The 72,089-nt window shown below is 36.9% G+C and overlaps 3 protein-coding genes across 3 annotated transcripts; 1 reads left to right on the forward strand and 2 right to left on the reverse strand.

The window, feature by feature from the left end:
• The first annotated feature begins 9,266 nt into the window (after positions 1-9,266).
• LOC145134172 (uncharacterized) lies at positions 9,267-15,478 on the forward strand. Its single transcript, XM_079069060.1, has 13 exons — positions 9,267-9,746; positions 10,976-11,795; positions 11,904-12,128; positions 12,203-12,432; positions 12,617-12,691; positions 12,890-12,961; positions 13,040-13,138; positions 13,257-13,325; positions 13,429-13,543; positions 13,729-13,797; positions 13,897-14,224; positions 14,318-14,456; positions 14,536-15,478. The coding sequence occupies exons 1-13, from the start codon at positions 9,606-9,608 to the stop codon at positions 15,322-15,324; spliced, it is 3,171 nt and encodes a 1,056-aa protein (XP_078925186.1). The 5' UTR covers positions 9,267-9,605; the 3' UTR covers positions 15,325-15,478.
• A 15,156-nt stretch (positions 15,479-30,634) lies between these two features.
• Positions 30,635-31,124, reverse strand: LOC145128395 (uncharacterized). Its single transcript, XM_079063194.1, has one exon. The coding sequence runs from the start codon at positions 31,100-31,102 to the stop codon at positions 30,635-30,637; it is 468 nt and encodes a 155-aa protein (XP_078919320.1). The 5' UTR covers positions 31,103-31,124.
• A 32,186-nt stretch (positions 31,125-63,310) lies between these two features.
• LOC145134384 (putative protein phosphatase 2C 47) lies at positions 63,311-67,099 on the reverse strand. Its single transcript, XM_079069239.1, has 4 exons — positions 66,337-67,099; positions 64,761-64,949; positions 64,148-64,353; positions 63,311-64,059 (listed from the first exon to the last, which is right to left on the reverse strand). Exons 1-4 carry the CDS (start codon positions 66,547-66,549, stop codon positions 63,504-63,506), a joined length of 1,164 nt encoding a protein of 387 aa, XP_078925365.1. The 5' UTR covers positions 66,550-67,099; the 3' UTR covers positions 63,311-63,503.
• Positions 67,100-72,089: the final 4,990 nt, after the last annotated feature.

Genomic DNA, 72,089 nt, shown 5'->3' on the forward strand with positions numbered 1-72,089 from the left:
AAGTCTCTGAGAGGTGAAGGAGGCTGGTTTGGGGCTATAATGGTGTTTAAATAGGGTACACTCCCTAAAATTAGGGCTTCATCCAGACTGGCGGACTCGCCGAGTCCGGAATATGGACTCGTCGAGTCGCCACGCTTACTCCACGTGCTAACTCGCTGCTACTCGACGAGTTAGGGCCACTGACTCGTCGAGTAGCTTCTAAAATAAAAAGAAAAATAATGTTTTAAATGCATACCAGGAACGGGGCGTTACAGATTGAAATCCATATCTTCCTCCCGAAGTCACTAATTTCGAAAATGGTATCCCACGGATAGGGTTTTCTTATTTTTAGTAATTGTTAGTTTCACTGATTAAATATGATAATTATAAAATTGGAATATCCCTGCCCATTTTTCGAAAAATTAGGAGGAAAGATTAGGATTAAATTATTTTTATTTAATTGGATAATCATCAATTGATTTAATATAATTAATTAAATGTTTAACTAATAGATAATTATTAAATCATTTTGTTTAATTTTAAATTTAAATTAGTTTTTTTTATTTACGAAATTTAATATTTAAACCTAGTATTTTGAAAAATTTTAAAATACACCTTATATTATATGTAAAATTAAAAGTTTAATAATTACTATATGTATAAGATTAAGTCAGTCAAGTTGCTACTACGCCTCATTCACAAATATAGTCTATAAGGGGGGTATAAGGAAACTGCCTATAATATGGTAGTTGAATGGGTGTCTACTCTCACCCACCGCTTCCTTGATTAGTGGAGGGTCGCTAGTCGAACGGGTTTGATAGGAAAAATTAATTTTGCATTAATAAGTATAATTAGTTAAAAAATAACTAAACGTTTTATTAAAATTTCCAATCTTAGTTACTTTAGGAAAAATGTGAATTTATATGCTAACCCTTGAAATTGCACATTGTACTTTATAATTCGTCAGTGGAATGTGTGTAGTTAACCGACACACTAATAGGGACTAATAAAGAGTGACAATGGGTGTCTCGAAAATTATCATTGATTAATGGAGCGTGTGTGGTTAACCGACACATTAAAATAAGATGATAAATGACATCGAGAGTACCAAGCTAATTTGCATGGTTATTCACATCTTGTTCGTGATCTTCGGTATCCCAATCACAAATGGAAGAGCATAATCGAGATTAAACATGTCATTGAAGAGTTTCAATGAATCTCAAAAGATTTAAGAGTTTCATTAAAACTTAATTCGTCCAAATTTCATTTTCTTGTGGTGGAATTGGTAAATCGTCATTTACATACCTTTACATAATTACAATTAGATTACGACATCCCTTTTCTAAGTTGTGAATTATTTAGTTGGATCCTAGCCTTAATATTTCATTTGGGGTGTTATATTGAGGATTATTCTTATCTAACCAAAAACTATCTTTCTTTTATAGATGTCTACTCCAACTGATGCTTCTGGTTCCTCCTCCTCCTCCAACAACAACAACTTCTCCTTATTGAACATCTGCTCCAAGGTGCAATTGGATGACACCAACTATAATGACTAGATGCGCAACATAAAAATGGACCTTTCTTTTGAGGACAATGAGTATGTCCTTGAGAAACCATTAGAAGATATAAACGAAGAAAAGGCCACTCCTGAAGAACTAGTTGAATTCAAAAAACACTACAATTATGCAAAAAAAGTTGCTTGCATCATGGTGGCCACAATGACTCCTGAATTGCAGAGACACTATGAGGATTACTAGTCGTACGAGATAAACAAGGACCTTAAGGAAAAGTACCATAAGTGAGCTCGTCAAGAAAATTACGAGGTGGTAAAGTCCATCATAACAAGCAAGATGAAATATGGGGAGTCTGTTAGGAGTCACGTGCAAAGGATGCAACGATATGTGGATCGTTTGGTTAAGCTCAATGTGAAATTTGATGAGCGATTGGCTATTGATAGTCTTGCACTCACTACCTAGTTGTTATGATCAATTCATCTTGACCTATCATTCAAACAACAATGAGACAATTTTGTCTCAATTGCAAAACCTCTTGCGAACAGCTGAAGCAGGAATGAAGGGAAAAGGTATTGCCTCCACTCTTACTGCTACTCCAGTTCTGGCCATAGGTCCAGGGAAAGGGAAAAAGAGGAAAGGTACTCCTAAGCAAAACTGGAAAGGAAAGTCCCAAACTGGGTCATCAAGAAGTGGACCCAAAGGAAAATCCAGTTCTGATGCTCCCCATGTCTCTGATCCTAAAGAGTCCACTTGCTTCTACTGCAACGACAAAGGGCAATGGAAACAAAGCTGCCCAAAATACTTGCAAGATATCAAAGATGGCAAGGTGAAGCCAACTTCGACATGTATATACACTATCTTATCTAATAACTCATCATGTTCTCGTTCTTGGGTCCTTGATATAGGATGTTGATTTCACATTTGTTCTGATTTGCAGGGGCTAAAAAAAAGTGAGGGTGTGGAGCACGAAAGGATGAACTTGATCATGGGGAATAGGCGATCTTCACCTATCACCAGGATTGTAGTTTATGGCTTAGTGTTTAGTAACAGGTTAGGATTAGATTTAATAAATTGTTGCTAGTCGTTAGAAATGACACAAAACATTATTTCCTTCCATGCATTCTTTAAACAAGGTTTTATATATTCTTTTAATGATGAGAATGGCTCTATTTCTGCTTGTAAGAATGGTGTTTTTTTATTTTGAATCTTTACCTTGTGATGGTGTGTATGAAACTGTAATGATTGTAGACAATTACATAGGTAATAGTGTTTTTCAAATTGATTCGTCTAATGGTTTAGACAAAGCGTACTTATGACATTGTCGTCTTGGACACGTTAACAAGAAACGCATTGCCCAACTCCAAAAGGATGGAGTGTTGGAATCATTTGACTTAAGGTCAGATGATACATGCAAATCTTGTCTATTGGGTAAGATGACAAAATCACCTTTCACTAGTTCTTGTGAAAGAGGTGAAGGTTTGGTGGACCTCATACACACGGATGTGTGTGGGCCCTTCAGATCATCCACAAGGGATGCTAATTGATTCTACGTGACTTTTACTGATGATTATAGCAGATATGCCTATATCTACTTAAGCAAGCATAAGTCAGAAACTTTTGAAAAGTTTAAAGAGTTTACGCAAGAAGTCGAGAATCAATTGGGCAGGAAGATAAAGATGCTTAGATCCGATAGAGGCGGTGAGTATCTTAGTATCGAGTTCCACGATTACCTCAAGGAATGTGGAATAGCTTCACAACTGACACCTCCTAGGACACCACAACTTAATGGTGTGGCTGAGAGGCGCAATCGAACCTTGTTGGACATGGTTCGTTCCATGATGAGTCGAGCTTCTCTTCCAATCTCATTATGGGGGTATGCCTTAGAGATTGTCGCCCACATTCTTAATCTCGTCCCAACTAAAAAGGTTGCCAAAACACCTCACGAAATTTGGACAGGGAAGATTCCCTCGTTAGCACATATCAAGGTTTGGGGTTGTGAAGCTTTCGTTAGACGTGAGACTCACGACAAGCTTGAACCTCGAAGTGAGATGTATTTTCATTGGGTATCCACAAAAGTCCTTTGGATATTTGTTCTACAGACCTAGTGAGAACGTGGTTTTTGTAGCACGGAGGGGATTCTTTCGCGAGAGAGAACTCATATGCAAAGAGGACAGTGTGAGTGCCATTGATCTTGAAGAAATTCAAGAGTCAAACGATGAAGGAACCTCTAAAGATGCTAGGGCTCAACCCGGGAAAAAAATTCCAATTGAACCGATTGACGAATCATTACCTCTTAGGCGTTCCAGTAGATTTAGAATGCCACTTGAGTTCTATGGTTTCCATATTACTACAGATGGTGATACGTTTATCAGTGATAGTACAAATGGTATATCTGGATGAACCTTCTAACTATAAGGAAGCAATGGCAGGCCCTGAGTCATCCAAATAGAAAGAGGCAATAGACAGCGAGGACAAGTCCATGTATGACAATCAAGTTTGGAACTTGGTTGACAATGTACCAGGTCGTAAGACAATTGGATGCAAATGGATCTTCAAGAAGAAGACTGACATGGATGGAAAGGTACACACTTTCAAGGCTCGACTGGTTGCGAAGGCCTTTACTCAAACCTGGGGGTTGACTATGATGAGACCTTCTCACGAGTGCCCACGATAAAATCTGTTAGGGTAATGATAGCCATAGCTGCCTTTCATGACTATGAAATTTGGCAGATGGATGTCAAAACCACTTTCCTTAATGGGAAACTGGCTGAAGATGTTTACATGAGTCAACTAGAAGGTTTTGTAGATGCAAAGTATTCAAATAGAGTGTGTAAGCTTGAGAAATCAATCTATGGATTGAAACAAGCTTCTCGCAGATGGAATCTTTGTTTTGACGAGATGGTCAAAGATTTTGGCTTCTCTAGAAGTGAGGATGAGCCCTGTGTATATGTCAAAGCTAGTGGGAGTATAGTAACCTTCATGGTATTGTATGTTTATGACATACTTCTTATAGGAAACGACATTCCAACTTTGCAAGAAGTTAAGTCTTGGCTTGGAAAGTGTTTCGCTATGAAGGATCTAGGAGAGGCTGCCTATATTCTAGGGATAAGGATTCTGAGAGACAGGAGTAAAATGCTAATCGGACTTAGTCAAAGTACATACTTGGAAAAGGTACTAAAATGTTTTAGTATGGAAAATTCCAAGAAAGGAGAACTGTCTATACATAGTAATACAAAACTGAGTAAGACTCAGAGCCCGAGTACCGATGTAGAAATAGCAGAAATGAGTAGAGTTCCATATGCTTTTGCCGTTGGATCTATCATGTATGCTATGACATGTACTCGCCCTGATGTGGCTTTTTCTTTGAGCATTGTCAGTCGTTATCAAGGAAATCCAGGTAGAGCTCATTGGATAGCAGTTAAGAATATTCTCAAGTATCTGCGAAGAACTAAGGATTGGGTCCTAGTGCTTGGTGGCAGTGATACATTGAGAGTAACTGGGTATAGTGATGCCAACTTTCAAACAAACAAAGACAACTTTCATTCTCAATCTGGCTGGGTGTTTACCTTGAATGGAGGAGCGGTAACCTGGAAAAGTCGAAACAGGAGACGGTGGCTGATTCTACCTGTGAATCAGAGTACATAGCAGCGAGCGAAGCATCAAAGGAGGAGATTTGCTTGAATAACTTCATCAGAGACCTTGGAGTTGTTCGAGCCACAATGGAGATTTTTTGTGATAATAAAGGGGCGGTTGCCTTAACAAAGGAACCAAGAGATCATCGCAGATTAAGGGGCTGTTTGGTAGGATCTGAATTATTAAGATCTGAATTTTTAAGAGGTCTGAATTTCTAAGAGGGTCTGAATTTTTAAGATCTGAATTTGTATCATATTGTTTGGTTGGAACATCTGAATTGTTGTCTGAATTATAAAAAGGACCATTTTACCCTTCTGTATTTTTTTTTTCCAAATTCAATGTTTATGTATAAAATAACCGGACCACTTCTTGAGTAATTATAAAAATATACATATAAACACTATACAAAATCCAACATAAACAAAAATCAAAATCATACATAAACAAATGTGACTTTTACACCATTATTGACTAATCGTTACATAAGCTACATCATTGGGATTACATGACCTTGTGTTGCATAAGGTATAAGTAGTGCATGTGGCTTTCCCATCTCTAATTTTTTACATATGTTAACCAATTTGCTTTCCCCACTAATAATCAAAACATTTTCAAATCATTTGTTTTATATTAAGTCACTAGGTAACTATACCTGATACCATCAACATATACAAAACATGAAACCAGAAAACATGAAAACGCAGCATAGAGGAAAGAAGAAAAAAACGCAAATAACATGAAAAAAATCATTTTCTTTGATTGAAAACATGAAAAAAAACGCAAAGGAAAAAGCAATACAGGGGAAAAAAGGAAAACAAACTCATCCTTGTTCTTGTTCTAGTAAGAAATCAGCAAACATTTGGAGAATTACTGATTTTATTCTTCCTGTATATTTGTATTTTCGGATGATATCTACTATGTTTGGGAGGTGATTTAAACTTGAGCAGGATGGATCATTAATCAAATTACCTTGCACCTTTCAAGCAAAATAAAAGAAAAAACTTAGGGCAAAGCATATGATTGTAGATCGGAGGCGATTTCAAGCAAACCTGGAGGGCTTCGCTGTTGGCGGCGATGATGTTGGTGTCAGATGCGACGTCGCTGGCAGAGTCGGAGGTAGAGGCGGTGGTTAGCTGGTGGCGGATGGGCTGGCCGGTTTATAGATCGGAGATGCAATGGGGATGGAGCGTCATGTGTTGTGAAAGAGAAAAGGGAAAGTGGGGATGTAAGGGCAAGCGTGTCTTTTTTTTTTCAGATTTGGTTTCATATCTGAAAAAATAAGAGGCGTATGATAAATTAAGAGGTAAAAATTCAGATGTTACCAAACGCTCTTAATCTGAAAAGTTAAGAGGTTGCCTCTTAATTTGTCAATTAAGAGGCTACCAAACAACCCCTAAGACATATCGACAAAAAATACCATTTCATCAGACATAGAGTAGAAGAAGGTCACCTCGTTGTAAAGAGGGTGTCATCTGAAGAAAATCCTGTAGATCCCCTCACAAAGGGTCTGAGTAGGGTCAAGCACGTTCAGCATGCAAGGAGCATTGGTCTGAAAGATGATATTAGTTTTAGTAGTTAGATAGTTAGTTTGAAACTTGTAAAAAAGTAAATGTAATTGATTTTTGGTGATTAAATAATAGAGATTTATTTATGAGTTTGTTTACTACCTTTTGTCAATTGTTTATTATTGTGTTTCATTTTGCATGTTTTACTTCCCGAATAATTCGATTATTCATAAGTCCACAATCGATCATACTTTTGGAAGTAAGTAGTGGATTGAGACTGTCATGAATTGAATTGTAGATTGTCTAAAGAGTTTTAGACATAACAATGATATTGATGCAATGTTCATGAGTACTTAGAAATGGAGATTTAAGTATTGGATTAACCCACACTCAGATAATTACTTCATGGAATTTATCACGAGTAATTATGAGACGATAATATCTTATAATCTTAAAACGAAGATATATATGAGCTGTGGTTTACAAATCAGTCGTGCATTGATAATATGTAAACACATCAGTAACTTGAAGTTATAAAACGTATTGTTGTGCATGATTTTATAAGTAAATAGTGCAAGCATATAAGTCAAAGTTTATCTGTTCCTTTTTCCCTAACGGGAAAACCAATATCTTTGGGCCCCTCGATGATTTGGTGTTGACTTATAGTGTCGGGCCTGGCCTGGACTAAATTTATGTGTTCGATTAGTAGTTCTTTGTCATTACAAATCAGAAATCAGGAAACAAAATATTGGACAATGAGATTGATTATATTCCATGTATCATGTCCGAATGATATCTTGCTGAACGGAGGATTATATGATCACTTATCTTAGGACGTATAATTGACTGGTCAGAGTTCGACAACGACTTTTGGAAGCTACGATTTGCTGATCAGTTTAGAAGTTATACTAGCAATTATAGTTACAGACTTATCAAAATGGGAGACTGTTGGATTAGGTGTCTAAGCCCATAACTATAATTGGTATAAACTTGAATTGATAGCAACACAATCCTTTTGGGTTGCCCTCAAACCTAGCAATTGGACAAGATGTTTTTTTAGAGAGAGGTTGATTTATTATTTGATTAATAAATTGAAATAAATAGTTTATTAATATATTATGTAAATAATATATTAATTATAAATAGTATTATTTAATTAATAATTAATTAGAATTAATTTCAGGATTAATGAAATTAATTAAAAGTAAAGTGACTAAAGTGTAATTATTAAATAGTTGAGCAAAATGCTCCATAACCTTGCGCCAAGGTGGTGGACGGTTTTAGAGGTCCTTTTGGAGCTCTAGAATTATCCTTAGAGGATAACTAGGAAGCTGGATAAATACCAAAAATAAGATAATGTTATTTTATTGGGTTGGGGCTTATCTAGGGTTTCCTTGTTGCACTATATAAAGACTCTAAGGCCTTTATATTTTAGGCACTAAACCCTTAGAGAGCATAGGTTGAAAATTCCCTCCTCCCTCCTCTCTTTTCAACATCCTTCTTGCTAGCTTGGGTGTGAACCATTAGAGGCACGCCATTTGTGGTGCTTGTTTCCAAAGGATCAAAAGGTATGTGTATTCTTTCTTTCTAAATTTCGAAAAATACCTAGGTATCCTTAGGGCTCTTATTTGATGTTCATAGTTGTAAATATAATTAAAGAAAACATAGATCTTTATTAGGGTTGCATGCACACTCAAGAGTTTATTTGTTTTGCATAAAACCCATCACACACATATATACCGAGCATTTCATGTTACAATTTTTTTTTAAATTCAAAAAAGATAAAGAGTGATCTATGTGATTTTGGTTTGTCGATATTTTCTTAATAAAGGACGGGAGACCGAATTAAAAGGGGGGGGGGGGGGGGTATATGTGCACCAACCTTTGTTCACCATCTTCTACTAGCCAAACCACCACCCGCTTTAAGGCATCTATACCCACCACCTTCTCATCCCTATTCCATCACAATTGATCAACACCAACATCATCGCCATCGCCAACGTCAACGACAAATACATTAAGAAGCCATATTATCATTTTCTTTTACATGCAGACCTACAAAAACCAAATTCAAACTTATGTATTTTTTTTGTTGTTCCTATTATCTCTCATTTTATGGCTGCGACTCGGTTAAGAATAAGATTTTACTTTGACTTTGATTATACAAAATGGAGCATCTAAAGTCTAAACAAGTCCAACTCAACTTACACAAGCCACATTAGCACGTGATAATCGACCTAGAACGAGTTACCTGCGAAATGTCATTTATAATATATATATATATATATATATATATATATATATATATATATATATATATATATATTATATTTTTGACAAATTTCAGGTTGCTACATAGAAAAAATGATTTAAAATAAAACATTAGGGTAAAACGATTAATTTTTTCTTTTTGATAAAGTTATTATTATTATTATTATTATTATTTAGTTTTTATTTTTTATTTTTTATTTTTTGAGATGAAATGAAGGTTACTTTCCCTGTATAAAACTGAAAAATAGATTGTTATTTACTGCATTTGCTATTATCGTCAAAATTACGTCTATAAACGAAATTCTATTTTCAACAGAAAATATATATTATTTATTGGGCAATAATTCAGTTTTTACTTTTTTGGTTATTTCTTTTGTCCATCTCCTAAGAGAAATCGTTGGAGCAGACTGGATCCGAAGACTGGTTTATTGCATTGTGAATCACAATTCGATTCGCTCTCTCAAATCGGAGACAACAACCCTTCCACAACTCGAGCAACTCAGTCATCATCGCCGGTTTTTCCATCGATTACACGAACCAGCAAAACCCTCTTGTTTCAGATCCTGATTCGATAGCAGATCTTGTTTCCACATCTTATGCATTTCATTCGTTTATGACTTTTATTCTTATCTTCTGTCCTGGATCTTCGAATTTGATTACAGTAATTCGTTGATTATAAACTCTTATATTGGTCGAAGATATGGCCGGTGGGGTAGCGAATACAGATCAATTCGAGTCGTACTTCAAAAGAGCAGATTTAGATCAAGATGGACGCGTTAGTGGCGCCGAAGCTGTTTCCTTCTTTCAAGCCTCTGGTTTACCTAAATCGGTTCTCGCTCAGGTAACTAGTATTGAGTAATTCTACTTCACTATTAGAATTTTGCATTTTTGTGAAGTTAATCTCAATTTTGATTTCTAATTCAGTCGTTTAACTTTGTTTAATACATACTATGATAATTTTGCGAGAGCATAAATCTGGTACTAGCAGCAGGTCAGATTTGGTTTGATATATCAGCCACGAATCTGTATTGAGTTACTATAGCTAGATTCTGTCGCCTTTTGTTATGCACAACTATATATGATTCACATCATCGTTTTACAAGAAGCAATATGTATCTTGTAATGTAGCATAGAGATAACTTGGATATTTGGCAGTACTATGATTATGTTCATGGATGTATGTATGTTGCTATCTGGAGGTCATATATCATTGGTCATGTGTATACATATTGGTAAGGGCTGCATTATCCACTATTCTTTTCATTTGTGGTATATACACACACTCAAAACCTCTGATTTTAAAGGTAGAATGTCATTATAACCATTCATTACGCTAGTATTTAGTAGTGGGTAAGAATGACTTGATTTCTGATATCAAGGATTTTACTCTACTCTCTGGAAGTAGGTTACATTACTCCCCCTCTTTTGGTATAAATAGCTTGTACTACATCTTCTGACATGTCCTCTAGGCACCTTTGGAATGCAAGGAATATGACAACATATATGTTTGACTTTTAATCTCTACCCACTAGAACACCTTTTCTTTGGTTGTACAGTTTGGTGGCTTGAAATTGACAGTCATCTAAATTTTGAATTTTGATATTACTAGTGTGAGATGACAATCTTTGTGGTTTTTGTATTGGTTTTGTGAGCAAAATTTATTACTTTGTGGTATAATTTAGTGGCCTTGCTTTCCAAAACCTTTAAAGGAGAAATGGTTCTACTTGATCCTACTACCTTGCTTTTGTGTTCCCTATGCATTTATTATCCTTCTTGTTACTTGATAGAAAACACAACCTTGTTAATATGAAAGCTGAGCACGTACATATAAACTGGAAAACATTCTTTAGTTTACTTCACAATATATAATAGCAAAAACACTTTAGAAATTATATCTAACAACACAACTGATGGAGTGCAATGGAAACTTGAAAGACCTTAAATATTGCTGTAAAATCATTCTTTTCAAGCTCAACGATTGTATACTTTTACAAATAAATTTGAATTTTATATTCTACTGCATCTTATCTAGAATCCTTTCTTGCTAACAAATTGCAACTCATTATACAGATATGGACAATTGCTGATCAAAATCGAACAGGTTACCTTGGTAGACAAGAGTTCTTCAATTATCTAAAACTTGTAACTGTTGCACAAAGCAAACGAGACCTTACACCAGATATTGTAAAAGCAGCATTATACGGGCCCGCTTCATCTAAAATCCCTGCACCCCAAATTAACCTCAGCGCCTTACCCGCGGGCCCACCGCCACCTCAGATGGGCAACACTCCTATAAGAGCTCCATCTCCACAGGGTTATCCACCTCAGCAAAGTCAAACCATGAGACCACCTCAGTCAACACTTCCTACCACCACATTTCCATCACAACATGGAGGCATGATGTTGGCTCCATCAGGGTCAAGTCTCTCTGCACCACCTAGACCACAGGGACCCGGGCCCACTAACTTATTGCAAAATCCTGCACCTAAACCAAATGGTACTAATTTGTCAGCAAGTGGAAATGGATTTGTATCCAGCTCAGCATTTGGCCCTCCATCTCAGGCAAAGAACAGTTCTGTGGTTACTGTGTCACCTCCTAATATTCCTGTATCTGGTGGGACCCAATTGCCCAATAAGCCAACTCAATTGCTTCAAGGAAATGTTGCTAATCAAAATCATCAAATGCAACCAAGTTTTAGACCTAATCAACAAGTTCCAGTTCAGAATTCCTCTACTTTTTCTAATCAGCCCTCACAACCTTGGCCAAAGATGTCACAGTCTAGTGTCCAAAAATATACCAAAGTTTTTATGGAAGTAGATACAGACAGAGATGGAAAAATTAGTGGTGATCAAGCACGCAATCTGTTCTTGAGTTGGAAGTTGCCAAGAGGTAGGTGAAGTTTCATTTTCATTTGTTTTATTGAGTTTTATATTTAGTAATTTAAATGCACACCATCTAAACTTGAATATCAATATCCTTAAATTCTTGTTGTTTCAGAGATCTTGAAGCAAGTGTGGGACTTATCTGATCAAGATGATGATAGCATGCTTTCTCTCAAGGAATTCTGCATTGCTCTCTACCTTATGGAGAGATTCAGGGAAGGTCGCCCTCTTCCAAAGGTGCTTCCACCCACTATTTTTGAGGGGTCAACATTGCCGCCATCCGGTCAACCACAACCACCTGGCGCCACATATGGTGCTCCATTATGGAGACCTCCACCTGGTAAGCCCTAAACCATAAACTAGGTTATTAATAACTTTAAAAAAAAAAACCAAATCTTGAATTTTTTTTTGAAGGTGTTCAACAAGCACATGGGATGGTGGGCCCACGCCAGGTCACTGGGGGTGCACCAAGACCACCGCGTCCAGTTCCGGTTCCTGTGACTGAGAATGATGAAGATATGCAGCCTAGACAGCGCAAGCCTACGGTTCCTATACTGGAGAAGCATCTAGTGGATCAACTTAGTACAGAGGAGCAAAAATCATTGAATTCTAAGTTCCAGGAGGCAACAGAGGCAGATAAAAAGGTAAAAAATGTGTAATTCAAGTTGACGTTAATTATATTATTGTATTGTATGATTAATCTCAACTAGAGGTTAAAGGAATTAGAACTAGTTATATTTTTTTTTATTTTTGTAATTAAATATTTTTGTATTGATTGTAGTTGTGTATAGAGTATAGTTAGTTAAATTTTTATTTATTCTTACCCAGGTTGGTGAACTTGAGAAAGAGATATTGGAAGCTAAACAAAAGATTGAGTTCTACAGAAACAAGATGCAGGAAATTGTGAGTTCTCTTTTCTCTTTTTACAACTTTTATAACTAAAACAAGTAGATGATATATTACTTGAGTCAGCAGTAGTATTCTACAACTAGTTCTAATGCACAGTTGATGTTAGAAGTTCATATCCAGTAAATAATGTTTTTAAATAATTTATTACAATCACTAGCTCAGTAGCTCTAAATGTTTTTCTTTCAATCTCAGGTTTTGTACAAGAGCAGATGTGACTCTAGACTAAATGAGATCACAGAAAGGGTTTCCAGTGATAAGAAAGAGGTATGCCCTTTGAATAAAACTCACATTTTCTCATATAATTTCTGTTTTGTAAATTAGTGTGAGCAACTTGTGTTCTAGGTTGAATCACTATCAAAGAAATATGAAGACAAATACAAGCAGTCAGGAGATGTAGCTTCTAAGTTGAGCATTGAGGAGGCCACTTTTCGTGATATCCAGGTTCACTAATAATAATATAAAATACTTTTAATTGTTAAATAAAAAATAGTTCTTTTTTAATCTTATAAGAAAGTACATTTCTCCAAAATTATATCTGATATTTGAATAATTATAACAGGAAAAAAAGATGGAGCTTTACCGAGCAATTGTGAAGCTAGACCAGGATGGAAAACCTGATGAAATTCAGGTATTTTGTATTCTTCCCCTAACTATAAATCCATTAAATGAGAGGCATAGTGAGTGGCATTTTGGTAATTTGAGGGGGTTCTTTTTGTTTAAAATATATGTAGGCTCGTGCTGATCGCATTCAAGCGGATTTGGAGGAGCAAGTAAAAATGTTAAATGAGCGCTGTAAAATGTATGGATTACGTGGGAAACCTACATCACTGGTTGAGCTGCCATTCGGTAAATCCACCTCTTCTGTATAATATTCACAATTTATAAAAAAAAAGGTTAAATACAAGAAATAGCAACATACTTGCGTTGACTTGTCTATTATAGCATCCTACTTTCATTTTAATTTATTATAACATTGTATTTTTAGAAGACAAAAAAAAATACCTTTTTCATTGTGAATGTAATGTGTTTAGGTTGGCAACCTGGTTTCCAAGAAGGAGCTGCTGATTGGGATGAAAGCTGGGATAAATTTGAAGAGGAAGGTAAATAAAATAACACCTACAAAATTAAGTTAAAATTGACCATAGTTTTGCTTCTCTGACAGATTATATATACTGCATTAAATTAATGGAAACTTGCAGGGTTTACATTTGTGAAAGAGCTAACACTGGATGTGGAAAATGTTATTGCACCTCCAAAGCCAAAATCCTTACCAGTCCAAAACAAATCTACTTTCCAATTCCAAGACAACAACAACACTTCATCTTCAGCTTCAGAGGCCAATCATAAGCCCGAGAAATTGACAGTGTCTGTGGAGGACAATAACAATGAATCAAATGAGCAAAAGGAAAAGGAAAAGGAAAAGAAAGACACCTCCTCACCCGAAACCCCAAAAAGCCCGCCTAAGATATTCCACGATGGAAAGACTACCAGTGAAGACGGTTCACCACATGCTGTCAAAACCCACAGGTACTTCAAATGCAAGAAATAGCAACACACTTTCACTTTCCTTCATTTCTTTATTATAATATAATATTTACTTTTGTTTTGTTACTTTTGCAGTGAAAATTTGGATACACAGTCGGTTGTTTCTAGTGAAAAAGGCTTTGATGAGCCAGGATCAGGATGGGGATTTGACACTCATTATGATTCAGATGCATCAGCAGCTTGGGATCTCAATGCTACTACAAAACCTAATAAGGTAAAACATCTTCCTATTTGACTATTTTCTATGTCGAGTCTTTTTCTACACATATTCCTTAAATTCTTTTTTTTTGCAGGATACGGATCAAGGGAGCAAATACGAAAATTCCTTCTTTGATTCCGATTCATGGGGCGGCCTAAACCCTATAAGAACCGAGATTCCAAAAAAGAGCACATTCACATTCGATTCCGTTCCAGGAACGCCCGCGTACAGCTACGCCGGATCCCCACCCGCAGACAATCTATTCCAAAACCGGGCCCCGTTCTCGTCCTCCTTCCCCGATTCTGTCCCTGGAACCCCGGCTTACAGTTTCGCCGGTTCTCCTCGAAGCCATTCCAATTCCAATTCCAATTCCAACCAACCATTCGCTTCGGTATTCGCTGATTCCGTTCCGAGCACTCCAATGTACACAAACTCACCTCGAAGATACTCCGACGGGCCCGAAGATAACTCCTTCAGCAACAATTTCTCACGGTTCGATTCGTTCTCCAGCAACGCGCCTCACGACCCGTTTTCGAGATTCGATTCGTTCCGAAGCACCGCCCAGGATTCGGAGTACGACCAAGGGTTTAATGAACGGCAAACGACGCTTTCGAGATTTGATTCGATGAGGAGTTCGGCGGATTCCGATTTCGGGCATTCGTTGTTTCAGACTCGGGAATCGGAATCGTTCTCGAGGTTTGATTCCATGCAGAGTAGGAATGGGAATGTGAATGGGAATGAGTCGTCGGATTTCGGTCATGGGTTTCCGGCTTTTGACGATGGGGATCCGTTTGGGTCGGGTGACCCGTTTAGATCGCATCATGATCCGTTTAAGAGTGAAACTCCGAGGAGAGATTCGGTAGATGGTTGGAAGGCGTTTTGATGAGATTGCAGTAGTATCGGTGAATTGTCTTGATGATGATGTAGGTATATATAGAAAGAATGTTTAAAAATATCTGGCTTGTTTGATTGTTTGTTTGTTTGATTTGGGAATTGGGTGTCGTACTCTTTTAGAAATATGATTCTTTTTCTTTTAATTTTTGTTGTTAAAATGGATTTATTTCCTCTTTTCATATTGTAAACTTGGTCTCATGTTTGAAAGGTATCATTTTTGCAAGTTTTTTTTAGGGACCAATGGTTATTGTTTTTCATTATCTTCAGCGAAAAAAAGAAAAAATATTTGCTTAAGTGATTACATTATCAAAGCTGAAAATATGAGACATTAATTACATTAATACAGGTTCATCCAAGAGTTCTTGTATAAATTGAATTTATAAAGTGAACGAGAGAACTGTAGAACTGTTAGATCAATGGTGATATTAAACTGACCATAAACATTTTATTTATACTATAAAACACAATTACTAAACTTCCCAAAATAGAACTCTAAAATGATAATGTATAAATTTTAAAGAAAATGACCATAATAATCATGTTTTCTAAGTTTTTCCACAAAATAACCAAAAATCATAAAAATGATCATAGTAACCCTCTGCGAAAATCTAGGTGACTGTAGTTTTTTTTTTTTTTTTTTTTTTTTGATTTCGCAAGTCACTATCCGTAAGATTCTAGGAGGCTTGTGATTTTTTAATTTTTTTTTTGGAAAGACATCGTTACAAAGAACACAATAAAAATTATTCAACAAAATCGAATGTCGTATATGAACGTTATGAATGATCAAAGTTGTTTTTTTTCCTCATATTTTACACCAAGTAGCTGATTTTGAGCTAAAAGAATATGATTTCTCGACACCTAGATTTGAAGTTTAATACGTCCATGGAAAACCCTTGTTACAAAGTAGGGGTGAGCATTTGAACATGTGAACTGCACAGGGGCGGACGCAAGAATTCATAGTAGGGGTTTCACGGGAAATTTTAGTAGTTGCATGATAGTAGAAAAAAAAATTTGAAATTTTTTGCATTGCGTCCGGAAAAACCAGGGGTTGTTTGTGCCACTATGTGCCCTATACTAAAACCGTCCCTGGGACCAGACCTGGTGTAACATCCTGATGTTGAAGTATTTCCAAAATTTAACCGTAAGTATAAAGATTATTGCATTTTAGCCCTTGTGTATGAGAAATGTTGCAAAATGGCCCATAGTGTCACTTTTGTAAATAATGGGCGTGGGGCACGTACATGGGTATACTCATATCGTATGCTGGGCATACGTGGCAGGATCCCAAACCTAAATTTTTAGGGTTTGGAACCTATTTAAACACATTTATGGCCTCCAACACTTTTCTCTCATCAACCTCTATCACTCCATTCGACCATAGCAAACCCTAATTCCTTGTTTGAGCATTCTTGACCTTTTGAGTGCATTTTGGTAACCTTAAAGGAGAAGGAAGGAAGTTGATTCATCTTGGAAGCTTGAAGAAGATTTGGATATGGAACTCTCATCTATCTAGCAACCTCCAGGAGGTATAAAGTTTTGATATCGGCTTGCATTTCCTTAGATCTTGTTAGCTCTTGAGTTTTGAAGCATTTTGGTCCCAAATCTTGACAATTATGAGTATGGCATACTCTAGCCCATATAAGTTGTCCTTCCAGACGTTTTGAGATGTCTTGATGCATAAAAATATGATCTTGGTTCTTATTTCTTCCCCATGCATGTGCTAGGATGTCCTAATGGATTAAGAGGTTAGGGTTTGTTGGTATTAAACACTTCTAGCCATGCAAAGTCATAAAGTTGGAAACTTTATGACTTATAATGATATTTTGAGCCTAGATCTCGATTTGGACGTAAGGACTTGATGGATTAATCTCTTAATATGAAGTTGAGGTGGCCAGGTGCGTATTTAATAGGTTGTGGTGTATTTAATAGGTGACAAGTAGAGCCAAGATTCGGAGCAGAGATTTATTCAGCTATCGTTTAGACTGTGAGGTGAGTTTTCCTCACTGTACTTGTGGGTCGAAGGCACCAAGGCCGACCCATTGGATTGATATTTTGTTATATACCGATTGATGATATGTTGAGTATGCTATAGATCTATATGATTATATGATAGTTATTGATATGCGTTAGACTGGTAGATTTGTAGGACTACTTGTGATTACTTGTTGTATGATTATCTGTCTGCTGGATATGCTTGTTATCTGTTATATGTCGACATTTTATGTTTATGTTGAGACTGTACTGCTTTGTGCTGTCAATCAACAGACCGGGGCAATCCAACCGGGAGGTTGTGGGCCAGGGCAATCCAATCGGGATGTTGTAGGCCAGGGTAATCCAACTGGGAGGTTGTGGACCCAGTATGCGAGGTAATCCAACCGGGAGGTTGTGGACCCAGTACATGATATGCAGGGCATTCCAACTGGGAGGTTGTGAGCCAGGGTAATCCAATCGGGAGGTTGTGGACCCAGTACATGATATGTAGGGCATTCCAACTGGGAGGTTGTGGGCCAGGGTAATCCAATCAGGAGGTTGTGGACCCAACATGCTGAATTGTATATGTTTTGTGTGGTGTGGGGGTACTTTGGGGGAACTCACTAAGCTTTGGCATACAATTTCAGTTTATTGTTTCAGGTACTTCTGTTGATTGCAGGAAAGCAAAGCCATGATCTTGCACATCTTCCTGTTTTTATGATATTGGATCTTGGGAAAAACTCTGATTATGTTTATACTTTTCAAACAATGGTTTTGTAAACACTTTATGGATGAAATGGGTTATTTTAGAAAATTTTAAATTTTTATGATTTTTAGGATGTTACACCTGGACCTGGACCCTTTTTTGGACCCATGGGCTGGTTCTCGGTTCTAGGAATTGATCAAAACCGGTCCGGTTTTTTTACTAGTTTGGTTTTTGGATCGGACTATTTAAAAAAAACTTTAAACAAGCATATCTCATTTGTTTCAAGTCGGATTGACATGCAGTTTTTTCTAACGTGTAATTTAGAGTTTTTACATGATTTTAGACAATAATTTTGTTGTTGTTGGTGTTATATTTAATGAATTACAATCATTCAAAGCTAAAATATTTCAGTTTTTCAGCTATAATTTTAAACTTTTGTATTATGTGAAAATCTTTAAACAAACATATCTCATTCATTTTAAGTCGGATTGGCATGCGGTTTTCTCCAACGTGTAATTTAGAGTTTGTACATGATTTTAGACTATAATTTTGCTGTTCTTGGTTTTATATTTAATGAATTACAATCCTTCAAATTTGGGATATCAAAGCTTAAATATTTTAGCTTTATAGCTATAATTTTAAACTTTAGTATTCTGTGAAAATCTTTAAACAAACATATCTCATTCGTTTTAAGTCGGATTGACATGCAATTTTTTTGTTCAACTTGTAATTTAGAGTTTGTACATGATTTTAGACTATAATTTTGTCAGTTTTGGTGTTATATTCAATGAATTACAATTCTTCAAAGTTGGGATATCAAAGCCGAAATATTTCAACTTTTCAGCTATAATTTTAAACTTTTGTATTCTGTGAAAATATTTAAACACACATATCTCATTCGTTTTAAGTTGAATTAACATGAGTTTTTTTTTCCAACGTGTAATTTAGAGTTTGTACATAATTTTAGACTTTGATTTTTCATTTTTGGTGTAACGTCTCAAAACTCATAATAAATTTTTTTGATTTCCAAAACCATTCTCATAAAAACTTCAAGTCAATAAAACATTGTTTTCCAAAACATCAAACAAATTAGAGTATCAATACATCTCTCAAATATCAAACCCATAAAATGATGTGCATGATCACACCTCTGCTTTCCCCTAATCCCCTGAAGTACCTGAAACATTGAAATTCACAACTGTAAGCCAACGCTTAGTGAGTTCCCCAAAATACCACACACACCAAATACAAATACAATGCATGCAAGCATGAGCCTTAAGTCTGTATGGACCACCTCACAAGACATACAGGATGCCTGGACCACTCTACCGAGTCTATAATCTACTGGCCTGCCTCGGAAGGCCTATAGTAGCTGGACCGGTCACTTTGGGCCTGCAATATCAACTGGACTGCACAAACCTCTTGTCCTTCAGCACACAGTTGACCCGCCTCAACCCAACTACAACATGTCGACATATACAAATAAAAAATTTTAACCAAACACAGGTAATCATAACAAATCTACCTGCCTATCATACCGCTATAACATAGCAACATCCTATACTTAAGGATAATATAATCAAGTGGGTCAGCCTTGGTGCCTTAGACCCAGAGGCATAGTAAGAAAACTCACCTCGAAATCAAGCAGATAATACAATAAATCCCTACCGAGATCAAAACTGACAACACGAGTCACCTATAAGACAGTAGGAACTCAACCTCAGTTTAAAACCCAAACTCACAAGCTGACTAAAAGTAAACTAAGTCAGAAAGTCAACAAGTCAACCCCCAAGGTCAACGGTCAAGTCAACAGCCCCAAAACCCAAATCAACGAGTCGCCACGTCGTGGCCATCCATTGGCCATGTCGTGGCAACGTAAAGACAAAACAGACGGGTCCTTATCCAGTCGCCACGTCGTGGCAACCTAAGGCCACGCCGTGGGGACTGGTCTAAACAACTTAACATATTAAGTTGTTTTTCCAACGATTCCAAGAGCTCTAAAGCTCAGATTTGGTCCTTCCCACGGTTTTGATGGATAATGTTTCCAACTTTATCCATTAAGACATCTCAATAAGTCAAGATCTTAAACCCCAAGTCCTTAAAGGCAACTCAAGTCATGCAAATACCCATTAAGCAGTTAATCATTAGAGTTACTTCTCCAAAGTTTCTAGAAGGATTTCCTACACCTAATGGACCATAAAAATCATAGCTTTATGGACATGTCTGTCCAATGCATGTCTTTTCTATTTTAGGTCAAAAGCATGGAAAATATGTGCTCAAAGCTTGTACATGGGGCCAAAACTCCAAGGATCCTCAGATCTGGAACATATAACACTAAGATGACCACATGGATCCATAAAGTTTCCAACTTTAAATCCAACCTTCCAAACCTTAAAATCAAGAAGATTCAAGGACAAAAGGCCAAGATCTAGAAGCAAAGTGACAAAAGATTGGATCTTGGACACTTACAAGGGTCATGGAAAGATGATGAGACTTGCTGTTGGATAAGGTGTCTAAGTCCATAACTATTTCTGGTATGTACTTGACCCGGTTTGGCATGGTCCATTTGGGTTGCATGGCATCATGCATTTGGATAGACTAAAATGAGAGAAATAACACTTATGGTTTATTAATATATTATAAGTTCTAATATATTAATAATATTATTTAATTATTATTGATCAAGAATTAATTTGGAATTAATTAAAGTGATCAAAAGAAGACTAATTAAATATATGGATTGATTGTGTAAATCACTCATACTTGTATAGTGGGCTAATGCTCCATGGATTATCAAGTTGGGCTAAAAACCCATAGGATGCTCCATGGTGGTTATAGAACCCATGGGTCATGAAAATGAAAGGTCATGACAATTAGGGTTTACATGGTGTAACCCTAATTGTAACACACTATATAAGGACCCCTATGTTCACCAAAATCGGCACTTAAGCAAGAAAGAAGAGGGCTAGCCGATTTCAAGTAGTGTGACATTTCTCTCAAGTTTATTCCAAGTGCATTTGGTGTTGTGTGAGACATTTGAGGCATCACACTTGAGGTGCTAGGCTCACAAGGTTTTCAAGGAATCCAAACTACTACAAGGTATGTAATCTAGCTAACTTTTATGTTTAAAAGTTCCCCATGTATAGTAGATAGGATTATGAACCTTGGAAAAATCATTTTGCATGTATCTTAGTCAAACATAGATCCAAGGTTTCTAGGGTTGCATGTACACCTTATGAGTGTTAGAATGCTCAAAACCCTTCAGTGGTATCAGAGCCTAGGCTTGTTTGTTTGATACTTGATGCAAAATAGCTGAAAAAGTCAAAATTCTAGCTGTCTGCACAGGGGACTCGCCGAGTTCATGGGGGAAGTCGACGAGTCCAAGTGTATCTTCAACCAACTCGGCGAGTCAGCTCTTGCACTCGACGAGTTGGCCATGCAAAGTGCAGATTTTTGATTTTTGCTGCTGGAAATGAACTAGAAACATTACCCTAAACTGTTTTGGTGTTTTAAAACTTGTTTTAGATGGAGTAATGGTTGTTCTAATCCATTTACAATGGCTAATATCAAAATTCCATGTTTATATGTGTTCATATGTTCTTGAAATTTTGATATGAATATTCATGTTCTTATGAGTTCTTGCAAGGTCATAGGAATTATGTACTATTGATTGATAGTTAATTCATGATCATGATGTGTTTTAATGGAGTTCATAACTTGTTCTCAAGTTATGGATAACCAAAAGTCACTTTGTAATAAATCCATTAAAAGAACACATAAGTTACAAAAATGAAGAGTCTTCATTTTTAATAAACAATAACTCATAAGTTATGAATTGAAAAGTTTTGTAAAGTTACAAAACTTGCCCTCAAGTTTTGGAACATGTAAAGTCATCTAGTAAACTTTAGTTCCAACCCCTAGAATTTTAAAAGTTAAAATTCAACCCTTATACTTTATAATATTATAAGTTTAATAATAATTATATATGTATAAGAACAAAGTCGTTTTACCGTTAGTAGGCCTCATTCACGAAGCCAGTCTATAAGGGGGGTATAAGGTTGTTGTCTATAAAATGACAGCTTAATGGGTGTCCATTCTCACCCACCGCTTCCTTGACTGGTGGAGGGTCGTTAGCCGAATGGGTAAGACAAGGACCTTAAATTCTCATTAAAAGTATGATGAAAAATAAAGTAACTAAATGTTTTTATAAATTCTAAATCTTAGTTACTTTAGGAAAATGTGAATAAGGTGCTAACCCATGAAATTACACTTTGCACTTTGATTAAGTCGTTAGTGGAGCGTGTGTGGTTAACCGGCACACTAACCTGGAGTTAACAAGGTAGGTAAAGGGTAACTTAATATTTATCATAGTATTGATGGAGCGCGTGTGGTTAATCGGCACATCGATTGAGGGGTAAATATTAAGGGTACCAAGTAATTTGCATTGTTACTTCACACCTTGTTTTGTGATCCTCGGCATCCCAGTCACAAAACCTAAAGGGCACACTCGAGATTGAAACATGCCATTGAAAAGTTCAATGAATCTCAAAAGAATCTAGGAGTTTCTAAAAACCAATTAACACCTAATAATTTCGTTTTTCATGGTGGAAATTGGTGAATCGTCATTCACCTACCTTTCAAATCTGTTATAGCTTAGATTACGACATCCCTCTTCTAAGTTATAATATATTGTGATTGGATCCTAGCCTTAATAATACATTTGGGTGTTTTATTAAGGATTATTTTTATATCTAATCTAAACTTGTCTTTCTTCTTTTTCAGATGTCTTCCAACAATGCTGCTTCTGGCTCAAACCCTACCAACTCCTTCTCTCTCATGAATCTTTGTGGGAGAGTCATCTTTGATGGATCCAACTTTATGGATTGGATCAGGAACATCAGGATGGTCACACGCTATGAGGACAAGGAATATGTACTCGACAAGGAGCTTAAAGAACTCGAGCCGATTGCTACTCCTGAGGAGGTCGCTGAATATCAGGCCCATGAAAGAGATGCTAGCAAAGTGGCGTGCATCATGTTGGCCACTATGACAGTCGAGCTCCAAAAGTCCTATGAGGACTACTATCATTTTGAGATGCACCAGGATTTGATGGACTGCTACCATAAGAGTGCTCATCAAGAGCGATATGGAATCATCTCCTCCATGATAACGACCAGGATGAAGGATGGTGAACCCATCACGGGCCACATGCAGAAAATGCAAAGGTATGTGGACCGTTTGCTGAAACTAAATGTGAACTTCCCATAGGAGTTGGCAATAGATATCATTTTGCACTCCTTGCCTTCGTGTTATGATCAATTCCACATGACATACCACATGAACAAGGAGGAAGTTACACTCAGCAAAATTCAAGGACTTCTGAAGACCGCGGAAAGTGGTCTTAAAGGTAAGTCGGTTGTTACCATTCCTACTCCTACTCCAAACTCCGCCCCTGTCCTGGCAATCGGGAAAGGTAGAGGGAAAAAGAGGAAGAACCCTTCGAAGGGTACCAAGGGTAAGACCCTTGATGGCTCCTCTTCAAGTGGAACCAAGAAAGGTTTCGTCACTCCTTCTTCTGACCCAAAAGAGGCTGAATGCTTCTATTGCCATGAAAAGTCGCACTGGAAGCGAAACTGCCCAAAGTACCAGCAAGATCTCAAGGATGGGAAAGTGAAACCCACCCATGCAGGTATTTACACAATATTGTCTAATAACTCACCCTATTATAACTCTTGGGTCCTTGATACCGGTTGTGGTATTCATATTTGTTCTGATTTGCAGGGACTAAGAAGAAGTGAGAATGTGGAGCATGGAAAGATAAACTTGATCATGGGGAATAGGAAAGCTTCACCTGTCACCAAGATTGGAGTTTATTCTTTGTTGCTAAGTAATGGGTTTACATTAGATTTGAATAAATGTTGTTACTCGCCTGAAATGGAAAGAAATATTATTTCCTTTTATGCTTTGTACAAACAAGGTTTTACCTTTTCATTTGATAATGATAGTGGTGGTATTTATGCTTTCTTTAATAATGTTCTTTATTTTAAAGCATTACCTTGTGATGGTGTGTATGAAGCTGTGTCTGTTGTAGATAACCTAGGAAATAATGTGTTGTGTATTGATTCTTCTAATAATAATAACTTGGATAAAGCATCATTATGGCATTGTCGTCTTGGACATGTAAGCAAGAAACGCATAGGCCAACTCCAAAAGGATGGAGTCTTGGAGTCATTTGATCTAAAGTCAGATGATAGTTGTGAATCATGCTTACTTGGGAAAATGACAAAGTCACCCTTCACTGGTACATGTGCTAGTGGTGAAGGTTTGTTGGATCTTGTACACACTGATGTGTGTGGACCCTTCAAAACTGCCACAAGGGATGCTAATCGTTATTATGTGACTTTTACTGATGATTATAGTAGATATGGTTATGTCTAGTTAATAAAGCATAAGTCAGAGACTTTTGAAAGGTTTAAAGAGTTTAAACAGGAAGTAGAGAATCAATTGGGCAGGAACATTAAGATGCTTCGATCCGATCGAGGTGGTGATTATCTTAGTACAGAGTTCCTTGAATATCTTAAGGAATGTGGGATTATCTCACAATTGACACCTCCCAGGACACCACAGTTGAATGGTGTGTCTGAGAGGCGCAATCGGACCTTGTTGGATATGGTTCGTTCCATGATGAGTCGAGCTTCACTATCAATCTCATTCTGGGGGTATGCCTTAGAGACTGCCGCCCATATCCTTAATCCAGTCCCTACAAAGAAGGTTGCCAAAACACCTCATGAGATGTGGACCGGAAAAGTTCCCAATCTGGACCACATCAAGATTTGGGGCTGCGAGGCTTTTGTGAGACGCGAGTTCCCAAAACACCTCATGAGATGTGGACCGGAAAAGTTCCCAATCTGGACCACATCAAGATTTGGGGTTGAGAGGTGTATTTCATCAGCTACCCACAGAGATCCTTTGGTTACCTTTTCTATAGACCCAGTGATAATGTGGTCTTTGTAGCAAGGAGAGGAGTCTTTCGCGAGAGAGAATTTATAAGCCAAGGAAACAGTGGGAGGCAAATTGACCTTGAAGAAATTCAAGAGTCAAGTGGTGAAGGAACCTCAAACCCTAGCAATCAACCTGAGGAAGAAACTCCTGTTGATCCGACAGAAGAGTCTGTACCTCTGAGGCGTTCCACGAGAGTTAGGAATGCACCTGAGCATTACTATGGTTTCCATATTACTGCGGAAGGTGATACTCTTATTAGTGATATCATACTGGTAAGTCTGGATGAACCTAATAGCTACATGGAAGCCATGGTAGGCCCTGAGGCTGCTAAATGGAAAGAGGCTATGGACAGCGAGATACAGTCCATGTATGACAATCAAGTTTGGAACTTGGTTGACAATGTACCAGGTCGCAAGACAGTCGGGTGCAAGTGGATCTTCAAGAAGAAGACCGACATGGATGGTAATGTACACACTTATAAGGTGCGACTGGTCGCAAAGGGCTTTTCTCAAACTCCAAGAGTTGATTATGATGAGACTTTTTCACCAGTAGCGAAGATTAAGTCTATTAGGGTTATGCTAGCCATTGCTGCATTTCATGACTATGAAATATGGTAAATGGATGTCAAAACCGCCTTCCTTAATGGAAAGTTGGCTGAGGATGTTTACATGAGTCAGCCAGAGGGTTTTGTCAGTACAGAGTACCCTAATAGAGTGTGTAAGCTTGAGAAATCCATCTATGGATTGAAACAAGCACCTCGCAGATGGAATCTTTGTTTCGATGAGAAAGTCAAAGAGTTTGGATTTTTGAGGAGTGAAGATGAGTCCTGTGTATATGTCAAGGCTAGTGGGAGTATAGTTAGCTTTTTGGTATTTTATGTGGATGACATACTACTCATAGGAAATGACATCCCAACTCTGCAGGAAGTGAAGTCCTGGCTTGGGAAGTGTTTCGCTATGAAGGACCTTGGAGAAACTGCCTATATTCTAGGGATAAGGATTCTGAGAGACCGGAGTAAAAGACTAATTAGACTTAGTCAGAGTACCTACTTGGATAAGGTGGTGAATAGGTTCAGCATGCAGAATTCCAAGAAAGGAGAGTTACCGATCCAGAGTAACGCCAGACTGAGTAAGACTCAGAGCCCGAGTACATAGGCTGAGATAGCTGAGATGAGTCGAGTACCTTATGCTTCCGTTGTAGGCTCGATCATGTATCTATGACTTATACTCGTCCTGATGTTGCCTTTGCATTGAGTATGGTCAGTAGATATCAGGGGAACCCTGGCAAGGCTCACTGGACTGCGGTAAAAACATTCTTAAGTACCTGCGGAGGACTAAGGACTGGGTCCTTACCCTTGGTGGGAGTGATGACTTGAGAGTAGAAGGGTATAGTGATGCTAGCTTTCAGACTGATAGGGATAATTTCCGCTCTCAGTCAGGCTGGGTCTTTACCTTAAACGGAGGAGCAATTTCTTGGAAAAGTTCCAAGCAGGAGACAGTAGCCGATTCAACTTGCGAATCAGAGTATATAGCGGCAAGCGAGCAACAAAGGAGGCTTCATTGGAGACCTTGGAGTTGTACCTGCTATAAAGGAGCCTATAGAGATTTTCCGTGATAGTGAAAGCGCAGTTGCCTTAGCAAAGGAACCAAGGGATCACGGGATATCCCGACACATCGACAGAAAATACCATTTCATCAGACATCGAATAGAAAAAGGACTCCTCGTGGCAAAGAGGGTATCATCGGATGAAAACCCTGCAGATCCCCTCACGAAGGGACTGGGTAGGGTTAAGCATCTCCAGCATGCAAGGTGCATAGGGCTGAAGGATGATATTAGTTTTAGTAGTTAGATAGCTTTGAAATGTGTAAAGTGTAATTGACATTTGATGATGAAGAAAAGTTGTGTTTATTTATGAGTAAAGTGTTGCTATCTTTTGTCAATCGTTTACTATTATTTCATTTTGCATGTTTTGACTTCCAGAATAATTGTGTTTGGTATATCATATTATTCGAATTCTCCACAGTCGGTCATATGTTGGAAGTAGGTATGAATCAAGACTGTCATGAGTTGGTTGTAGAGGTCTAAGATGTTGGACATGGCTACAACACTCATGAGTACTCATAAGTTCTGAGTATTGGATTCAACCCACGCTTGCTGGTATCACTTTATGGAATTTATCTCGAGTGATCGCGAGACGGTAATATCATATAAGTCTTCAAACCTAGAGATATGACTTGTTGCCTATGAGTTGGTTATGCATTGATTGTACGAAAATGCATTGGTAACTCGATGTTATAAAACTTGCTTTTGTGTATAATTCAACAAGTAGTAGAACAAGCATATGAGTCGAAGTTTATCTGTTCCTTCTTGGATTAGAAGCGATATCTGGGCTCCTCGATGATTTTGTGTTGACCCATGTATCGGGCACGGTCAGAACTAAGTTGATGTGTTCAATTAAGTTCTATGTCAAACAAATCGGAAATCGAGAAACAAACTGCTAGACAATAAGTAAGACATTGTTCCATGTATTTGTCCGGCTGATATCTAGAACATATGATTATATGATCACTTATCTTAAATGGCGTATCATCATCATCTCAGTTCCGAGAGACCTTGAAAGAGCTACGATTGCTAATCGGTTCCTGAAGTCATACTTGCAGTTATAGTTATTAGACTTATCCAAGTGGGAGACTGTTGGATAAGGTGTCTAAGTCCATAACTATTTCTGGTATGTACTTGACCCGGTTTGGCATGGTCCATTTGGGTTGCATGGCATCATGCATTTGGATAGACTAAAATGAGAGAAATAACACTTATGGTTTATTAATATATTATAAGTTCTAATATATTAATACTATTATTTAACTAGTATTGATCAAGAATTAATTTGGAATTAATTAAAGTGATCAAAAGAAGACTAATTAAATATATTGGTTGATTGTGTAAATCACTCATACTTGTATAGTGGGCTAATGCTCTATGGATTATCAAGTTGGGCTAAAAACCCATAGGATGCTCCATGGTGGTAATAGAACCCATGGGTCATGGAAATGAAAGGTCATGACAATTAGGGTTTACATGGTGTAACCCTAATTGTAACACACTATATAAGGACCCTTATGTTCACCAAAATCGGCACTTAAGCAAGAAAGAAGAGGGCTAGCCGATTTCAAGTAGTGTGACATTTCTCTCAAGTTTATTCCAAGTGCATTTGGTGTTGTGTGAGACATTTGAGGCATCACACTTGAGGTGCTAGGCTCACAAGGTTTTCAAGGAATCCAAACTACTACAAGGTATGTTTTCTAGCTAACTTTTATGTTTAAAAGTTCCCCATGTATACTAGATAGGATTATGAACCTTGGAAAAATCATTTTGCATGTATCTTAGTCAAACATAGATCCAAGGTTTCTAGGGTTGCATGTACACCTTAGGAGTGTTAGAATGCTCAAAACGATTCACTTGCTTGCTGAATCATATTCTAAAGCACCTTCTTTTCCTTCTCCAAGCTACCAAGAGTACTAAAAGGACCAAGAATCACCAAGAGAGGATAAGGTTAGGTTTTTTGCGTCTAGAGAGTGATGGAGGCTGGGGATGAGCAAACCCTAGCCTTCACTTTCCTTTAAATATGACTCAAACCTGAAAAATTAGGGTTTTGGACATCAAGCGGTCGCCACGCCGTGGCCAAAATACAGCCACGTTGTGGCAACCAAAACCGGATACGCGTTGAATAACGCTTGGCCACGTTGTGGTGATGCCTTAACCACGTCATGGCAACCCCAAAAATCATAATTTACTTAACTAAAATGTACCTCACGGTCCAAATGTTACATTTGGTATTATATTCAATGAATTATAATCCTTCAAAGTTGGGATATCAAATATTTCAACTTTTCAGCTTTCAACTTTTGTATTTTGTGAAAATCGTTAAACAAGCATATATCATTCGTTTTATGTCGGATTGGCATGCAGTTTTTTCCAACGTGTAATTTAGAGTTTATACATAATTTTAGACAATAATTTTGTCTTTTTGGTGTTATATTCAATGAATTACAATCCTTCAAAGTTGGGATATCAAAACTGACAATTTTCAACTATTTTTTAGATTATAATTCTGAATTTTATGTATCTTTGATAGATAAATCACATGAAAGGGATCTTGGTTGAGTACCGAAAAATTCTTACTTCGTAATGGTAACGAATATGGTGTTGTTCTTTGAAAATCTCAAGACAAAAACAAAGATTGTTTCAGCTACATCAAAACCTTTGATAAAATTCAAGACATACATCTAACAAATTGGTCAACCAAACCAATGTTTTTTCGAAATGGTAAAGGACATGAAGACAAAATACTATAAGTATTGGGGTGCCTGCAACAAGATGAACAGTTTTATGTACTTTGCGGTTTTACAATCTTTGTTCTATTTTGATACAGTTATTACTTCTTATTAAATACTAACAAAATTATCATTTTGTGTTTATATATAGATTGTACAAGCTTTAAAATGTTAGATTTATATGAAAAAAATATGGGGAAAAGGCCAATGGAAGATTAGATTAAGACGTTTATTAGTTGGATTGATTTTAAAGTTTAAACTATGTTTTTTTGTATTACAATCATTACTTTTGTATGTTTGTGTTAAGATTGTTAACTTTTGTTGGTAACCTTGATTTATATATTAGTTGCTTTTATTTAGGAAAATTAATTTTGCAATTTATAGTATTATAGATAATGTCATTAATTAATTTGATTCAAAGTTCAAACAAATGGTATATGTAATTTTTTTTTAAATCTAAAACGAACATTCAAACAAACAATTATATTTTACCGAGTTATACCGTATCAAACCCAAAAACATATTCGTTAACGAGTTGTAGCGTATGCACCTAAAGTTCTACCGGTTCAAGGGATACAAGAACTAGAAAAAGCGGATCTGGACCCGAACCTAGAAACGGACCGGCCTCATACCGGTCCGGTCCGGTCCAAATGCTCACCCCTATTACAAAGAAGACAATGAAAAAAAAAAACAGCTCAAACAGAGTTCAGAGTTCGTACGAAAGAATTAGTAGGTTTAAAGTTGTCAAAAAATTGAGATTTTTGCATGTCACCACCTGCAGAAATCTTAAGACTATTTGTGACAATCATGACTATTTTGATCGTTTTTCGAATTTTTGGCTATTATGGTCATAAAAAAAAGGTTTAATAAAAACAAAAAAGAAAAGAAAGTAAACATTTCCAGCCCCGAGATAAATCCAACCATGACATTTTGTAGCATTGGTGCATTGGATGTTCATATTAATATAGAAAATTAAATACAATGTGTAGAGATAGAACAAAAATTAGGTTGTTGACATTGAGATGTTGACTTTAAACATTGTTTGGATGTAATTCTTAGAGTATATGAATATTTAGTTTGATTCATATAAAGACTTTCTAGTTCCTCACCTCTATCCAACAATCGTATCATTATTTCAACCATGTTAAAATTAACGCATACATTCATTTTAATGATGATGATCTAAAACCCTCAACACAAATAACCATAAATAATCAACAAATAACTCAAATCTTTTTGTCACAATCACATTTTTATTAAATGAAAATGAATCGACACATGATAAATTAATCCAACTCTTTACCAACCTTAATCCCCATAGAATTAGCCGTACCTATAATCGATTTTGAAATAGCCTCTAACGACATATACTGACAATAAGGATCCGACTGCTTCACCTTCGCGATCTCATATATATGTTTTAGGGTTAGGCTCGATGCGACAACGTGGCCTGGCATCCGGCTGCCGGAGGTGATTCCAGCAGCCTGTTTCAAGTACCATGTGACGGAAGGTGATCGGATGGTAAGCTCAAAAGTATGATCTTTGAATACCTTGACAGTGGCAGCAACTGGGGTGTCGGGTTTGTATTTTTGTGTTCTGGCGTTGAAATCTTTGCAGAATGCCATTATGTTTAGCCTGTATTGACCTATCGCCGGGCCAACTGGTGGTCCTGGTCTGGCAGCTCCGGCGGGGATGGTAAGCCGGATGGTTGCCGCCACCGGCTGCCTCTTTAGGATCTCCTTCAACGACGCCATCTTTAGATCAGCTGTGTGTGTGTATGTGTGTGCATGTGTGAGAGTGGTAGTGTTCTTCCATGGGATAATTAGAATCGGTGTTGGAATGTAACAATAACAACAGATTTGGTGCCTTCATTGAAGGAAAAATATTTAATTAGTTTTTTGTAACACGTTGAATAAGACTTAATTAAGTAGGTAGTTTAAAATTTAAACTCAATATCTTAAATTTATCTTTTAAAATTTCTATTTGTGTTTTAATTTAATTATTTGTTACTCCCTCGTCCAGAAATATACCCATCCAACAACGATCAAATTAATTAAAGATGTGTATATTTCTTAAATTATTAGTTTATCATTCATTTCAATCAAGGTTGTCAAGATCGGAATCTTTCGTAGAATTGTTTTTGGGTTTACAAGATCGAGATCGTAAGATCGGGATCGGGATCCTAAGATCTTACAAGAAAAACACAATTTTAACTTGTAATTTTAAAACATGAAAAATATCTCAAACATTTAGTTTTTTCCGTTCAAAATCTATAACATCTTCAAAACATTAGTCACAATCACAACACAAAATGATAAATGATAAATGGTAAATGGTAAAAGACATAAAATGGTAAATTCATTTTTTTTCATCTGCAAAAAAAGAAAAAAAAATAAGGAAAGGTAGGATCGGATCGAATCCCGATATTCAACTTATATATTACTTTTATTTTTATTAATTAAAGATGTTTGTTATCGACATTACATACACCAACATTATAACTTACAAGAACTTATATAAGGCTCTACGATTAGAGCGAGTTAAAACTATATAATTGATAATGTGATTACTAAATGAGAGATCATACAAGCATTAACCATATGTTAGTGGGATAGAATGATGTTATTACTAAATGAGAGATTATTGAAGCGTTCATAACATGTTAAAGCTTCTACAATTGTGAGTTCAGTGAGAGTTGAATGAGTTCAGTGAGAGTTGAATGAGGTGATAGATCTATTTGTCATTCAATGGATTACATTCTACCATAGTGAGATGCTACCTTGACATTCAATGGATTTGGAGTTCAATGGTCATTGAACTCTTCAATGGGAAAAAGGAAAATTTTTAATTCTTAAATATATACTATAAATTAGCTTTTGTAATTTTCTATTGGACTTTGAAGATTTCAGCGTATTGTAGAAAAAAATTGATAGAGTTGTATAGAATATAAAATAAATGATGTGGCAATCCATTGAACTTTATGGAATTCAATGCAATGTGGATGCCCTTAGTGAGAGAGGAGGGAGATAGGGATATGAAGATAGAGAAATTAATTATAAAGAATAAAAGATAGTTGAGATTTTGTGAAAACACACATTTCTTCTCTAGAAGCTCACTATGGGGCTCTTTGGTAATGCTCTTAATGGTTCTATTAAGTGGCCGACTCTAAATCAGTCGGATTTAGAGTGATTGGTTTGTTACTTTTATGCTTCTAAATGGAACAACAAGGCTCCGACTAGACCTAGGAGAGGTGTTGAATGAAAAAATAGATTGTGTTTGCCATATACCATAATTAGGCAACATCCATCTTCTTCCTTCCCATACGTATTAAGGAAACATGCACTCATTTATCAATTTAAATAATTTAGTCTATATTATTGTCAAAGGTTGTTATAACTTTCCATACATTGTACCTTAATTTCCTCTGTAATTATAATAGGTTGTGTATATATCTTTTAGGCATCTCAATGATAAAATTCAGTTCATGTAACACCCGTATTCCACATCGGACCAGTTAAAGACTAAAAGGAGTCAAAGGTGTGGTTTTGGGGAAAATCACATACCACAACGTGGTGGGATAATGATCACGACGTGGCATGATGTTTAAGTGATCGTGTATCCGGGTGGAGGCCACGACGTGACAAGTAGGATGCCACGAAGTGGCAAGTGGTTCAGCCTAAGCCCATGATTTTTAGGGTTTCTCCCATATTTAAGCATTCTAACTCTTGGATTAGGGCATCTCCTTTAGCCTCCATCTCCCCATGTCGAAACCCTAGCCCCATTTCTTGTTTGTGAGCTTGTTTGATTAATTAGAAGCCTTGTTCTTGGTTTTGGTGAAACTTGAAGAAGAAGGAAGTTCATTATGGTTCAAGGAAACAAGGAGCTAGCTTGGATCCATCATTCTCTATAGATTTCTAAGTTATTGGTGGTCTAAAGTTCACATCTTGACCTTTTTTCTTCATGTTTCAAGTTTGAGCTTCTTTTAGATGATTTTGGTCCCTACCATGAATGTTATTGGAGTTTGAGGAACTCCGGAGCTTGTTGTGACTATCAAATGATCCATAAGTTTATGAGAATAGAAAAAGAGTCATGTTTGAAGCTATTTTGGGTCCATGAGCAAGTTAGGGTCATATTGAGGACTCAATGGACTTAGGGCTTAAGATCTTGTCATATGGTGAGGTCTTAATGGATAAAGTTGGAAACTTTATCCATTAAGTCATTAGGAAGGATTAGATCTGAAGTTTTGGACCTTGATTTGTATGAATTAAGTTCTTAATAAAGTTTTGGGACAAACTGCCAGTTCCCACAATATGGCCTAGGAGGGCTCACGACGTGGCGAGGCCCAAATTCGCTATTGTTCTGGCCATGACATGCCTACGACGTGGCCAAGGAGGGACCACATCGTGGTGATATCAGACATGTAGATTGTTTTTTATGGACATGCCCATGATGTGGCCAAGAGCTCCCCACGTCTTGGAGGCCGTTGACTTGGTCGACCGTTAACCATTGGCATTTGACCAGTTTGACTCTGGGTCAAACTTGGAGGTTTTCGGTTGCTGATGGAGTTATCTCTTTTAGTGTTAGACGGTTTGCGGAATTGAGTTGTGCAAGGTGTAAGAGTGTGGCTGTTGTAACACCCACAAATACGGGCTAGCCAATTAAGATCTATTAAGCATTAAAAATAACTTTTTGATAGAAGATTATTTACGATAAATAATCTTAACAAAAGTTATACTATATGTGACAAGGATTCCGTGCATATAAAGAACACTGAAATTCGACTTCGTATGAAGAAGTTATGATTTTTCGAAGTTTCAGCGTAGCAGTATACGACTCAGAAACCGAAATTGAAATCGGTCGATTGTTAGGAAAAACAATCTAAACGAGAGTTGAAGATCTCTTCCATACTTATCCGTCGATATAAAGACAATCGAGAATGAATATCGTATGAGAAAGTTGTGATTTTTATAAAGACTTTTACAGTCTAAGCATGTTAAAAACATAACTTTAAAAATAAAGTCAAAATTAGACAATGGAGTCTAAATGAAAGCTGTAGATATCATCAATAGCTAACCATGGATATAAAGAACGTTAAAACCTGAGTTCGTATGAAGAAGACACGGATTTTTGAAGTTTTATAAGAATTGCACGCGCAAGCACGCACCGACAAGGTGCGCGGCGCGCCCGACATAGCCACGCAACCCCACCAGATTTGTGTCATGTGTCAGCGTACGAAAGGAGCCATGCCAACGCCCCCGACCAAGCGCACGACGCGCCCAGTCAAGCTGTGCGACACGCCTCCCCAATTGCCTATAAATAGATTAGTTTCTAGCCCCTTTTCTCACACACATCACCCACATTCTCTCTGGAGATCTCTCGAAATCTTTAGCCCCATTTCTCCCTTAAAGTTCCCGATCCCTTCGGCGAAGCCCTGCGATGTCAGATAGCCAACGAATAGAAGCTTCTAGATCAGAGTTATGCCCACATAATTCCCATATTTTCGCTAAAACCTCTGTTAGTTAAGCTACACTTTTTTTTTTCAGTGTAACTTATATTTATAGCCATAAGTCGTTACTATGAACCTATAAATAATTTTTATTAGTGATTCTAAGTCATAATACTGATTGATCTACTTACGGGAGAGGTGTATAGAATGGTCACATTGTCTTGGTTGTTGGATTTCAGAAAAGCTATTGTGTCGAAATGATCCTATCTCCCAACTGTCATGCATGGTTGATCCTTACTTGATAGATCTTGATGTAGACATTGAGATTAGTGAGGAATCTAGACTATCATTAATCGCCAGGAATATAAATCTAAGACTTAGTAATGTTCGTACTTAGATCATGTCAAAAGGAAAAAAACTATAGGTGTTAGGCGAAGTTCTGTCGAGATCACCAATCATTCACCTAAGTTAGGTGAGTGCATAGTTACTTTCAGCTTACACATAGATATTAAGTATCTATTAAATGCTATATGTGCATGCTATCTGCGATATTTGTGCTATAACATGATTTACTTATTTAAATTACTTTATCATATTCGTATTGAGTAGTAAGCATTTTTGGGAAAATAAAATAATGGCGAGAGGTCATACATTGTATTACGGGGACTAGTCATCTAACAGAGTATATGTGACGACCACTTGTATACTACCTGGTAAGTTTTATCCTACCGTGTTTCCTTCTGATCGAATTCGGCTTCATGTGATCTTTCCGTTTTTCTTTCTTTCCCTGTTCATGAACCTTGCTGCCGATTTTCTTTTGATTCAATCAAATGGATTCCTAAACCGCAATTGTTTGCGGAGTACAAGTAAAAATCGAAGTGATGCTAAACCTTGGTTCTTGTTATGCATGCAACCCTTTAAACCCGTGATACCGTGTTTTTTTTTTTTTTTTGCTACCTTGATAATTGCTGGAATTAACGAACAAACACGCTTCTATAGGTTCCATGCAAGTTATTAGGAATACAAGTGATATATAAGCTCATATGTGCATATTTGTTTTATATACGAATGTCAGAAACAAAAGGACATAGCCACCCTTACAACATATGTAAAGCCATGCCTATACTTTTGCATGTTCGTGTTTTTTGCTAAGAGATTTAATTGACAATTAAAATTTATTTACTTAATTTCCAATTTAAGCCTAGATTAATACAAATATTATATTGTTAACATGTAATAACCTACGAAGCTTAAGAAGTAGCCTTAATGTGCTAATTCATAATGTGGTTAAAAGGTTCTGGTGATATTATATCTTGCATATTAAATGTTTAAATATAGGTTTAGGTGTATTTTATTACAATAAATCTTATGAAACAGTTGATTGGGTACTTCTGAGAGTTGCTAATGTACAGTAGGAGTCATAGGTTATTTTACTACATATATTTGCATTTTTCATTCTTATGTTATTGAATACTTAAAGATTAAAGCTTAGATTAAATATAAATTTATATGTTATGTTTTAGATATTTAACAAACTAAGAGGCTTATAAGAATTATATATATATCTCTTAATGGAATTAAATTACGGTTAGGGCAATATCTAATCTGCAAATTCCAAAGTGAGGCGATAGACTTTTCATAAACCTTGTACATAGTCGAAAACTTCTTTTTGGAAACGGCTCGATTAGTCAAATAAAGATATTATTAATTGTTGATTATGCCAATATGGGCAATATGAGATATGTTATTGTTTTGCCTTCTGTGACATTTGTATGCTTAATAAATTTGGTTGATATACCTACCTTAGTACTTGATACAATTTATTGCAACTATGATATGATATATGAATTGTTTGATATTTGATTATGATCTTGATGAGTATCTTTTACGGTATACATGTTATGAATCTTGATTACGATTATATAAATATTGCATGCTTGTACTCGATTTACGATTGATTATCCGGGGTTACGCGTAGAGGGGAAATGGTAGAACCTAACACTTAGCTTGAAACTCTATCCGGATACCTTCGAGCCTGATTGGTTGCAATATACCTTCTAGGAAAAGAGCTTAAGCCAATTAAAGAGTTGCTTGGTCTTTCTAGATGCCCGTGCGACACATGGTACGCGTACATTTCGGTGTTCGTGGACTGGGGAGATGTTGGCCATTCGATCGAGGCCGAATCAAGCATTATGTGGGATTCGAGAGGTGTATCGTGAAATTGGAACCGTTTGGACCGATCCTGAACGACGCCGCACGTCCTTGTGCCTAGCAGGTCGAAGTAGCGAAAGTGGAAGTCTTGGGTTTAATGTTTTGGGTGGAAGTCATGAGCCACTTATGCCACATCCCAAAACCGGAACGGCGGAAACGTTCGGGGGTGGAGGACGTCATATTTAGTATCACAAGACATGCATTATAGTAATCAAAGTAATAAACAACCATTTCATTAGAAAGAAAGTGTTTACAAAGTATGTGGTTCACATAACATAGACTACAAAGTAAATAACAAAAAAAGACATGAAGCTATTATGCTCCATCTTCTGAATCCCAGTGCGCGTACCTGTCTACTAGTCTCCTGAGAATACAAGTTATTTTGAAAGAGTAGATCAGCATTTAAGCTGGTGAGTTCATAAGATTTTAGTGATGTAAGTAAGTTGCAAGTTCTTTTAGAAAAGTTCGCCTATTCCTCCAGAAAATCCTATATTTCCTGCTTTGATGAAAGATAAGTAAAAATGACTCTACAATCCTTTTCCATGAGTACTAAGTGGATACAAGTTATATAAAACCCAGAGTAAACAAACAATCGGTTGTGTGTATCTGCCCTAAGCCCACAACCAAACAAGGAACAGGGAATGAGGCGGAAGGCACACATCCCATTGTTTGTTAGATCATCGTTGTATATAACCCTGGTGTAATCACTTGGTACTCACGGAGTTAACTGTAATAGTTCCTTTATAATTTGATGAAAAGATTCTTTAAGAAAAGCCTTATTTCTTTTAGTAAAAATGGTAACCACAATAGTTACTTCTATAATCACTTAGTTTATACTAGCTATATATAATCTAATATCGAACAGATAGTTAGTTGTGTGAATCTGACCTAAGCCCACAACCAAACAAGGAACAAGAAGTAAGGCGGAAAGCACACATCCAACTACCTATCGGGTATTAATTATATATAACCCTGATGTATAAACTAAGGTATTATAGAATTAACCACCTAAGGTCCTTTAAGTTATACTGGTTTTATAAAATGGATTAAACCTTTACTGGTAAGTTTCTAGTTCTGTCTACAAAATGTTCTATTTGAAAAGTATGTTTTGTACTAGAAAACGGTGTATTGAATTAGTATACTATGACCTGGCCCATACCTGGTACTCCTTATGATTACTTGGTGTATACGGAATATATATATAGCTAAGATCGGATAGATAGTAGGTTGGGTGAATCTGCTCTAAGCCCACAACCAAACAAGGAACAGGAAATGAAGCGGAAAACACACATCCTACTACCTGTCGGATCCTATTAATATATATCCCTGATGTATAAACTAAGGAATCATAAAGTTAGCATTATAGGCCCCTTCCTACTGAATGTACTAGACTCGACTGTTCTGTTTGTCGCTTGTAATGATGTAAGTTCTCCTTAGTTTATAAATATCTTAGCTCGAAAATAGTTTGCATTAACTTTCAAGTGGAACTGTCACAATATGAAAGTAATGGGAAAAATGAAAGTATACAATTGTCTTTTAAATTGACATACTGAAGTACTTGTTCATGTTACTAGTATGTTATGAAGCGTTATTATATTGTTTAGACAATTACTAGGAGTAATGAATCCTATACTCTTAACGCTTTTATCAATACTGTTGTGAGTTTTGTATATATTTCAGTGTTTTATTTATTAATGTCCGGTACTTTGTAGATGTACCCCTTTATAAATAACTCAGGTACTTTGTAGATGTACCCCATATATAACGTCGGTACTTTGTTGATGTACCTCATATATATAACTCCGGTACTTTGTAGATGTACCCCATATATATAAATCATGGCATATTGTAGATGCACCATATATATATATATATATATATATATATATATATATATATATATATATATATATATATATATATATATATATATATATCCTTTATACTACTTTTATTATCACCTTTTGTTTAGAACAATGAGTTAGTGATACGTTCCCTTCCTAGGTTACTAGGAATCATTAGTATAATTATGTAAATCATGATTTGTTCTTCTGTTATAGTATATAGTATGTTCTTTCTGTTATCGTGTATTGTATCTTCCTCGCTGTTTCTCTTTATAGTATGTTCTCTATGTTATCGTGTATTGTATCTACCTCCCTGTTTCTCTTTATAGTATGTTCTCTCTGTTATAGTGTCTAGTATGTTCTCTCTGTTCTAGTGTAAACTGAACCCCTAAACTATACCTATTATAGTTTACTAGTATGTTTACTTGAACTGTTACTGACTTGAAGAAAAGACTCATTTTATCTACTAAGTTATGATTATACTTTAAAAACGGAGTTTTATAAACTATAAAGTAACATAACTTTAAAAGAGTTTTTTGGAATGTTTTGATCACCATAAGAAATCCTTTAAAAGATGTTTATAACAAAACATTTACACAATTATCATTGTGTTCAACTTGTATTCCCCCCCCCCCCCCCTTAAAAGCATTTAAAACAGTTAAAAGATGATTATAGGGGTATGAACTCACCTATGTGGGTGATTCAATCGAATATGCGCGTAAGGATGAGAAGTTCCACGAATGAAGTCCTGAGACACAAACGAGTCCTAAATGACATATATGGCATATATTGGCATGAATTTAGTGTTTAAAAGCAACTAACATGCGAGGAAATACCCTTAGGGACTAGGAAACACTTGGACTAAGTGTTAGAATCACATGTGATTCATCAAAGAGGTGTATACGGCCATAGAGTGTACGGCCGTACACTCATGGTCAAACATGCATAAGAGGGTGTTTGAACAATGGGGAAACTAGTGGGTCTCATGCTCAACAAGAATATGAACTAAGTTGGCATTTTGGAGGCCCTTTTGGGGTGTTTCGAGGTGTGTACGGCCATACAAGGGTGTACGGCCGTACACTCCTTTTGTTCCAGCCAAATGGTCGATTCCAAGGTGTTTAACAAGAGATCCTAATGTGTACTAAGCATAGGGAAAGGATACTTACAATTTGGAGGCTCAAAAGGGTGTTCACGTCCACCAAGAACAAGTGTGTGTTCTTGGTGAAATATGAAGATCTTGAAGATCTACCCAGAAAGATGATTTTCATGGATGAAATCAAAGGGTGATACATGATTAAGAAGGATAACACCAACTAGAGGGAAGAAACACTTACGTTTTTTAATATCAAAGTGAAGAACTCGATGATAGTTGAGAGAGAAATCGATTTTCTAGACTTGGAAGTGTGAGGAATGGCTAGAAATGAAGGGGATGCCCTACATATGGGGGTGGTGTACGGCCAACATGGGTGTACGGCCGTACACTCCCTTTGATGAAGTGTTCGGCTCGATTTCAACGCGAAGAACTTTAGCTGAGACTTCCCTAAACCCATAGCTTGATTGTACTGAGCTTAGAACCCTTAAACAGACTCTAAACAATGCTAAAAGATAGCAGAAACGGGTCTGACACACGGTTGAATTGAATGGCTGTACTTACAAGGCAAAAATTTTCGGGTTGTCACATCATCCCCCCGTTAGATGGAATTTCGTCCCGAAATTAGCTTTCTTAGCAGTACTACTAGGGTTGTGCTCCTCTGATTGGCAGAATACCCACTCGTAGACCTGGGCAACTTTGCCCTAATGTCCATGATAGGATTCAGACATGGTCCATCTATCATTACCTCGTGTATACAAGTCGTATATAATTAGGATTAGTAAGACGGTCGGATGTGCGACTCTGCCCCAGGTCCATAACCAAACAAGGAACAGGAGATAGGTTGGAAGCACACATACTAAATCTGCGTAATCATAATCATGTACCACCCTCGCGTATACACTTATTATTGATAGGTGGGCTGTATTTGTCCTTAGCCTCTGTGCTTGAACTTGATCTGCTGAACGAGTGGTATTCCGGGAAGGTCTGCTGAACATACTGCGACAAGGCTTCGGAGGGCAAAGTACTCTTCGCATGAGTACTTCGGGGTTTAGAATACGAGGTAGACGATTCCAAAGTCTGGGTCGGACTGTCGTTACGAATGACGAAAGTTTCGTGAATTTGACGGTCAAGGCGATATATGACAACCATCAAATTCAAGTCAAAGTTAAAGTCAACAAGTTAAAGTCAAAGTCAACAAGTCAAAACGGTCAAACTTAACCACTACTTGTATGTGAAAAGTTATTCTATAAAAATGTGTATTGGTATGCCAAGAATTCAAGTGTTTCAGATATTCTCTGTGTTTAGCAATGTAAAACCCTAAAAAGGGAGTTAAACGCTTCAAAACACGACTAAGGACCCTTTCGGGGACTTAAAACAATCATAAACGAAGCATAACGAGGTTCACAAACCTTGCATTACGAGATTATACGATAATAATGGCTAAAAGTAAATCTCTCCCAAATCTCTCCAAGTATGTAAAATCTCTCCCAAATCTCTCCAAGTATGTGAAATCTCTCCCAAATCTCTCCAAGTATGTGAAATCTCTCCCAAATCTCTTGTGAAATCTCTCCCAAATCTCTCCAAGTATGTGAAATCTCTCCCAAATCTCTCTAAACTTTTTATAGTCATCCAGGTTATCCCGACCCTTAAATTGGCCAAAAACCGCTCAAAACAGGAAGTTATATTGAAAAACAGCTAAATAGGACCGAAACCCTCTTAGGAACCGAACCCTTCTATTAGAGCCGAAGCCCCTCAGAACCGAAGTTGTCAGAAGCGAAGTTGTCAGAAGCGAACCAGCACCTTGGACCGAATCTGCATGCAACCAAACTAGACCAAGCCCTCGGTCTATTTCGCTTCCCTCACCACTTCGGACCGAGACCCCCACCTTCGGTCTCTTCTCCCTTCTCTCGGTTCCTTCCCTACCTTCGGTCCTCAGCACCCCCAAGAGCCGAACCTCGCAGGTTCGCTCCTTAAGACCGGTTTTCGACTACTTTCGCTTCCTAAGCCTGTTTTTGGCGTTTTTGACGGGGATTTTTCACCAAATTCATATTTTTACTATTTTAAACCCCCAAAACTCATATTTTATTAATTTCTCAAGGATTTATTAATTAAATGCCTCCCATGTGTCATCTTCTCATTAGCCCACTTGCCTCCCATGTATCATCTTCTCATTAGCCCAACCCTATCCACATCACACAAACCAAGGAAAACATCCTTTCAACATTGCCACTTGCTCCAACAACATCTATATAAAGAAATCCCTGGAGGATTTCTTTGTGCACTTTGATCAAATCCTTCACTTACACACTTCTCAAACCTTCAAGAGAGCCTCTTTTTCTCTCTACTTCCAGCCACTTTTTAGAAGTGTTCTTGAGCTATTAACTCACTTTTTGGTAAGTATTCCACCTAAACTCAAGTGTTATTCCATGTTTTCATAACATCCTTGAATCATCTACACACATTTAACACCAAAAATCGTTCTTAGGATCATCCAACACTTCACGTGTACATCAAGTATTCTTGATACTCCCCGACTTCAACTTTTCACTCTCCAAGAAATCACTCAAGGTGAGTTCATACCCCTACATTTTCTAGTTTTCTTCAGTTTTCAGGGGGGGGGGGGGATACAAGTTAAAACACCAAAACGTATTCAAAACTTAACTTGACAGCTTACAAAAGAAAAGTTGTGACCTGTTCATGAACTGTTTTACCCAACTTAAACTTAATATTTTTCAAAACTGTTTAATATGAAAAGCGTTCAGGTTTATACCTTTAAAATGACTACTTGCACATCTCCATACGACTTTTCTACAATTTATGGTGATTTTTACAAAACTGCCTATCGCTGCAGCATCAAAGTCGGACCAGGTTGTGAAGATGAACAATTTCACACTGGTTTGAGACCACCAAAAATTATAGGAAAATTTATGGATACAGTAGACTCTTTTTCCAAACACTCAAAGTTTACGGATGCAGTTTTTGACTTACGATGATTTTTCTATAAATACTCTAAAACAGCGACAGTCAAGGATAAAACTGTCAAAACAAACTTAAAGGGGTATTCACACCTTGTAACATGCTGAGCAAGGTGTGTAAGCTTTACACTTAGTATTTTCAATGTCATATTATTGAAATACATAGACGTGCATAACAAAGTTTCATACAATCATACAATACTTTTGATAACTATAATAGGTATAGTTTTGAACACTTCATTTAACAAGAAAACAGTAACACAATCGATTTACCAAAATGAGTATTTCATTACACACTATGTGAACTTGTTAATGAATAAATTTGTGAGACATTCTCCTTCGGGGTACTCCTAAGTACCACAGTAAAGTCCTGTAGTTATAATCAGAATCTCTTGGAGGGAGAGCGTGATAGTTGTGTATAGATCTATAGTGGGTCTGACAAACCCGCACCTAAGCTGCTTGCAACAGCTAGACCGGCAGGTCTGGGGTGACAAGTGTCATAACATTCCGACGCCTGAAGAACATCGCATACCAAGCCTTCTAGTCTTCAGTATGGTTATAACATCTCACATGGGGTATTAACAAAACATACAGTTCACGGAAATTCTAAGATTCTTCACAAAGGAGTTTTATCTAAGTATAAAACCACACACATAAGTATGACGATTTACTTACACATACTAAGTCTTGTTTCAGTTAAGACTACAACAAACTTTTTAGAAAATATTGGATTTTCTGGAAACAAACTTGTAACAAACTCTAAGGATACAACATTCATTTTTCATAAAATGCTTATGAACTCACCAGCTTTATGCTGATACTCTTTCAAAACAACTTGTATTCTCAGGTAATCAGTAATACAGGTAACCACAAGATTTTTGAAGTCAGGACGCTAAGGGGTAGATTCTTTTGCTATATTTTGACATCATATGTAATTTATTTGGAAACATGCATTTGAAATGATGTAACCTTTTATATTATATTCATGATGGTTGTGTTTTCTTTTTCACTATGGTTATGATACTGAGCATGACGTCCTCCGCCCCCGAACGTTTCCGTCGTTCTGGTTTGGGGGTGTGACGGATTGGTATCAGAGATTTGTTTATAGTGAACTAAGTATATCGAACCACGTAAGATATACAAACTATAAACACAACGGGACAAAAATTCTCTGACGTAACTTTTCAAAAGTACTTTTAAAAAAAAATTCTATTTTTATAGAAAGTACACATACAATCGCACTCGTTAATTCAGTATCATAAAGGCAATAACATAAAAGTATTGAGACAAGTTGGATATCATGATCCAGCTTCGGGGTATGTAATCAGATCTTGGATGAATATAGCCTGATCAACTACATTTAGCCAAGGTGTGACCAATGTATGCCGAAGAAGGATCATGATGAGCAACAAGTCTGCAACTAACCAAAAATTTCGAGAATCAAACATAAAAATACTATGGGAGTATTTTAACACAAAAAGCCGTAATAATCACATCATAATTGCAATAACTAACTTCTTATTCCCACAATTTCTCGCAATATCCTTCTTATCTCTATTCTCGTACAGGCGCAATGGCAGGATTTCACTTGTCGGGTGATCCCTATTTCCCCAACCAAGGGAATGCCGACTGGATTGAGGAAGACCCAGAGGAAGATTCTGAAGAGGAACCCATCGAGGATGAAGAACCCATGGAGGAGGAAGAATCAGTAGACGTCGAAGAGGAAGAAGACTCAGATGGAACCGACTCCGAACCCGAAGTTTACAATCCACACCCTGCCCCGATCCCTCCGCCACCCTTCCAGGACCCAACGCCCCAATGGGTCGAAACTATACATCGATGGAACCGAGAGCAAGGTCAACGACCTCCCTATGGCATGGAATGAAGTTTCTATGACCTCAGCAGAGGAGGGTCAGCCGACCGAGCCCTTCCTGTCATGGTTCGCCGTGTCGCACACCACGAAGAGCAAACAAGGGTAAACACCGACCACCTCATGGAAATTGGGGCAACCAACCAAGTCAACTCCGTTCGCATTCGCCGGTTGATGATGACCACGATCGAACTCGAGACCGCACCGAGCTTCTTCGACGGGAAATGGCTGCAACCCGAGTTGAAGTGCAAGAACTCCGAGAACACCGAGCCACTCTAGAATGACGTCTGGCAGAAGCAGAGCGCAAAGCGGCAGAATCCAGAGCCGGAATGAGGAACTTCGTGTCTTCACTTCGTGATCCTCAGATCTTCAACCACCGCAAGTAGTGTTTACACTACTCGCTTCAGTTTAACCTAGTTTTGTGGATAAATACTACTATTATTTTCTAGTATTTTATGTCCGATCTCGCGATTTAAGTGTATACACTTCCGGGATCAGTTAGGCGGTCAAAAATTTTCCATGCATTGATGTAGCATAGACCCCTAGTCAGGTCAAAATTTCCCCAAGTATTGTATACTAAAGTTATATCAATGAAATTGACACGCTATTTGCTTTACTACATCAAGTTCATAGCAAGGATTGTTTTCAGATTAAATTTACTGGTGTCCGATTTATGATTGTTTGGTGTATAAATCAAAGTTCTATATAATTAAGACCATGTCGACCCAGAAATGGTGGTTCTGCCTTGGATCCTGTTCCTTGTTTGGTTGTGGACCCAGGGCAGACCCATTAGATTCGAAAGTTTATTTAATCTTAATTATATATAAATATTATACCTCAAACAATCGATGAATGGGCCCAGTATGGATTCTATTACAGACATTTCATGCGAATCAAAACTATCAGCATTCATAAAGTCTATATTTCATTATCTATAGACCTCTAGTATCAATGGATTCATACAAAATCTTTACAAGTCGGAATTATGATGCATATAAAGAAAACTAATAATGTTTAGTTTTAACTCTCGACTTGTGAGTATTATCAAAGACTTATTGTCTTTTCATTCTTGATATGGCAGAAAATGCCACCTCGTAGAAGTCCTATACGCGGCGGCGCCGCAGGAGCTGCAACGCCACCACCACCTCCACCGCCCCCTCAGTTCGACCCCGCAATGTTCCAGGCTGCTGTGACGGCCGTAGTGGCAGCTGCGATAACCAAAATCAACACCAGTAATTCAGGAGGTGCGGGTAGTGGTGCCTCAAACTCTAATAACGGGGATGGCCAGGGACGTTCGAGGGAGTGTACCTACAAAGACTTTACTAACGGCAAGCCCAAAACCTTCAATGGAAGCGGAGGTGTCATAGCATTACTATAATGGTTCGAGAAAACCGAGACTATTTTCGAAATATGTGCATGCCCTGAAGCAAGCAAGGTCAAATTTGCTGCATGCACATTCTCCGAAAGAGCCCTCACCTGGTGGAAGGGCCACGTCAAGGCACTAACACTCCCGGTGGCTAATGCAATAACATGGGAAGATCTGAAAACCATGTTAATGAAGGAGTACTGCCACATGGGCGAGATACAAAAGCTGGAAGAAGAATTTTGGGGTCTCAAAATGACAGGCTCTGACATCCTGTCGTACACCTCAAGGTTCAGCGATCTAGGCATGTTGTGTCCCGGGATGGTTCCTACTGAAAGCAAGAAGGTGGAAAGGTACATATGGGGACTATCTCCCCAAGTCCAAGGAAACGTGTTGGCCTCAAAGCCAATTACCTTTGACAGTGCCAAGGAACTGGCACAACAACTCATTGACCATAAAGCCAGCCATGGCACTATGACAACCACCCCCGAACAAGCAAAAGGGGGAAACAACAAAAGGAAATTCTAGGACAAGAAGAAAGGCCAACCTGCTTAAGACCCTGCCAAGAAACAACAAGTGGTTGTTGTGCACGCTGCCACAACCAACCTGCTTAAGACCCTGCCAAGAAACAACAAGTGGTTGTTGTGCACGCTGCCACAACCACTGCCAACCCAACTCCGATAAGGCAATACGCTGGGAACCTACCCAAGTGCAACAAGTGCAACTATCACCATAACGGTGCATGCCGTGAAATGCATTGCACCAACTGTAACAAAAAGGGGCACACCGCCCGAATTTGCAGAGCTCCAGTCCAACAAAACGCACAAGCTGCCAACGCCGGAGCAAGTCGAACCTGCTATGGTTGTGGAGAGGCAGGACACTTTAAACGAAACTGCCCAAAAGCAAGAAACCCCAACCCGGGCGAAGTGGCCAGAGTTCTGGCGGTAGGTCATGAGGAAGCCGTCACAGATCCAACTGTGGTCACCGGTACGTTTCTCCTCAACGATACATACGCATGCATTCTTTTCGATAGTGGTGCGGAGAAAAGCTTCGTGAGCCACAAATTTAAACATTTGCTTAATCAAACACCACAAACACTAAAAGACACATTCACCGTAGAAATGGCTAACGGAAAAACAGAGAACACTAACGACATTTACACCGGGTGTACCCTCACCTTAAACAATCATTCCTTCCAAATCGACCTTATGTCGGTCACCATAAAAAGTTTTGATGTTATCATTGGCATGGATTGGTTATGCCCTCACCATGATAAAATCCTATGTCACAAAAAGGTCGTTCGCCTTAATCTGCCAAGTGGCGAAACACTCGTCGTTTATGGCGACAAACCTAGCTCAAGCTTTCAGATCATCTCTTGTGTCAAGGCTCAAAAGTATCTCCGCAAGGAGTACCACGCCTTCCTAGCCCACGTCGTAGACAAGAGACAAGAAGTAAAAGACATCAAGGACATTTCGGAGGTCTGTGATTTCCCTGATGTATTCCCAGAAGACCTTCCAGGAGTGCCCTCTGCGCGACAAGTCGAATTCGGAATCGACTTAATTCCTGGAGCTACCCCCGTAGCCAAGTCGCCATATCGCCTTGCCCCAGCCGAAATGCAGGAACTGTCCAGTCAACTGGACGAACTGCTGAGAAAAGGCTTCATTAGACCAAGCTTCTCTCCTTGGGGAGCACCGGTTTTGTTCGTCAAGAAAAAGGACGGATCGTTCCGCATGTGCATTGACTACCATGAATTAAACAAACTCACCATTAAAAACCGATACCCTTTGCCTCGAATCGATGACCTCTTCGACCAGCTACAAGGAGCGAGTTTCTTCTCGAATATTGACCTTAGATCTGGGTACCATTAACTACGAGTTCCAGAGGAGGATATTCCCAAGACATCTTTTAGAACGCGCTATGGTCACTACGAATTTGTAGTGATGCCTTTCGGCTTAACAAATGCACCCGCAGCGTTTATGGACCTGATGAATCGGGTGTGTCGACCTTACTTAGACAAGTTCGTGATTTTTTTCATCGATGATATACTAGTCTACTCCCGGAGTAAGGAAGAACATAGCCAGCATTTACGTCAAGTCCTGGAGACGCTGAGGGCGGAGAAATTGTACGCAAAATTCTCAAAGTGTGAGTTCTGGACTCGAGAGGTGAATTTCCTCGGACATGTAGTCAGCAAGGAAATAATACATGTGGACCCTTCAAAGATCAAGGCGATTGAAGGCTGGGAAGCACCAAGAACACCCACGGAAATCCGACAATTTTTAGGACTCGCCGGTTACTATCGAAGGTTCATTTAAAGCTTCTCCAAAATCGTGAAGCCCCTCACCACCTTGACTCAAAAAGGAGTGACGTTCGTCTGGGGGGATAAGCAAGAGGCTGCATTCCAAACAATAAAACAAACTCTGTGCATGGCTCCGATCTTGTCCCTACTGGATGGAACCGAAGACATTGTGGTTTATTGCGATGCATCAAACCAAGGTCTAGGGTGTGGGTTAATGCAACGAGGAAAAGTCATTGCATACGCCTTAAGACAACTGAAGACGCACGAGGTAAACTACACGACACACGACCTCGAATTAGGAGCAGTAGTTTTCGCCCTAAAAATCTAGAGGCATTACCTTTACGGCACCAAGTGCACCATCTTCACCGATCACAAAAGCCTTCAGCATATCCTCAATAAAAAAGAACTCAACATGAGACAAAGGTGATGGGTGTAATTACTAAATAATTACGAATGTGAGATTCGTTATCACCCCAGAAAAGCCAACGTGTTTGCAGACGCTTTAAGCAGAAAAGAGTACTCGGGCCGTCGAGTAAAGGCGTTAACCATGACCATCCATTCCCACCTATCCGCAAAAATCAAAGAGGCACAGGAGGAAGCCTTGAAGCCAGAGAACGTGACAGGTGAAGCGTTGAGAGGAATGGACAAAAATCTTGAAGTCAGGGATGACGGAGTTCGTTGTCTCATGAACCGGATCTGGACACCAAAATTCGGTGGATTCAGAGACGTTGTCATGAACGAAGCTCATAAAACTCGCTACTCCGTGCATCCCGACTCAGACAAGATGTACTTAGATCTCAAAAAGCTGTATTGGTGGCCGAACATGAAAGCCGAAATAGCTACCTTTGTGGGCAAGTGCCTGACTTGCGCCAAGATTAAGGTAGAATATCAAAAGCCCTCGGGACTACTTCAACAGCCAGAGATACCCGAGTGGAAGTGGGAGCGGATTACAATGGATTTCATTACCAAGTTACCTAAGACCACGGGGTGGGCTTGATACCATTTGGGTAATCGTTGACAGATTAACCAAATCCGCACACTTCCTACCAATAAAAGAGACAGACAAAATGGAGAAACTGACAAGGATCTACATTAAAGAAGTAGTGCGCCTTCACGGAGTACCGATATCCATTATCTCTGATAGAGATAGTCGGTTCACGTCACGATTCTGGCAGTCACTGCAGAAAGCTATGGGAACTAGGCTGGACATGAGTACAGCCTACCACCCACAAACGGACGGGCAGAGTGAAAGAACCATTCAAACGTTAGAGGACATGCTAAGAGCTTGTGTGATAGACTTTGGTAAAGCTTGGGATACTCATTTACCTCTTATCGAATTCTCATACAATAATAGTTATCACACTAGCATCAAAGTTGCTCCATTCGAAGCCCTCTATGACCGTAAGTGCAGATCACCCCTGTGTTGGGCTGAGGTGGGTGATACGCAACTAGCAAGAGGGAAAGTCCCTAACAGCGCACTCACTGACCCGGAGATCATAAGGGAAACAACCGAAAAGATCGTCCAAATTCGAGAACGAATGAAGGCTTCGCAAGACCGACAAAAGAGCTATGCGGATAAGAGACGAAAACCTTTGGAGTTCCAAGTTGGGGATCGAGTACTTCTGAAAGTATCACCTTGGAAGGGATTAATACGTTTTGGAAAACGCGGGAAACTAAATCCAAGGTATATCGGACCATTCAAAATTCTCGCCAGGATTGGCCCGGTGGCATACAAGCTACGATTACCACAGGAACTCAACCACGTTCATCCTACCTTTCATGTGTCAAACCTGAAGAAATGTTTGTTTGATGAGACCCTCGTCATTCCTTTGGAAGAAATTCAGATCAACGAGAACCTCCACTTCGTAGAGGAACCTATTGAAATCATGGACGAGAGGTCAAATCGACGAACAAAAGTCGCATCCCCATCGTAAAGGTCCGGTGGAACGCCAAGCGAGGACCCGAATTTACTTGGGAACGTGAGGACCAAATGAAACAAAAATACCCATTTCTATTCCCCAATCCTTGAAGTCCCACTCAAAAAGCAAATTGCGGGACGAAATTCCTTCTAACGGGGGGATAATGTGACAACCGTCAAATTCAAGTCAAAGTCAAAATCAAAGTCAACAAATCAAAACGGTCAAACTTAACCAATACTTGTATGTGAAAAGTTATTCTATAAAAATGTGTATTGGTATGCCAAGAATTCAAGTGTTTCAGATATTCTATGTGTTTAGCAATGTAAAACCCTAAAAAGGGAGTTAAACGCTTCAAAACACGACTAAGGACCCTTTCGGGGACTTAAAACAATCATAAACGAAGCATAACGAGGTTCACGAACCTTGCATTACGAGATTATACGATAATAACAGCTAAAAGTAAATCTCTCCCAAATCTCTCCAAGTATGTAAAATCTCTCCCAAATCTCTCCAAGTATGTGAAATCTCTCCCAAATCTCTCAAAGTATGTGAAATCTCTCCCAAATCTCTCCAAGTATATGAAATCTCTCCAAGTATATGAAATCTCTCCAAGTATGTGAAATCTCTCCCAAATCTCTCTCAAAATCTCTCTCAACTTTTTATAGTCATCCAGGTCATCCCGACCCTTAAATTGGCCAAAAACCGCTCAAAACGGGAACTCATACTGAAAAACAGCTAAATAGGACCGAAACCCTCTTAGGAACCGAACCTCTTAGGAACCGAAACCTTCTATTAGAGCCGAAGCCCCTCAGAACCGAAGTTGTCAGAAGCGAACTAGCACCTCGGACCGAACCTGCATGCAACCGAAATAGACCAAGCCCTTGGTCTATTTCGCTTCCCTCACCACTTCGGACCGAGACCCCCACCTTCGGTCCCTTCTCCCTTCTCTCGGTTCCTTCCCTACCTTCGGTCCTCAGCACCCCCAAGAGCCGAACCTCGCAGGTTCGCTCCTTAAGCCCGGTTTTCGACTACTTTCGCTTCCTAAGCCCGTTTTTGGTGGGGATTTTTCACCAAATTCATATTTTTACTATTTTAAACCCCCAAAACTCATATTTTATTAATTTCTCAAGGATTTATTAATTAAATGTCGTTATTTTACATTAAGAGAAATATCTAAGCATGTTTACACCACAAGTGGGTCAAGTGTGCCCACTTGCCTCCCATTTGTCATCTTCTCATTAGCCCAACCCTATCCACATCACACAAACCAAGGCAAACATCCTTTCAACCATGCCACTTGCTCCAGCAACATCTATATAAAGAAATCCCTGGAGGATTTCTTTGTTTACTTTGATCAAATCCTTCACTTACACACTTCTCAAACCTTCAAGAGAGCCTCTTTTTCTCTCTACTTCCAGCCACTTTTTGGAAGTGTTCTTGAGCTATTACCTCAATTTTTGGTAAGTATTCCACCTAAACTCAAGTGTTATTCCATGTTTTCATAACATCCTTGAATCATCTACACACATTTAACACCAAAAATCGTTCTTAGGATCATCCAACACTTCACGTGTACATCAAGTATTCTTGACTTGATACTCCTCGACTTCAACTTTCCACTCTCCAAGAAATCACTCAAGGTGAGTTCATAACCTTACATTTTCTACTTTTCTTCAGTTTTCAGGGGGGGAATACAAGTTAAAACACCAAAACATATTCAAAACTTAACTTGATAGCTTACAATAGAAAAGTTGTGACCTGTTCATGAACTGTTTTACCCAACTTAAACTAAATATTTTTCAAAACTGTTTAATATGCAAACAGTTCAGGTTTATACCTTTAAAATGACTACTTGCACATCTCCATACGATGTTTCTACAATTTATGGTGCTTTTTATAAAACTGCATATCGATGCAGCATCAAAGTCGGACCAGGTTGTGAAGATGAACAATTTCACACTGGTTTGAGACCACCAAAAATTATAGGAAAATTTATGGATACAGTACACTCTTTTTACAAACACTAAAAGTTTACGGATGCAGTTTTCGACTTACGATGATTTTTCTATAAATACTCTAAAACAGTGATAGTTAAGGATAAAACTGTCAAAACAAACTTAAAGGGGTATTCACACCTTCTAACATGCTGAGCAAGGTGTGTAAGCTTTACACTTAGTATTTTCAATGTCATATTATTGAAATACATAGACATGCATAACAAAGTTTCATACAATCATACAATACTTTTGATAAACTATAATAGGTATAGTTTTGAACACTTCATTTAACAAGAAAACAGTAACACAATCGATTTACCAAAATGAGTATTTCATTACACACTATGTGAACTTGTTAATGAATAAATTTGTGAGACATTCTCCTTCGGGGTACTCTTAAGTACCACAGTAAAGTCCTGTAGTTATAATCAGAATCTCCTGGAGGGAGAGCGTGATAGTTGTGTATAGATCTATACTGGGTCTGACAAACCCGCACCTAAGCTGCTTGCAACAACTAGACCGGCAGGTCTGGGGTGACAAGTGTCATAACATTCCGACGCCTGAAGAATGTCGCATACCAGGCCTTCTAGTCTTCAGTATAGTTATAACATCTCACATGGGGTATTAACAAAACATACAGTTCACGGAAATTCTAAGATTCTTCACAAAGGAGTTTTATCTAAGTATAAAACCACACACATAAGTATGTCGATTTACTTACACATACTAAGTCTTGTTTCAGTTAAGACTACAACAAACCTTTTAGAAAATATTGTATTTTCTGGAAACAAACTTGTAACAAACTCTAAGGATACAACATTCATTTTTCATAAAATGCTTATGAACTCACCAGCTTTATGTTGGTACTCTTTCAAAACAACTTGTATTCTCAGGTAATCAGTAATACAGGTAACCACAAGATTTCTGAAGTCAGGACGCTAAGGCGTAGATTCTTTTGCTATATTTTGACATCATATGTAATTTATTTGGAAACATGTATTTTGAAACGATGTAACCTTTTAAATTATATTTATGATGGTTGTGTTTACTTTCTTCACTATGGTTATGATACTGAGCATGACGTCCTCCGCCCCCGAACGTTTCCGCCGTTCTGGTTTGGGGGTGTGACATGATAGAAACATATGAACTTAGTATGGTGAGGACCACGCCAACTCATGACGAATGATAGCAACGGTCTGTTTACTGAACAAAAGTTTGGCTGATTTGAAAGAAACGTCTGTTATACGATGATGTACCTCTAGTGTGCTCGACAATGTACTTTGTGTATACTTTCTAGTGCTTTCTGTTTTCCCCTTGATGTTAACACTTCTACGTATCGTACCGCGATGAGCGAGTACATACTGTGAAAGTGCTTTGATAACTAGTGTCGATACTTTGTACTATGATCCTCCTCGGTACCACTACGATCGCCTGAAATATACAAATTATGAATAATTAAGATGAATTAAGCAGTCGACTGAGTAACTCTGCCTCAAATCCACAACCAAACAAGGAACAGGAATTAAGGCGGAATCACTCACTCTAAGTCTGCAAAATCTTAGCTATGCACAACCCTGATGTACATACTAAGCCATCATAGCTTCTCTGAACGGATCTTTTAGTTCTGTTGAATACTGTGACTTGTTTCAATAAGTGAGTTATTATAATTACTTTTAAGTGTTTTCCCCAAGTTTTAATCTTATATAAATATAAATTAATTTTTAAAGTAATTATTATTTCGAAGACGTACCGCTGCTCGCTGGCGACTGCGGGGTAGATTCTCCTGCGGTGATCATCAGAATTCGTCCATCCGCTCCTGAGTTCTTTGTTATCGGGCAGTCCCTCCTATAGTGTCCATTCTCACCACAGCCATAGCAGGCTTGGTTTTCTTCAACTCCAAGGACTTAGGAGATCGGTTGAGCCGGTACCCTGCAGAAACGGACTGTGTGTCCCTTTCTGTGGCAGTTAAGGCATTGCATTTCCCGACATACTCCGGTGTGGTTATAGTTGCACTTTCCACACTTCGGGAGGGTTCCAGCATATCTATTGGCAGGTGCTGGAGTAGCAGGTGTTGTGGCGGCGTATATAGTACCCGTTTGTTGCTCCTGCGGGGTTTCCTGTGTTGTTCGCTTCTTCTTCCTCTTGTTCCCCGACTTCCGTTTATAGTCCTCTCCCCTTGATGGCTCGGGAACGGAGACTTCCACACCATGGCGGACTCCATGGAATGAGCCACTGAGCCAGGCGTTTGGTACTACCAAATGTGGTTGGGTTGGAAGACAGCACATCTCCTTGAATCGGGGTAGATAAACCCCAGATGTATATTTCTATCTTCTTGCTCTCCGGGGTAACCATCCCGGGGCATAGTGCTGCCAGGTCGCTAAACCTGTCAGTGTAGGCCACTATGTCTGAGCCGACCATAGTGTGCTCCCATAGTTCTTGTCCAGCTTTTGAACTTCGCCCATCGGGCAGTATTCTTCCAACATCATCTCTTTTAGGTTCTCCTAACCTATTGAGTTAGCCACTGATAGGGTCAGTGACTTAACATGGCTATTCCACCATGTTAGGGCTCTGTCTGAGAAGGTGCAGGCAGCAAACTTCACTTTGCTCCCTTCTGGGCACGAACAGATTGCGAAGACCGAATCTGTTTTCTCAAACCATCGCATCAGAGCGATGACTCCACCATTTCCATTAAAGGATTTGGGTTTGCAGCTCATGAAGTCCTTATACGAACACTCCCTTGGGTGTCCGTGAGTAACTCCTGGGTTGGTTAAGTGGGTACCGCTACCAGATCCAAAGGTATCACTTTCGCCGATGTGAGCTAGAGCAGCTGCCACTGCGGCTGATATCGCTGCTTGAAGAGCAGCATGATCGAACTGTGGAGTTTGAGCTGGGGTTATCGGAGTAGTGCGCCTGTTTGACCTACGAGCAGGCATCTTTGCTAAAAGAATACAAAGATGAGATGGAATAAGTCTATAGCAGTGGATATAAGCCAAAAGCTGAAAGACAAGGTTATCCTAGTTCTGAGTGTATCTGGTTCTGACTTTCCTAGGGTTCTAGAAACAATCATAAAGGAGTCTATAAAAAATAAACTTTATGAATTTAGGAATGGCTATCCTCGAATGAATATCTGTGACCTGAATAACTGTTACCAGTTGCATGAAAAGAAAATAATCCTAACACATAGTGTGAGCAGTGCCTCCACTAGCTCATTAAGTTAAACAAGATTATTATTTATTAGTGTGACACATAAGATGTTTTGGTTTCTTTGGCTGATCCTTCTTTAAAAACTTCTCATGAACCTGTTCTTGTTCCTCCTTGACTCTTCTGTTGACTGCTATGAGGAAGTGGTTATATCTATCTGGGTTTGTCGTGCTAGAATGGAAGTGTCTAAAGAATCTATGAGATTTAAGTGAAACATTATGGGATGATCCGTACAGAGTCCTCCTATAATTGCACAATGTATACAAGTTGTATATAATTTAATATTAAATAGACCTTCGAATAAGTGATCCTACTCCAAAACCACAACCAAACAAGGAATAGGTAGTGAAGCGTAGATCACAAATTCTAAGTCTATAAAATCTCAATTATATAAAACCTTGGAAGTATACATTGTAAGATTATAGACCTATCCGTGAGGGTCTTTTAAGTTATCACATAAGTTATTTATATAGTGCCTAAAATACTCCTATAGTATTTTTAATGTAATGTACTTGATATGTTTTAAACTTGTTGTCATGTTATAGTATCATAAAATACTCCCATAGTATCTTAACCTTATGTACTGATCTAGAAATCCCTTGACTAGCGTTAGGTAAGTTTTAAGACTGTTGCAACACCACATCACTCCCAAACACATATCGGTCACATCTCGAATGAATATAGTTGATTAGGATATATTGATCCTAGCTATGATTACATAACTGTCCATTTTTTACTGCAGTGTTCAACCTTTAAATACTTCTGTTTTGTTCTTCTTGTGATACTTGTTCTAGTATGTATTCATGTATAAGCACGTATGTATACTTTTATAAGGTATTGTTATATTTTTAAAATATATTATTATCCAGAACACTTCGGCCCCGTTGTATTTATAGTTGTATATCTTTTATCGGTTGATATACTTAGTTCACTATAAACAATGCTCTGATACCAATCTGTCACACCCCAAAACCGGAACGGCGGAAACGTTAGGGGGCGGAGGACGTCATGTTTAGTATCACAAGACATGCATCATAGTAATCAAAGTAATAAACAACCATTTCATTAGAAAGAAAGTGTTTACAAAGTATGTGGTTCACATAACATAGACTACAAAGTAAATAACAAAAAAAGACATGAAGCTATTATGCTCCATCTTCTGAATCCCAGTGCGCGTACCTGTCTACTAGTCTCCGGAGAATACAAGTTATTTTGAAAGAGTAGATCAGCATTTAAGCTGGTGAGTTCATAAGATTTTAGTGATGTAAGTAAGTTGCAAGTTCTTTTAGAAAAGTTCGCCTATTCCTCCAGAAAATCCTATATTTCCTGCTTTGATGAAAGATAAGTAAAAATGACTCTACAATCCTTTCCATGAGTACTAAGTGGATACAAGTTATATAAAACCCAGAGTAAACAAACAATCGGTTGTGTGTATCTGCCCTAAGCCCACAACTAAACAAGGAACATGGAATGAGGCAGAAGGCACACATCCCATTGTTTGTTATATCATCGTTGTATATAACTCTGACGTATTCACTTGGTACTCACGTAGTTAACTGTAATAGTTCCTTTATAATTTGATGAAAAGATTTTTTAAGAAAACCCTTATTTCTTTTAGTAAAAATGGTAACCACAATAGTTCCTTCTATAATCACTTAGTTTATACTAGCTATATTTAATCTAATATCGAACATATAGTTAGTTGTGTGAATCTGCCCTAAGCCCACAACCAAACAAGGAACAAGAAGTAAGGCGGAAAGCACACATCCAACTACCTATCGGGTATTAATTATATATAACCCTGATGTATAAACTAAGGTATTATATAATTAACCACATAAGGTCCTTTAGGTTATACTGGTTTAATAAAATGGATTAAACCTTTACTGGTAAGTTTCTAGTTCTGTCTACAAAATGTTCTATTTGAAAAGTATGTTTTGTACTAGAAAACGGTGTATTGAATTAGTATACTATGACCTTGCCCATACCTGGTACTCCTTATGATTACTTGGTGTATAAGGAATATATATAGCTAAGATCGGATAGACAGTAGGTTGGGTGAATCTTCTCTAATCCCACAACCAAACAAGGAACATGAAATGAAGCGGAAAACACACATCCTACTACCTGTCGGATCCTATTAATATATATCCCTGATGTATAAACTAAGGAATCATAAAGTTAGCATTATAGGCCCCTTCCTACTGAATGTACTAGACTCGACTGTTCTGTTTGTCGCTTGTAATGATGTAAGTTCTCCCTAGTTTATAAATATCTTAGCTCGAAAATAGTTTGCATTAACTTTCAAGTGGAACTGTCACAATATGAAAGTAATGGGAAAAATGAAAGTATACAGTTGTCTTTTAAATTGACATACTGAAGTAATTGTTCATGTTACTAGTATGTTATGAAGCGTTATTAGATTGTTTAGACAATTACTAGGAGTAATGAATCCTATACTCTTAACGCTTTTATCAATACTGTTGTGAGTTTTGTATATATTTCAGTGTTTTATTTATTAATGTCTGGTACTTTGTAGATGTACCCCTTTATAAATAACTCTGGTACTTTGTAGATGTACCCCATATATAACGCCGGTACTTTGTAGATGTACCCCATATATATAAATCATGGCATATTGTAGATGCACCATATATATATATATATATATATATATATATATATATATATATATCCTTTATACTACTTTTATTATCACCTTTTGTTTGGAACAATGAGTTAGTGATACGTTCCCTTCCTAGGTTACTGGGAATCATTAGTATAATTATGTAAATCATGATTTGTTCTTCTGTTATAGTATATAGTATGTTCTTTCTGTTATCGTGTATTGTATCTTCCTCCCTGTTTCTCTTTATAGTATGTTCTCTATGTTATCGTGTATTGTATCTACCTCCTTGTTTCTCTTTATAGTATGTTCTCTCTGTTATAGTGTCTAGTATGTTCTCTCTGTTCTAGTGTAAACTGAACCCCTAAACTATACCTATTATAGTTTACTAGTATGTTTACTTGAACTGTTACTGACTTGAAGAAAATACTCATTTTATCTACTAAGTTATGATTGTACTTTAAAAACGGAGTTTTATAAACTATAAAGTAACATAACTTTAAAAGAGTTTTTAAAATGTTTTGATCACCATAAGCAATCCTTTAAAAGATGTTTATAACAAAACATTTACACACTTATCATTGTGTTCAACTTGTATTCCCCCCCCCCTTAAAAGCATTTAAAACAGTTAAAAGATTGATTATAGGGGTATGAACTCACCTTATGTGGGTGATTCAATCGAATATGCGCGTAAGGATGAGAAGTTCCACGAATGAAGTCCCGAGACACAAACGAGTCCTAAATGACATATATGGCATATATTGGCATGAATTTAGTGTTTAAAAGCAACTAACATGCAAGGAAATACCCTTAGGGACTAGGAAACACTTGGACTAAGTGTTAGAATTACATGTGATTCATCAAAGAGGTGTATACGTCCACCAAGAACAAGTGTTAGAATTACTTGGACTAAGTGTTAGAATTACATGCAAGGAAATACCCTTAGGGACTAGGGTGTTCACGTCCACCAAGAACAAGTGTGTGTTCTTGGTGAAATATGAAGATCTACCCAAAAAGATGATTTTCATGGATGAAATCAAAGGGTGATACATGATTAAGAAGGATAACACCAACTACAGGGAAGAAACACTTACGTTTTTGAATATCAAAGTGAAGAACTCGATGATAGTTGAGAGAGAAATCGATTTTCTAGACTTGGAAGTGTGAGGAATGGCTAGAAATGAAGGGGATGCCCTACATATGGGGGGTGGTGTACGGCCAACATGGGTGTACGGCCGTACACTCCCTTTGATGGAGTGTTCGGCTCGATTTCAACGCGAAGAACTTTAGCTGACACTTCCCTAAACCCATAGCTTGATTGTACTGAGCTTAGAACCCTTAAACAGACTCTAAACAATGCTAAAAGATAGCCGAAACAGATCTGACACACGGTTGAATTGAATGGCTGTACTTATAAGGCAAAAAACTTTGGGTTGTCACAACTTACAATATTATATTGGCTGAGCACATTAGTAGCAAACAGGGTATATCTCTTTGGGTTAGGTACCACTAAGAGACAACCTAAACCTATATGATTTTGATATATAACTTTGATACGCTGATATACGATTATAGTAGGATTATGCATGAAATACGATCGATGATATACGAAGGAATGATATAAGATTGAATGAGCTATGATGAAATTATATATGAATGAAGATTGATTGATGATTGATATGCAAATTCTATTTACATGTTTATAATTTGAATAATTGACCCGTTAAGGGATTGTATGTTTTCCCTTTGATTGTGTACAAACTCCTATTGGCTCACGAAGCATTTGCTGACACTTGTTTCTTTGCTTTGTGCCTATATGATTGGTACAAGTAGCTTAGGAGCTTGGATTGGTGAGATGGGGTCACTTTTGGGTAGTTTATCCTTAGAATAAAGATGCCACTTGGATACGTTATTTACTTTTTGATAATTATGCTTCTGCTACAATTAAATACTTTTTATCTTTTGGCTTTGAATTGAACGTAATGTGGTTTGAAATGTTTTTTTTGAAATAAACAATGTGTAAAGTCTTCCGTTGCATTATCCATTAAAATATTAAAAAGAATAAATGGAAAAAAAAATATGAGTAAAATTCACGACGTTACAGACGTCATGGACCTTGTTGACTCCATGTTACATGGGAAATGAGTCACTGGTAGATTGCGACTATAGTCTATCGGCTATCGGAAGCTATGGAAGGCCCTATAAGCCAAAATTGGAGGAAGCTATGAGGAATGAGATTCAATCCATGTATGTTTGAAACACTTGGTGTTAAAACCATATAGTGTTTGTAGACCTTCAAAAGATGACAATCATGGATAGGAACACACATATATTCAAAACAAGACGGGTTGTGAACGATATGTAGGCTTGAGAATTCCATTGATGGATTCTAACAAGCATATCATGATTGGATCAATTTCTTTGATGATAAATTCAAAGGTTAAATTACAAGAAACAAAAGATAGTCCATATAAATGTCAAAGCTAGTGAGAGCAATGTTGTCCCTTGTATTAAAATATGAAACGATGTCCTAACTTTGCTAAGTGTAAAAGCTTTACGTAGCTTAGGAATCATTTCATTATGAAACACATGGGAGGAACAAGAAAGCATACTTAGAGTCTATGTAGATAGATCTAAGTAAATCGTTAATTTAAGCCAAATACTTGGAATCTTAAGGAAACTCGAGATGCAAAATTCTTAAAGAGTTTGTGCAAGTAAATCTAATGACTCGTATGCCTTGTACATGGCAAGTCGTATAAGATCATTTTGGATTTAATCAAAGAATCAAGAATCAAGAATCAAGAATATTCTTTGGAATCCTAAAAGGATGAAAGATATAATCTTGATAGTATGGAAGAAATTAATGAAAGAGTTACATTAATGGTGAGTTCCTTACTAATAGAGACATTTTCGTTCATATAGATATCTTGAAAAAACAAAGGAATATTTGATCACTTATCTAAGGGTTATATCATAACTCTATGTTGTGAGTATGGTAGGTACATTTCGTTGTATACTCTCTACTCATTACTAGTGAATATTAGACAATATAATGTTGGTAACTTTTGCAAGTGGGAGTGATGGAGAATGGTGTCCATCGTTACAACACAATTACAACAATTGGTACTATTAATAGTAGGGTCCTTTTAGGTTACACGCAAGGACATAAATAAGCAATAAATGACATGAGAAAATTATAGGGACTTGATTTGTTAATTAATTAATAGTTTTAATTAGTTAAATGAAATTTAGAAGTTCTGGAATGTTCTGGAGGATAAGATAAAATATTAAGCAGTCAGATAATTATCATTTATATGGATAATTATTAGTTGACTAGATAATTATCGTTTAGGGTTTTTATATCATTCCCTATAAATAAAGAGGCATATGGACGAATTTAGATGATGAGAAATCTCAAAACCCTAGAGAAAAATCGGTCCTAACTCTTCATTCCCGAAACCCTCAAAATCACGATGCCACGTCATGGTGGCTTCTTTGCCATGACATAGTACCTGCTGTTCTAACGGATTCAGATTTTTGGAGCTTCGTTCATGGTTTTTTGTTGCTGATCTGAGTGTCTTGGGTGTGACTACAAAAGATGAGTTCTACGTTGGACTCTTAGCTCTCATCAATCAATCAAGGATATACAGGGGTTTCTACAAACCCTAAAAGGTATGTTATCTTGCATATTAAAGTTGCATTGGATAGGTTGTTCATAGATCCAAGTTTTGGGACTATTGAGGATTAAAATTGTTGCTTCCGCTGTCCCTCTAATGTTGTTTAATGATCCTCAAAACCCATCAGAAACTGTGACGCTCAGTTTCCCGCAGATTTAACAAAAACTGAATCTTCAAGTAGGACCAAGTGAAGTGTCAAAAGTACCACTAAATCTAAGAGTAGATCTAATGTCAAAACTAGTCAAAAAAGTAGTCAACAGTATGATACTGTTGATCTAAGAAACTCGTAGTGATGTTTGTACGAAATTAGAATATTCTACAAATTGTTGTTTGGCCTGATACATATTTGTAGCTGGATTGATAGTCCGAAATTACTGAGTTCGAAATATTGTTCAGAATGTAGTCCGATATTAATGATTTAGAAATGAAGTCTGAATTGATATTTATAAAGCGACCACAATATTGGGTCGGATCGTATACTCATTACCGTTTACGCAATATGGGTCCGAAATGACCCATTTCGGACATTGTGGTCGTGGTTATTCTTTTAAAATAACATTATAAAGTTGTTAGATTACTCAGTTTTTGTGCCGAAATTTAAGAAAAGTTGATAACTTCCGGTAAAATAAACTCATGAATAGAGTTAATTTAAAAATAATAAACTTATCTTAATTTATTTATGTATTTTGTTATTTTTTTTCTATTAAATATTTTCATTCTTTAAAACTCTTTTGAGGAATGATGTTATGTTTTATCAAACTCTACCTCAGCCAATTCCTTACCATCAACCAAACCGTTCTCAATAGGAAAGACATTCAGCTTGCAGGTATCCAACAAGACATATTTTTTTGCTTTGCCGAGAAAAAAAGATAATGTACATCTTCCATATCATATTTTGAAATTGTAAGTAATCAACAAATCTTATTTTTGTAATTTTTCTGCACAAATATTATATATTAAAAAAATATATTCACCAAAACCACGTTTTATTATGTCTCAATTTTATATGAGTAGTGGAACAATTAAGAATAAAATGTAAAAGTATATTTAATTTTTCTTTTTTAATATATATTAGCAAAATGAGTAATTTTTTTTAATAAAAACATAAATTACCATCAATTTTGAACAAATAGATCTAAATTGTTTTATTTTTTCTAACAAAAAATAATATTTTTGTTTGTAAAAACAATTTAAAAAACTGTTTTTTAGTATTCGAAAATTATTTTTAGTCTCAAAAACACAATTTTTAAAATTGTTTTTTAATTCAAAAAAACAACTTTTGAAATGTTTTTGTCTAAAAAAATAGTTCGACAATCTATATATTTCAAAATTTACAGTTTTTGAAAAATTAATTGTCATTTGTAATTTTTGTTAATCCTATCATTATTGAAGAAAAAAATTTCAAAACACTTAAGAAACAAAAATAGATACTATAATCAACAAATGAAGAAAAATAACTTGTTATTTCTTGAAATTACAAGTTTTATTATCTTCTAACATCATAAAAAACGAAAACCAAAAAGGAAAACATATTAAAATCAATAAATAAAACAAAATTTTTGTACAAAATTCTACTAGAAACTCAACAAAACAAACTCAAAATCTTTTAAGTAAAAGCAAAACTCCATTTTTGCTTTTCAAACATCACCCAAAACCCCCTTTAAAACATCCAATCCCTCCGCCGATATGCTCCTCCGCCGGTGTATTTTCGGTACCTCAATCTTAGGCGGTGGATCACCGGAGAAACAAACCACCACCACCGTCAGATTATCACAACTATTCCTCTTCGAAGCCTCCTTCACCAATTCTCTCGAACACTTCTCCGGATCGTTATGTAACATAAGCTCCTTCCGTACAATCGTCACAGCGTATTGACTACTCATCACGTCCCATAAACCATCGCATCCGATTATCAAAAACTCATCTTCTTCAGACAACGTAACTTCCTCGAGCTCCGGCTCGGCGCTTAATGGTCCGTCGGAGCCTTTTGGGCCCTTCATATGCCAGTCGCCTAGGGCACGCGCAACCGAAAGCTGACCGTTGAGATACCCGTCGTAAATCACGCCTCCGAGTTTCTCGATTCGCTGTTTCTCCGATGAGCAGCTCGGTTTGTGGTCTGTTGAAAGCTCGATTGCTCTTCCTCGCTTCCCTAATACTGCTCTTGAATCTCCGGCGTTTGCAATTAACATGTTTCTGTCAATAAACAGGTAATCATAAGCTATCAATTATCTTCAATCATCATTATTACAAAAAAAATTCAGATTTGACAAGAGGTTCTTACCTTCCCAATATGAGGGCAGTTAAAGCAGTAGTTCCAGAGGAATTATCAAGAGATCGAGTATCGGCTAACGCATGATCGACTTTAGAAAAAGCATTTTTTACTGCTTTTTTCACTGCTTTTGGGAAGTTGGAATCCTCTAGAATGAACTCAAGAATGTTTCGTTTAGTAAATGATGCAGCATCAACTCCACCATGTCCATCAAACACCTGAAAAATTATTTAATTCCATACATCATTTCGAGGATTAATCAATAATGCGCTAAATGAAAAACAAATAGCAATGTACTTTCCTTTATTTGTTTATTATAGCATTTTACTTTCAATTATTTTATTATTAGTACATAGTACTTAAAAACTCTTCACAATTAAAGCATTGTACTTTCATTTTTTTTCTTATTAATCGTACTTCAAAAAAATATACCTGTTTACAACATTGTACTTTTAGTAGAGAAACTTGCTTTCTATTTTGTGGACATTGTTGTAATTTGGTAGAATTTTAAATTTTTAAGGTACAATGTTGTTGTAATACAATAATATAATAATCAAATAAATGGAAGTACAATGCTATTTCCTGCATTTAGCCAAATAAATGATTGTAAATCAAATTTTGTTACCCCATAAAAAGCTCCATGCAAAGCATAATCCGGTTGTGCATCTAAATGTTCTCGAAGATTATCTACACAAACATATTCGTCTTCCATATATGGCTTTGGACCCATCTCCGAACAACTTCCCGAGCGAAAAATTGGTGAATATTGAGATCTCTCGTTTTGAGGTGACTTGTTACCTTCATTTGTTGATTTCTATTACGAGAGCATAAACAAATTATTAGGTGTTTGGAAAAGGGTTATTCTTCCAGCAACGTTCATGTGGCCTACACTAGGTTAAGAACATCATGTGAAGTGTTGATAACAAGTGGCCCATAGGTTGTCGGCATAAGGAGTGCCACAAGGATCTTAATCCATATTTAAATTAAACCCTTGTTCGGGGTAGAAACAGTAAACGTCAGCCTAAGGCACCCCCACCAAAATAGAGAATGTAATTTTACTAGAGCTGTAAACGAACTGAATATTTAGCAAACTGTTCGGTGAGAAGTTCGTTTATTTAATAAACGAACATACATGAGAGGAAGTTTGTTAATTTAATAAATGAACGAACATACACAATATTTTTTTTGCTTGTTTAACTTAGTTAAATGAACAAACACGAACAATGACTTAGTTTGTTTATTTATGTCTAAGAACATTTGTTAATGTTCATTAGTTTAGCACGTTTATGTTCGATTATATATACATCGGTGAGAATGAAAGTGGAGCTTTTAAAAGTGGTTTAAGTTTTAATTGGTAAAAATATCAAAATGACATTGCAAAATACAATCAACATATGAGAAGTGTTGATGATCAAGTTTTATGGTTTTCTATTTGGATGTTTATTTTCATTTATGTTCGTTTGCAACCCTCTTAATTATGATTTCCGTAGCTGATCAATGTTGAACCTAAGACCTCAATTATGGATTCTCATATGTGTTGCTAATGCAAAAAAACATGAAGCATGAGGATGTTAGAATGTGGATTGTCAAACTATGAGAAATTAAATATCCTCCTACTTTTTTCTCCAACCAATCCTTCTACCATTTTTATATGAACATAAGTGTAATAAAAATAATTATTTTTATTAAATATAACAAGTGTCACAATCTTAGTGCGGGAAGACAGTAGGAAGAAAAAGTAGGAGAATATTTTATTTCTCTCAAACAATTTATCCCAACATGAAGAATCACAATGAAAACTAAATAATTAGTTCAAGTTAGAGATAGTTAAGTAATTTTATATTTATTTCAGTAGTCAGTTTCTCTAAACATGACTAGATTGACCATAACAGTGAGAAAATCAAAATCATAATCGGATCAAATGGCTAAAGATTTGATATTTTTTTCATAAAAAAGAAATGTAGGTCACTTTGCTAGAGACAAATTACATAACAAATTAGATATTAAACCCCCCAAAACAACAACTTATGAACTAATCTTTCAACATACTACTCTCATAAGCCACTTAAAGTAAAAATGTAACATTGATTTTCTATATATAACTTGAACAACAAAGAAAGATCATGGAAAAATGGATCAAATGACAAAAGATGTTGATATCACTAGTAAAAGTTTTGTGATGAACAAATTAAATTACTTACCGAATCAGAGGTGCCAGCCAACATCGCTTGGCTGATACAATGTCGCATAGGCTGATAATTTCTTGGAGGCTTAGCAGCTTTTGATTGGTTGATGTTATCAGAATCCTCAGCCTCATCATCGTCATCTTCCATAGAATTCACAGGCACACATTCCTTCGAGTATCCATTCTCCAATGATGTACATTGAGGCAACACATCAGTCCCAGGACCCATTTTCACCGTTCTCTCAGTCAATCCATCAAACACTTGGTATGCAAACTAAATAAATAGAAAGAAAAACTCAATCCGGACAGTTCATTAACAGCCCATTTTGTAATTGTTGTTGTTATTACAGCATATAAACAGCTGTATAGCAGTTAATCCTCGATCCATAAGCAACCAACAGTAGCGCAATAATCCATTATTTTAAACAACACGAAGCTGTAGCCTTCCATTTCTTGAAATTTGTGAAGAAACGATCAGGCCCACATGCGAGAGAACTAGTTGATGATATCTGAATCTTGATTCATTCTATGTAAAGCAAGAATCCCAACAAAACATATGGTTTGAATTGAGCAACACGAAAAAAGGGAAGAGGAAAAATGAAAAATTGAAGAAGAAAGTGATAAAGAAGATGGAGAGAAGAGAATCAATTACGGAAAGCAAAGTAGTAGGAGAGGGAGGGCCATTGAAGTTGGGAAGCAATTTTCCGTTAAAATGGAGGCTGAGGTTTGTAGGCGAAGGGCGAAAGAGGAGAGTGATGACACGTGTTTCTTCACGTGGTATATCAGTTGACCTCGCAAACAAAAAGCTTTTTAGTAAACGGCAAAACATTAAAATATGCTAAACTCACACTTTACTTTTTGCTTAATAAATCAGCATTAATTTCGTAAATTAGATCTGTAATTTTTTTTTTTTTTGGATAAAACTTAAAAACTATAATATGGAAAAGCTCTAGTCTTTTAAAAGTATTGTTACGGAAATTAAGTCTCAAAACTTCAAGTTAAACAATAATAGTGCTCGAGCTTGTCATAAACTTTTGTTGAGCCAGAGCTTCAAACAAGTTTTCAAGCTTTGACAAACGAGTCGAGCTTGAATCGAGCTTAGACTTGTTTTAAAGATTGTTGTTCAAACGAGCCGAATCGGAGCTTGTAAAATTATTAACGAACCAAGCTTTAATTTTATGCTTATGGCTCGTAATGAGCTGAGCTTGAATTTGGTTAGGTTCGGGATCGGTTCAACCCGTTTACACCCCTTTGGAAAACGAATGTCAAAGATGAGAATCACTCCCCAAAAGTGTTCGGAAACAGTCCACTCAACCCATTCTAAGTGATATGTATATATAACATGCTTAATTTTTCAAATCAAGTTGATATCACTCAAATGAAATACTCTTTCAGCATAAGTTTCATGAATGCAACAAGTTACATATAATAGCCGCATATTTAATATATGAGAATAAATAAGACATTTATCAAAGAGTTGTGACAGGTACATATACTCACAATATATACTCACCTTAGCTTGGTAGTAGCTATTCAGTGCCACAGTAGTAGCTATTCGGTGCCAATACTAGAAATGTTTGATTGTACAAAGTCAACCTATATAAATAGTTTATACTTATCACTTAAGTGTTATATTGAGTTCTTAATAACTCGATAATGATAAACCAATTTTATATCCTAAATAAACTAGTTAAGTCATTTGAAGAACCATGAAATTGGTGTGAGGTTAAGAGGACCAGCCAAACCAAAGTTACAACATTTTCGTGGTTTCAAGGCAAAAGAGGACACGTGTCTTGTCATTTTGTTCTTGGGAAACACATGGGACGTGTAGTGTGCATACCTGTCTAATTCGACACATGGGACACATAGTGAAAGCATTTGACTCATCTTGGGTGACTTTTTGGTTCTTAATTCTAATTAATTTTCACTAATTACATGTTTAATGAGAACTGTGACTTCAACTAAAGAAATATGTTATGAGCTTCTTTAGCTATTTCAATAACTAAGAAAAGTCTATGTAATCTCAAACTTTTTCGATTACTATAGCAAATTAGAGATTTATGACAAATATTGCACCTTGGATTCTAATGATATATTTACCAAATGTTCAAGTGAAAAAACCTTAAGTAAACCATTATTCTCTCATTGATTTTACATCAAATTCTTGATTTTTTTTAATTATGTTCTTTAAATCCAAGTTTAACTCTAGTTTTCTTTAAAAATATCAAAATACTAAAACCCCAATTTTACTTTTATTATCATTTTATAAGTATTTTACAAAGAGATTTACATTGATTAGCAAATTGAACCAATTTTGGTGGATTTGAATCCTTTACCACTATACACAGTTTTAGTGTACAAGCTTTAGGGTTATTTATTTTTTTTGCATCGACAACCATCATGATGACTAAAAATAAGTGATGACTCAAATATATATATATATATATATATATATATATATATATATATATATATATATATATATATATATATATATATATATATATATATATATATAGGGTTCGGTTCAGGTGAGGACTCAACAAGTCTCAACCACCCATTTCGTCAAGGGCACAAATGTCAGACACAATATTTGGTTGTGGTGCATTCGCATGCAACCCACGTCTATGCTAATTAATACAGGCTCAAGGATTTAATCACGTATGACGAACGTCAATCAACCGTTATTTTAGTGAGTTTTATTATTTACTTTCGCTTTTTTTATATTTTTTAAAAAAAGCAAAAAATATATATATAAATTTTTTACATGTTTTTTATTTTATTATTTTGTTTTTTTATTTTTTATTTTTTATTTATTTATTTTTATTTTTTCTTTTATTTTTTCATGTTTTTAATATCTTTACTACATACTTAAAGATAATAGTGTTTTTGCTTATTTTCGTTTTATTTTTCAATTTTTTTTATTTTTTTAATATGTTACTACATACTTGAAGATAATAGTGTAAAACTTTATGCATTATGTATTGATTCCCCCTCCCCCCGCCCGCTATATATATATATATATATATATATATATATATATATATATATATATATATATATATATATATATATATATATATATATATATATATATATATATATATATCACATCAAAACGCTTCAATTTTAATAAGTGTTTTTCGCTTTCAAAATTGAAGTGACATATGTTTAGATAAGTTAACTTAATTTCTTTTTATATGATACCTTTTAATATATAATGTTTGGTGTTATAATGTTATTTTGTGTACTTCATTATAAAGTGACTTTTTTGTATATATTTTCTATAGAAGGTACAAATTTTGTGATTATTAATGTAATATTAATATAACACATCCGTTATCATTTACGGTCGGACAAATTACACAATATATCGTATCATTTGTTATGTAGTCATTTTCATTGAAAAAGACGTGTTTATAAAAGTTACTGATAATGATATGGGAAACGCCAAAAAAAACATAGACAAATAGCAAATTCTAACATATTTTAATCATATAATTGCTTTCTTACGCAACACGCATGGATTCGTCTAGTGTGTGTGTGTGTGTGTATGTGTGTGTGTATGTATGTGTGTATATATATATATATATATATATATATATATATATATATATATAAAGTAGGTTATAACGAGTCGAAACCACAACTAGTATGTTTAAAATTATTATATAAATAATAAATTTAAATGTAAATAAAAAATACAGCTAAAGAAGGTAATTAGGAAATGCGTTAGTGATTTCTTGGGATACATTAAAATCTATAAGATTTATTACGATTTTTTAAAGATATATACCATAAATTTCGAAATTGTTAGTAGGATATTATTTTTATTTTCAAATTTGAATTGAAAGTGATTTGTTACAAAAAAAAATTATAGATCTTTTAGAAAAGAGGCATGATAAAAAAAATGGACATGTGATATTTTTAAGTTTCGTTTATTAAAATATGTAGATCACATGGCCGCCACGTTAGTAGGCATGTCGAAAATAATCAAAACCCGACCTACCTGACATACCTGTTCTAAATTCGGGTAGATCGTGTATTAGGTATGAAAATTAGGGTATTCATTTAACTCGATATTTAATTAGTTCGGGTATTGGATAGCCGTAAAACAATTCAGGCATACCTTGTTGGTGATTTTAGTGCCACCATGTCATTTTATAATTTGTATTGTAATATATGTCCGGGTTTGTGCGGAGTGCACGCATGTGTACAATCAAATTAGAAGCTGGTTCGACGACAAGTCGGGGGTTCGGGGTTTCCAAAGGGGCAGCGTATGACATCCCCATTTTTCACGGCCAGAAAAAACTGATTTTGTTTATGCTTGTTTGAAAATCAAAGTAACATTTTAAATAAAAGTGTTGCGGAATTTGTCCCAAAACAAAATATGATAAAGATTTATCAAAAGCATTTCCAAAGAAATGTATTTCATTAAAAGACTCGGGATGTCATGTTCGATACAGATCAAAAGCATAAACAGTACAACATAAGCCTTACTACATTATTTCGTATTTACAGGCCTATAATCCCTTATCTCTCATCCAAACATCTATGCTCATGCGTCACTTCCTGTAATACAAGAAACTGAGTGGGCCAGGCTTGGGAGCCTGGTGAGCACATAGGGTTTTCAACCCACAATAAATAAATTTATTATTTTCATCAACCAAACAAACCCGGTTACCCCTTCCCATTATCCTCACTTTACGTCCCTAGAACATCTAACACAAGGGATCTAGTCTAAGGACTTTCATCGGGGTGACAACACATGCTTCGGTGATTCCTCAGCAATTCATGTCAAATAAGGCAACCATGTGGGGGATGGAGTACTGCTGGTAAACACACATTTCAAATAAACACCTACAGGTTGTGAGCCTGCTAGCGTTCCACTGGACTGTCTAGAATAGTCCGTGGTCGTCATCTATACTCCGCTAGATGACTGGATCATCAATAACATCTATAACGAGGCCTCTCATTATTTTATTTTGTCACACAGCAACTATTACATCTACCCTTGTTTTACCCAACACATTTTGTAGATATAAAATACATATACAGTTTAAATCATTTAAAACGTGTATAAAATCGTTCATCCAACATAGATAGCAAGTATACAGATAATATGCACACACAGCACGTAATTTATATAAAATACTTCATATCTATGTGTAAGCTGAAAGTAACTATGCACTCACCTGAAAGGAGGTGACTCTGCACTCGAACAGCGCTTCGTTATCTCAAAATAAGTTTCCCTCGACAAAACCTAGTATCAATACCACTAGGGTTTAGTCTAACGTTAACCGCGACTAATTAATAGTCTAGCTATTATTATTATTATATAAGCGTTAAACAACACTCTATATAACTCATAATAATAGGCCAAATAATTATTTTAAGGTCCTAATAATGTTACTATAATTAATTAGAAGCTATATTAAAATTTGCGTAGGCGTAGCTCACTTACATCGGGTTTTCTTAAAAACCGGGCTTTGCTCGGAGCAGCGTTTCCGAACCGAAAGACCTTTTTTTCTCGGGACTCCGGGAGCCTCGGGGCTTCCTTCGGGTGCTTGGGGGTTCACCTAGGCTTTAGGGGGGGTTAGAAACCCTAGAGAGAGAAAGTAGTGAGAGAAAAAGTGGAGAAATGTGTGAGAAATGCGGGAGAATTCGCATGGTATTTATAGGGCCAGCAGCTCGGACTACGCTGCGCGTTCAGCAGGTTATGCGGGGCGTAAGTTCGGATAGGGACGACAGGTGGCGAAGGCTCGGTGG

This window comes from Lactuca virosa, chromosome 8 (assembly GCF_052849685.1).
Source record: "Lactuca virosa cultivar CGN04683 chromosome 8, Lactuca_virosa_CGN04683_v6, whole genome shotgun sequence".
In the NCBI taxonomy this organism is placed as follows: Eukaryota; Viridiplantae; Streptophyta; class Magnoliopsida; order Asterales; family Asteraceae; genus Lactuca; species Lactuca virosa.

Excerpts from the sequence above, each read along its gene's own strand:
- LOC145134384 (XM_079069239.1), bottom strand. The coding sequence starts at position 66,549 with ATGGGTCCTGGGACTGATGTGTTGCCTCAATGTACATCATTGGAGAAT. Across the intron at positions 64,950-66,336 it reads TGGCTGGCACCTCTGATTCG|AAATCAACAAATGAAGGTAA; the intron begins GTAAGTAATTTA and ends CTCTCGTAATAG. Across the intron at positions 64,354-64,760 it reads TGCATGGAGCTTTTTATGGG|GTGTTTGATGGACATGGTGG; the intron begins GTAACAAAATTT and ends ATAATTTTTCAG.
- LOC145128395 (XM_079063194.1), bottom strand. The coding sequence starts at position 31,102 with ATGGCGTCGTTGAAGGAGATCCTAAAGAGGCAGCCGGTGGCGGCAACC.
- LOC145134172 (XM_079069060.1), top strand. The coding sequence starts at position 9,606 with ATGGCCGGTGGGGTAGCGAATACAGATCAATTCGAGTCGTACTTCAAA. Across the intron at positions 11,796-11,903 it reads GAGTTGGAAGTTGCCAAGAG|AGATCTTGAAGCAAGTGTGG; the intron begins GTAGGTGAAGTT and ends TTGTTGTTTCAG. Across the intron at positions 13,139-13,256 it reads CCACTTTTCGTGATATCCAG|GAAAAAAAGATGGAGCTTTA; the intron begins GTTCACTAATAA and ends TAATTATAACAG.